Source organism: Schistosoma haematobium, chromosome 6 (genome assembly GCF_000699445.3).
Source record: "Schistosoma haematobium chromosome 6, whole genome shotgun sequence".
Taxonomy (NCBI): Eukaryota; Metazoa; Platyhelminthes; class Trematoda; order Strigeidida; family Schistosomatidae; genus Schistosoma; species Schistosoma haematobium.
In genome coordinates this window covers 17,586,868-17,658,570 of record NC_067201.1, presented here as the reverse complement: position 1 = coordinate 17,658,570, position 71,703 = coordinate 17,586,868, and the positions used below count along the sequence as shown (strand labels likewise).

Here is a 71,703-nt window from a genome sequence, read left to right as displayed (position 1 = left end):
TATTTCTGGGACTCTCAGTTCGTGCTATAATTCAAATAATTCAAAACATTATATTGGCGTCGCGATGGAGCCTGTAATGGAAAAGTTAGATATTAATTCAACTTCGGAAGCTTTTGAAGATTACTTTGAAAGGTTCGAAATCTGGGCTATGACCAAGGAAGATGATGAGGATGTTAATATTGTGGCACATTTCCTCACATTCATTGGAAAAGAAGCATACAACTTATTAAGAACTCTGGCTATGCCGGAAAAGCCCATTTCGCTTCCTTATACAGCTCTCAAGGAACTGCTGCTAGACTATGTTCAGTATACAAATTTCGAATTTCGTAAAGGAGGAAGATTTCGTAAAATGATTCATGAGGATATAAAAAATTCCACTACGTTACGTCATCCCAACCCAGTTCATACTCAAGATTATGCAGACAATTCATTGAAGAGTTGCAGTGCATTTCACGAAGATGGGCACAAGTTTAGTCAGTGTTTGTCCTGTGGCAAGTTCCACTCTTTTAGTTCATGTAAATTTCGTAATTCTAAGTGCTTTAAATGTGGTGATATTAGACATATTCATTCAGTCTGTAATACTAATGTTCATCTTATTGCAACTAATATTAAGACTTGTAATTCTGATTCTACTGAGTCGAGTATTTATAATGATGATTTATCTTTATCAACGATTGCAATAGACAATGTAGAGTCACAAAGTAGTTCAGAGTTAAATGAAACTCAGAATTCTTCCGAGACAACAGTTTCTAACCAATCGATTTATCAGATTTCTCATGTTATCGTACCAAATATGGCTTTTCCTAATGATTCATATATTTCTGATGAAATTTCTTACAAACCTGAAGAAAATATGTTGAGTGAACATAATTATGATCAGAAACCTGATGTATTTTTGATAGATGCTGATTTTTCTAATGATCCTTTAATCTGCAATGGCATTCTTAATGAATTCGAGGAAATTAATACAGAAGAGTCAAGTCTTGATGTCATACCAAATATTATTTGTCCCCATAATTCATTTGTTTCTTGTGGGAAGCTTGTTCAATGCGAAGCACGAGTATTAAATAAGCTCCATTCTGATTACAGTTCAGATTATTTCACATCAATTGCTGTTAATCCTTATCACAAATTCACTTCCAATGTATACTCCAATCAATGTGAGAAATATGTTTTAAACGAAGACACATTATTTATAACTTGGAGATATAAAGATCCAACATTATTTCGTGGGGGAGGATAGTGTTGAAAAATCTATGGTTCTAATTGTAGATACTAATGATTTCGGTACAAAATCGACATGCTGATTGTATACTATTCCAGGTGAGTTTGTTCCGATTTCGTTTGTTCATTCCAATACTAATGAGCTCATTCTAGATACTACAAAGTTTTTATCCAATACAATGCCGGACAGACTCAGGATGAACTTAAGAAGAAGACGCACAACCGATTACAGACACTTATACTCCTATTTAAGCTGTGGCGGATGTGGTGTTTGAATTAACTAATAATTCTTTTGTACTTGTTGAATGATCGATTTCTAATTCCAAATACAGTACATGCGTTTGTGTTTACGTCTTACTTCTTAATTCAATTGCGTTATTTCTGGGACTCTCAGTTCGTGCTATAATTCAAATAATTCAAAACATTATATTGGCGTCGCGATGGAGCCTGTAATGGAAAAGTTAGATATTAATTCAACTTCGGAAGCTTTTGAAGATTACTTTGAAAGGTTCGAAATCTGGGCTATGACCAAGGAAGATGATGAGGATGTTAATATTGTGGCACATTTCCTCACATTCATTGGAAAAGAAGCATACAACTTATTAAGAACTCTGGCTATGCCGGAAAAGCCCATTTCGCTTCCTTATACAGCTCTCAAGGAACTGCTGCTAGACTATGTTCAGTATACAAATTTCGAATTTCGTAAAGGAGGAAGATTTCGTAAAATGATTCATGAGGATATAAAAAATTCCACTACGTTACGTCATCCCAACCCAGTTCATACTCAAGATTATGCAGACAATTCATTGAAGAGTTGCAGTGCATTTCACGAAGATGGGCACAAGTTTAGTCAGTGTTTGTCCTGTGGCAAGTTCCACTCTTTTAGTTCATGTAAATTTCGTAATTCTAAGTGCTTTAAATGTGGTGATATTAGACATATTCATTCAGTCTGTAATACTAATGTTCATCTTATTGCAACTAATATTAAGACTTGTAATTCTGATTCTACTGAGTCGAGTATTTATAATGATGATTTATCTTTATCAACGATTGCAATAGACAATGTAGAGTCACAAAGTAGTTCAGAGTTAAATGAAACTCAGAATTCTTCCGAGACAACAGTTTCTAACCAATCGATTTATCAGATTTCTCATGTTATCGTACCAAATATGGCTTTTCCTAATGATTCATATATTTCTGATGAAATTTCTTACAAACCTGAAGAAAATATGTTGAGTGAACATAATTATGATCAGAAACCTGATGTATTTTTGATAGATGCTGATTTTTCTAATGATCCTTTAATCTGCAATGGCATTCTTAATGAATTCGAGGAAATTAATACAGAAGAGTCAAGTCTTGATGTCATACCAAATATTATTTGTCCCCATAATTCATTTGTTTCTTGTGGGAAGCTTGTTCAATGCGAAGCACGAGTATTAAATAAGCTCCATTCTGATTACAGTTCAGATTATTTCACATCAATTGCTGTTAATCCTTATCACAAATTCACTTCCAATGTATACTCCAATCAATGTGAGAAATATGTTTTAAACGAAGACACATTATTTATAACTTGGAGATATAAAGATCCAACATTATTTCGTGGGGGAGGATAGTGTTGAAAAATCTATGGTTCTAATTGTAGATACTAATGATTTCGGTACAAAATCGACATGCTGATTGTATACTATTCCAGGTGAGTTTGTTCCGATTTCGTTTGTTCATTCCAATACTAATGAGCTCATTCTAGATACTACAAAGTTTTTATCCAATACAATGCCGGACAGACTCAGGATGAACTTAAGAAGAAGACGCACAACCGATTACAGACACTTATACTCCTATTTAAGCTGTGGCGGATGTGGTGTTTGAATTAACTAATAATTCTTTTGTACTTGTTGAATGATCGATTTCTAATTCCAAATACAGTACATGCGTTTGTGTTTACGTCTTACTTCTTAATTCAATTGCGTTATTTCTGGGACTCTCAGTTCGTGCTATAATTCAAATAATTCAAAACATTATATTGGCGTCGCGATGGAGCCTGTAATGGAAAAGTTAGATATTAATTCAACTTCGGAAGCTTTTGAAGATTACTTTGAAAGGTTCGAAATCTGGGCTATGACCAAGGAAGATGATGAGGATGTTAATATTGTGGCACATTTCCTCACATTCATTGGAAAAGAAGCATACAACTTATTAAGAACTCTGGCTATGCCGGAAAAGCCCATTTCGCTTCCTTATACAGCTCTCAAGGAACTGCTGCTAGACTATGTTCAGTATACAAATTTCGAATTTCGTAAAGGAGGAAGATTTCGTAAAATGATTCATGAGGATATAAAAAATTCCACTACGTTACGTCATCCCAACCCAGTTCATACTCAAGATTATGCAGACAATTCATTGAAGAGTTGCAGTGCATTTCACGAAGATGGGCACAAGTTTAGTCAGTGTTTGTCCTGTGGCAAGTTCCACTCTTTTAGTTCATGTAAATTTCGTAATTCTAAGTGCTTTAAATGTGGTGATATTAGACATATTCATTCAGTCTGTAATACTAATGTTCATCTTATTGCAACTAATATTAAGACTTGTAATTCTGATTCTACTGAGTCGAGTATTTATAATGATGATTTATCTTTATCAACGATTGCAATAGACAATGTAGAGTCACAAAGTAGTTCAGAGTTAAATGAAACTCAGAATTCTTCCGAGACAACAGTTTCTAACCAATCGATTTATCAGATTTCTCATGTTATCGTACCAAATATGGCTTTTCCTAATGATTCATATATTTCTGATGAAATTTCTTACAAACCTGAAGAAAATATGTTGAGTGAACATAATTATGATCAGAAACCTGATGTATTTTTGATAGATGCTGATTTTTCTAATGATCCTTTAATCTGCAATGGCATTCTTAATGAATTCGAGGAAATTAATACAGAAGAGTCAAGTCTTGATGTCATACCAAATATTATTTGTCCCCATAATTCATTTGTTTCTTGTGGGAAGCTTGTTCAATGCGAAGCACGAGTATTAAATAAGCTCCATTCTGATTACAGTTCAGATTATTTCACATCAATTGCTGTTAATCCTTATCACAAATTCACTTCCAATGTATACTCCAATCAATGTGAGAAATATGTTTTAAACGAAGACACATTATTTATAACTTGGAGATATAAAGATCCAACATTATTTCGTGGGGGAGGATAGTGTTGAAAAATCTATGGTTCTAATTGTAGATACTAATGATTTCGGTACAAAATCGACATGCTGATTGTATACTATTCCAGGTGAGTTTGTTCCGATTTCGTTTGTTCATTCCAATACTAATGAGCTCATTCTAGATACTACAAAGTTTTTATCCAATACAATGCCGGACAGACTCAGGATGAACTTAAGAAGAAGACGCACAACCGATTACAGACACTTATACTCCTATTTAAGCTGTGGCGGATGTGGTGTTTGAATTAACTAATAATTCTTTTGTACTTGTTGAATGATCGATTTCTAATTCCAAATACAGTACATGCGTTTGTGTTTACGTCTTACTTCTTAATTCAATTGCGTTATTTCTGGGACTCTCAGTTCGTGCTATAATTCAAATAATTCAAAACATTATATTGGCGTCGCGATGGAGCCTGTAATGGAAAAGTTAGATATTAATTCAACTTCGGAAGCTTTTGAAGATTACTTTGAAAGGTTCGAAATCTGGGCTATGACCAAGGAAGATGATGAGGATGTTAATATTGTGGCACATTTCCTCACATTCATTGGAAAAGAAGCATACAACTTATTAAGAACTCTGGCTATGCCGGAAAAGCCCATTTCGCTTCCTTATACAGCTCTCAAGGAACTGCTGCTAGACTATGTTCAGTATACAAATTTCGAATTTCGTAAAGGAGGAAGATTTCGTAAAATGATTCATGAGGATATAAAAAATTCCACTACGTTACGTCATCCCAACCCAGTTCATACTCAAGATTATGCAGACAATTCATTGAAGAGTTGCAGTGCATTTCACGAAGATGGGCACAAGTTTAGTCAGTGTTTGTCCTGTGGCAAGTTCCACTCTTTTAGTTCATGTAAATTTCGTAATTCTAAGTGCTTTAAATGTGGTGATATTAGACATATTCATTCAGTCTGTAATACTAATGTTCATCTTATTGCAACTAATATTAAGACTTGTAATTCTGATTCTACTGAGTCGAGTATTTATAATGATGATTTATCTTTATCAACGATTGCAATAGACAATGTAGAGTCACAAAGTAGTTCAGAGTTAAATGAAACTCAGAATTCTTCCGAGACAACAGTTTCTAACCAATCGATTTATCAGATTTCTCATGTTATCGTACCAAATATGGCTTTTCCTAATGATTCATATATTTCTGATGAAATTTCTTACAAACCTGAAGAAAATATGTTGAGTGAACATAATTATGATCAGAAACCTGATGTATTTTTGATAGATGCTGATTTTTCTAATGATCCTTTAATCTGCAATGGCATTCTTAATGAATTCGAGGAAATTAATACAGAAGAGTCAAGTCTTGATGTCATACCAAATATTATTTGTCCCCATAATTCATTTGTTTCTTGTGGGAAGCTTGTTCAATGCGAAGCACGAGTATTAAATAAGCTCCATTCTGATTACAGTTCAGATTATTTCACATCAATTGCTGTTAATCCTTATCACAAATTCACTTCCAATGTATACTCCAATCAATGTGAGAAATATGTTTTAAACGAAGACACATTATTTATAACTTGGAGATATAAAGATCCAACATTATTTCGTGGGGGAGGATAGTGTTGAAAAATCTATGGTTCTAATTGTAGATACTAATGATTTCGGTACAAAATCGACATGCTGATTGTATACTATTCCAGGTGAGTTTGTTCCGATTTCGTTTGTTCATTCCAATACTAATGAGCTCATTCTAGATACTACAAAGTTTTTATCCAATACAATGCCGGACAGACTCAGGATGAACTTAAGAAGAAGACGCACAACCGATTACAGACACTTATACTCCTATTTAAGCTGTGGCGGATGTGGTGTTTGAATTAACTAATAATTCTTTTGTACTTGTTGAATGATCGATTTCTAATTCCAAATACAGTACATGCGTTTGTGTTTACGTCTTACTTCTTAATTCAATTGCGTTATTTCTGGGACTCTCAGTTCGTGCTATAATTCAAATAATTCAAAACATTATATTGGCGTCGCGATGGAGCCTGTAATGGAAAAGTTAGATATTAATTCAACTTCGGAAGCTTTTGAAGATTACTTTGAAAGGTTCGAAATCTGGGCTATGACCAAGGAAGATGATGAGGATGTTAATATTGTGGCACATTTCCTCACATTCATTGGAAAAGAAGCATACAACTTATTAAGAACTCTGGCTATGCCGGAAAAGCCCATTTCGCTTCCTTATACAGCTCTCAAGGAACTGCTGCTAGACTATGTTCAGTATACAAATTTCGAATTTCGTAAAGGAGGAAGATTTCGTAAAATGATTCATGAGGATATAAAAAATTCCACTACGTTACGTCATCCCAACCCAGTTCATACTCAAGATTATGCAGACAATTCATTGAAGAGTTGCAGTGCATTTCACGAAGATGGGCACAAGTTTAGTCAGTGTTTGTCCTGTGGCAAGTTCCACTCTTTTAGTTCATGTAAATTTCGTAATTCTAAGTGCTTTAAATGTGGTGATATTAGACATATTCATTCAGTCTGTAATACTAATGTTCATCTTATTGCAACTAATATTAAGACTTGTAATTCTGATTCTACTGAGTCGAGTATTTATAATGATGATTTATCTTTATCAACGATTGCAATAGACAATGTAGAGTCACAAAGTAGTTCAGAGTTAAATGAAACTCAGAATTCTTCCGAGACAACAGTTTCTAACCAATCGATTTATCAGATTTCTCATGTTATCGTACCAAATATGGCTTTTCCTAATGATTCATATATTTCTGATGAAATTTCTTACAAACCTGAAGAAAATATGTTGAGTGAACATAATTATGATCAGAAACCTGATGTATTTTTGATAGATGCTGATTTTTCTAATGATCCTTTAATCTGCAATGGCATTCTTAATGAATTCGAGGAAATTAATACAGAAGAGTCAAGTCTTGATGTCATACCAAATATTATTTGTCCCCATAATTCATTTGTTTCTTGTGGGAAGCTTGTTCAATGCGAAGCACGAGTATTAAATAAGCTCCATTCTGATTACAGTTCAGATTATTTCACATCAATTGCTGTTAATCCTTATCACAAATTCACTTCCAATGTATACTCCAATCAATGTGAGAAATATGTTTTAAACGAAGACACATTATTTATAACTTGGAGATATAAAGATCCAACATTATTTCGTGGGGGAGGATAGTGTTGAAAAATCTATGGTTCTAATTGTAGATACTAATGATTTCGGTACAAAATCGACATGCTGATTGTATACTATTCCAGGTGAGTTTGTTCCGATTTCGTTTGTTCATTCCAATACTAATGAGCTCATTCTAGATACTACAAAGTTTTTATCCAATACAATGCCGGACAGACTCAGGATGAACTTAAGAAGAAGACGCACAACCGATTACAGACACTTATACTCCTATTTAAGCTGTGGCGGATGTGGTGTTTGAATTAACTAATAATTCTTTTGTACTTGTTGAATGATCGATTTCTAATTCCAAATACAGTACATGCGTTTGTGTTTACGTCTTACTTCTTAATTCAATTGCGTTATTTCTGGGACTCTCAGTTCGTGCTATAATTCAAATAATTCAAAACATTATATTGGCGTCGCGATGGAGCCTGTAATGGAAAAGTTAGATATTAATTCAACTTCGGAAGCTTTTGAAGATTACTTTGAAAGGTTCGAAATCTGGGCTATGACCAAGGAAGATGATGAGGATGTTAATATTGTGGCACATTTCCTCACATTCATTGGAAAAGAAGCATACAACTTATTAAGAACTCTGGCTATGCCGGAAAAGCCCATTTCGCTTCCTTATACAGCTCTCAAGGAACTGCTGCTAGACTATGTTCAGTATACAAATTTCGAATTTCGTAAAGGAGGAAGATTTCGTAAAATGATTCATGAGGATATAAAAAATTCCACTACGTTACGTCATCCCAACCCAGTTCATACTCAAGATTATGCAGACAATTCATTGAAGAGTTGCAGTGCATTTCACGAAGATGGGCACAAGTTTAGTCAGTGTTTGTCCTGTGGCAAGTTCCACTCTTTTAGTTCATGTAAATTTCGTAATTCTAAGTGCTTTAAATGTGGTGATATTAGACATATTCATTCAGTCTGTAATACTAATGTTCATCTTATTGCAACTAATATTAAGACTTGTAATTCTGATTCTACTGAGTCGAGTATTTATAATGATGATTTATCTTTATCAACGATTGCAATAGACAATGTAGAGTCACAAAGTAGTTCAGAGTTAAATGAAACTCAGAATTCTTCCGAGACAACAGTTTCTAACCAATCGATTTATCAGATTTCTCATGTTATCGTACCAAATATGGCTTTTCCTAATGATTCATATATTTCTGATGAAATTTCTTACAAACCTGAAGAAAATATGTTGAGTGAACATAATTATGATCAGAAACCTGATGTATTTTTGATAGATGCTGATTTTTCTAATGATCCTTTAATCTGCAATGGCATTCTTAATGAATTCGAGGAAATTAATACAGAAGAGTCAAGTCTTGATGTCATACCAAATATTATTTGTCCCCATAATTCATTTGTTTCTTGTGGGAAGCTTGTTCAATGCGAAGCACGAGTATTAAATAAGCTCCATTCTGATTACAGTTCAGATTATTTCACATCAATTGCTGTTAATCCTTATCACAAATTCACTTCCAATGTATACTCCAATCAATGTGAGAAATATGTTTTAAACGAAGACACATTATTTATAACTTGGAGATATAAAGATCCAACATTATTTCGTGGGGGAGGATAGTGTTGAAAAATCTATGGTTCTAATTGTAGATACTAATGATTTCGGTACAAAATCGACATGCTGATTGTATACTATTCCAGGTGAGTTTGTTCCGATTTCGTTTGTTCATTCCAATACTAATGAGCTCATTCTAGATACTACAAAGTTTTTATCCAATACAATGCCGGACAGACTCAGGATGAACTTAAGAAGAAGACGCACAACCGATTACAGACACTTATACTCCTATTTAAGCTGTGGCGGATGTGGTGTTTGAATTAACTAATAATTCTTTTGTACTTGTTGAATGATCGATTTCTAATTCCAAATACAGTACATGCGTTTGTGTTTACGTCTTACTTCTTAATTCAATTGCGTTATTTCTGGGACTCTCAGTTCGTGCTATAATTCAAATAATTCAAAACATTATATTGGCGTCGCGATGGAGCCTGTAATGGAAAAGTTAGATATTAATTCAACTTCGGAAGCTTTTGAAGATTACTTTGAAAGGTTCGAAATCTGGGCTATGACCAAGGAAGATGATGAGGATGTTAATATTGTGGCACATTTCCTCACATTCATTGGAAAAGAAGCATACAACTTATTAAGAACTCTGGCTATGCCGGAAAAGCCCATTTCGCTTCCTTATACAGCTCTCAAGGAACTGCTGCTAGACTATGTTCAGTATACAAATTTCGAATTTCGTAAAGGAGGAAGATTTCGTAAAATGATTCATGAGGATATAAAAATTCCACTACGTTACGTCATCCCAACCCAGTTCATACTCAAGATTATGCAGACAATTCATTGAAGAGTTGCAGTGCATTTCACGAAGATGGGCACAAGTTTAGTCAGTGTTTGTCCTGTGGCAAGTTCCACTCTTTTAGTTCATGTAAATTTCGTAATTCTAAGTGCTTTAAATGTGGTGATATTAGACATATTCATTCAGTCTGTAATACTAATGTTCATCTTATTGCAACTAATATTAAGACTTGTAATTCTGATTCTACTGAGTCGAGTATTTATAATGATGATTTATCTTTATCAACGATTGCAATAGACAATGTAGAGTCACAAAGTAGTTCAGAGTTAAATGAAACTCAGAATTCTTCCGAGACAACAGTTTCTAACCAATCGATTTATCAGATTTCTCATGTTATCGTACCAAATATGGCTTTTCCTAATGATTCATATATTTCTGATGAAATTTCTTACAAACCTGAAGAAAATATGTTGAGTGAACATAATTATGATCAGAAACCTGATGTATTTTTGATAGATGCTGATTTTTCTAATGATCCTTTAATCTGCAATGGCATTCTTAATGAATTCGAGGAAATTAATACAGAAGAGTCAAGTCTTGATGTCATACCAAATATTATTTGTCCCCATAATTCATTTGTTTCTTGTGGGAAGCTTGTTCAATGCGAAGCACGAGTATTAAATAAGCTCCATTCTGATTACAGTTCAGATTATTTCACATCAATTGCTGTTAATCCTTATCACAAATTCACTTCCAATGTATACTCCAATCAATGTGAGAAATATGTTTTAAACGAAGACACATTATTTATAACTTGGAGATATAAAGATCCAACATTATTTCGTGGGGGAGGATAGTGTTGAAAAATCTATGGTTCTAATTGTAGATACTAATGATTTCGGTACAAAATCGACATGCTGATTGTATACTATTCCAGGTGAGTTTGTTCCGATTTCGTTTGTTCATTCCAATACTAATGAGCTCATTCTAGATACTACAAAGTTTTTATCCAATACAATGCCGGACAGACTCAGGATGAACTTAAGAAGAAGACGCACAACCGATTACAGACACTTATACTCCTATTTAAGCTGTGGCGGATGTGGTGTTTGAATTAACTAATAATTCTTTTGTACTTGTTGAATGATCGATTTCTAATTCCAAATACAGTACATGCGTTTGTGTTTACGTCTTACTTCTTAATTCAATTGCGTTATTTCTGGGACTCTCAGTTCGTGCTATAATTCAAATAATTCAAAACATTATATTGGCGTCGCGATGGAGCCTGTAATGGAAAAGTTAGATATTAATTCAACTTCGGAAGCTTTTGAAGATTACTTTGAAAGGTTCGAAATCTGGGCTATGACCAAGGAAGATGATGAGGATGTTAATATTGTGGCACATTTCCTCACATTCATTGGAAAAGAAGCATACAACTTATTAAGAACTCTGGCTATGCCGGAAAAGCCCATTTCGCTTCCTTATACAGCTCTCAAGGAACTGCTGCTAGACTATGTTCAGTATACAAATTTCGAATTTCGTAAAGGAGGAAGATTTCGTAAAATGATTCATGAGGATATAAAAAATTCCACTACGTTACGTCATCCCAACCCAGTTCATACTCAAGATTATGCAGACAATTCATTGAAGAGTTGCAGTGCATTTCACGAAGATGGGCACAAGTTTAGTCAGTGTTTGTCCTGTGGCAAGTTCCACTCTTTTAGTTCATGTAAATTTCGTAATTCTAAGTGCTTTAAATGTGGTGATATTAGACATATTCATTCAGTCTGTAATACTAATGTTCATCTTATTGCAACTAATATTAAGACTTGTAATTCTGATTCTACTGAGTCGAGTATTTATAATGATGATTTATCTTTATCAACGATTGCAATAGACAATGTAGAGTCACAAAGTAGTTCAGAGTTAAATGAAACTCAGAATTCTTCCGAGACAACAGTTTCTAACCAATCGATTTATCAGATTTCTCATGTTATCGTACCAAATATGGCTTTTCCTAATGATTCATATATTTCTGATGAAATTTCTTACAAACCTGAAGAAAATATGTTGAGTGAACATAATTATGATCAGAAACCTGATGTATTTTTGATAGATGCTGATTTTTCTAATGATCCTTTAATCTGCAATGGCATTCTTAATGAATTCGAGGAAATTAATACAGAAGAGTCAAGTCTTGATGTCATACCAAATATTATTTGTCCCCATAATTCATTTGTTTCTTGTGGGAAGCTTGTTCAATGCGAAGCACGAGTATTAAATAAGCTCCATTCTGATTACAGTTCAGATTATTTCACATCAATTGCTGTTAATCCTTATCACAAATTCACTTCCAATGTATACTCCAATCAATGTGAGAAATATGTTTTAAACGAAGACACATTATTTATAACTTGGAGATATAAAGATCCAACATTATTTCGTGGGGGAGGATAGTGTTGAAAAATCTATGGTTCTAATTGTAGATACTAATGATTTCGGTACAAAATCGACATGCTGATTGTATACTATTCCAGGTGAGTTTGTTCCGATTTCGTTTGTTCATTCCAATACTAATGAGCTCATTCTAGATACTACAAAGTTTTTATCCAATACAATGCCGGACAGACTCAGGATGAACTTAAGAAGAAGACGCACAACCGATTACAGACACTTATACTCCTATTTAAGCTGTGGCGGATGTGGTGTTTGAATTAACTAATAATTCTTTTGTACTTGTTGAATGATCGATTTCTAATTCCAAATACAGTACATGCGTTTGTGTTTACGTCTTACTTCTTAATTCAATTGCGTTATTTCTGGGACTCTCAGTTCGTGCTATAATTCAAATAATTCAAAACATTATATTGGCGTCGCGATGGAGCCTGTAATGGAAAAGTTAGATATTAATTCAACTTCGGAAGCTTTTGAAGATTACTTTGAAAGGTTCGAAATCTGGGCTATGACCAAGGAAGATGATGAGGATGTTAATATTGTGGCACATTTCCTCACATTCATTGGAAAAGAAGCATACAACTTATTAAGAACTCTGGCTATGCCGGAAAAGCCCATTTCGCTTCCTTATACAGCTCTCAAGGAACTGCTGCTAGACTATGTTCAGTATACAAATTTCGAATTTCGTAAAGGAGGAAGATTTCGTAAAATGATTCATGAGGATATAAAAAATTCCACTACGTTACGTCATCCCAACCCAGTTCATACTCAAGATTATGCAGACAATTCATTGAAGAGTTGCAGTGCATTTCACGAAGATGGGCACAAGTTTAGTCAGTGTTTGTCCTGTGGCAAGTTCCACTCTTTTAGTTCATGTAAATTTCGTAATTCTAAGTGCTTTAAATGTGGTGATATTAGACATATTCATTCAGTCTGTAATACTAATGTTCATCTTATTGCAACTAATATTAAGACTTGTAATTCTGATTCTACTGAGTCGAGTATTTATAATGATGATTTATCTTTATCAACGATTGCAATAGACAATGTAGAGTCACAAAGTAGTTCAGAGTTAAATGAAACTCAGAATTCTTCCGAGACAACAGTTTCTAACCAATCGATTTATCAGATTTCTCATGTTATCGTACCAAATATGGCTTTTCCTAATGATTCATATATTTCTGATGAAATTTCTTACAAACCTGAAGAAAATATGTTGAGTGAACATAATTATGATCAGAAACCTGATGTATTTTTGATAGATGCTGATTTTTCTAATGATCCTTTAATCTGCAATGGCATTCTTAATGAATTCGAGGAAATTAATACAGAAGAGTCAAGTCTTGATGTCATACCAAATATTATTTGTCCCCATAATTCATTTGTTTCTTGTGGGAAGCTTGTTCAATGCGAAGCACGAGTATTAAATAAGCTCCATTCTGATTACAGTTCAGATTATTTCACATCAATTGCTGTTAATCCTTATCACAAATTCACTTCCAATGTATACTCCAATCAATGTGAGAAATATGTTTTAAACGAAGACACATTATTTATAACTTGGAGATATAAAGATCCAACATTATTTCGTGGGGGAGGATAGTGTTGAAAAATCTATGGTTCTAATTGTAGATACTAATGATTTCGGTACAAAATCGACATGCTGATTGTATACTATTCCAGGTGAGTTTGTTCCGATTTCGTTTGTTCATTCCAATACTAATGAGCTCATTCTAGATACTACAAAGTTTTTATCCAATACAATGCCGGACAGACTCAGGATGAACTTAAGAAGAAGACGCACAACCGATTACAGACACTTATACTCCTATTTAAGCTGTGGCGGATGTGGTGTTTGAATTAACTAATAATTCTTTTGTACTTGTTGAATGATCGATTTCTAATTCCAAATACAGTACATGCGTTTGTGTTTACGTCTTACTTCTTAATTCAATTGCGTTATTTCTGGGACTCTCAGTTCGTGCTATAATTCAAATAATTCAAAACATTATATTGGCGTCGCGATGGAGCCTGTAATGGAAAAGTTAGATATTAATTCAACTTCGGAAGCTTTTGAAGATTACTTTGAAAGGTTCGAAATCTGGGCTATGACCAAGGAAGATGATGAGGATGTTAATATTGTGGCACATTTCCTCACATTCATTGGAAAAGAAGCATACAACTTATTAAGAACTCTGGCTATGCCGGAAAAGCCCATTTCGCTTCCTTATACAGCTCTCAAGGAACTGCTGCTAGACTATGTTCAGTATACAAATTTCGAATTTCGTAAAGGAGGAAGATTTCGTAAAATGATTCATGAGGATATAAAAAATTCCACTACGTTACGTCATCCCAACCCAGTTCATACTCAAGATTATGCAGACAATTCATTGAAGAGTTGCAGTGCATTTCACGAAGATGGGCACAAGTTTAGTCAGTGTTTGTCCTGTGGCAAGTTCCACTCTTTTAGTTCATGTAAATTTCGTAATTCTAAGTGCTTTAAATGTGGTGATATTAGACATATTCATTCAGTCTGTAATACTAATGTTCATCTTATTGCAACTAATATTAAGACTTGTAATTCTGATTCTACTGAGTCGAGTATTTATAATGATGATTTATCTTTATCAACGATTGCAATAGACAATGTAGAGTCACAAAGTAGTTCAGAGTTAAATGAAACTCAGAATTCTTCCGAGACAACAGTTTCTAACCAATCGATTTATCAGATTTCTCATGTTATCGTACCAAATATGGCTTTTCCTAATGATTCATATATTTCTGATGAAATTTCTTACAAACCTGAAGAAAATATGTTGAGTGAACATAATTATGATCAGAAACCTGATGTATTTTTGATAGATGCTGATTTTTCTAATGATCCTTTAATCTGCAATGGCATTCTTAATGAATTCGAGGAAATTAATACAGAAGAGTCAAGTCTTGATGTCATACCAAATATTATTTGTCCCCATAATTCATTTGTTTCTTGTGGGAAGCTTGTTCAATGCGAAGCACGAGTATTAAATAAGCTCCATTCTGATTACAGTTCAGATTATTTCACATCAATTGCTGTTAATCCTTATCACAAATTCACTTCCAATGTATACTCCAATCAATGTGAGAAATATGTTTTAAACGAAGACACATTATTTATAACTTGGAGATATAAAGATCCAACATTATTTCGTGGGGGAGGATAGTGTTGAAAAATCTATGGTTCTAATTGTAGATACTAATGATTTCGGTACAAAATCGACATGCTGATTGTATACTATTCCAGGTGAGTTTGTTCCGATTTCGTTTGTTCATTCCAATACTAATGAGCTCATTCTAGATACTACAAAGTTTTTATCCAATACAATGCCGGACAGACTCAGGATGAACTTAAGAAGAAGACGCACAACCGATTACAGACACTTATACTCCTATTTAAGCTGTGGCGGATGTGGTGTTTGAATTAACTAATAATTCTTTTGTACTTGTTGAATGATCGATTTCTAATTCCAAATACAGTACATGCGTTTGTGTTTACGTCTTACTTCTTAATTCAATTGCGTTATTTCTGGGACTCTCAGTTCGTGCTATAATTCAAATAATTCAAAACATTATATTGGCGTCGCGATGGAGCCTGTAATGGAAAAGTTAGATATTAATTCAACTTCGGAAGCTTTTGAAGATTACTTTGAAAGGTTCGAAATCTGGGCTATGACCAAGGAAGATGATGAGGATGTTAATATTGTGGCACATTTCCTCACATTCATTGGAAAAGAAGCATACAACTTATTAAGAACTCTGGCTATGCCGGAAAAGCCCATTTCGCTTCCTTATACAGCTCTCAAGGAACTGCTGCTAGACTATGTTCAGTATACAAATTTCGAATTTCGTAAAGGAGGAAGATTTCGTAAAATGATTCATGAGGATATAAAAAATTCCACTACGTTACGTCATCCCAACCCAGTTCATACTCAAGATTATGCAGACAATTCATTGAAGAGTTGCAGTGCATTTCACGAAGATGGGCACAAGTTTAGTCAGTGTTTGTCCTGTGGCAAGTTCCACTCTTTTAGTTCATGTAAATTTCGTAATTCTAAGTGCTTTAAATGTGGTGATATTAGACATATTCATTCAGTCTGTAATACTAATGTTCATCTTATTGCAACTAATATTAAGACTTGTAATTCTGATTCTACTGAGTCGAGTATTTATAATGATGATTTATCTTTATCAACGATTGCAATAGACAATGTAGAGTCACAAAGTAGTTCAGAGTTAAATGAAACTCAGAATTCTTCCGAGACAACAGTTTCTAACCAATCGATTTATCAGATTTCTCATGTTATCGTACCAAATATGGCTTTTCCTAATGATTCATATATTTCTGATGAAATTTCTTACAAACCTGAAGAAAATATGTTGAGTGAACATAATTATGATCAGAAACCTGATGTATTTTTGATAGATGCTGATTTTTCTAATGATCCTTTAATCTGCAATGGCATTCTTAATGAATTCGAGGAAATTAATACAGAAGAGTCAAGTCTTGATGTCATACCAAATATTATTTGTCCCCATAATTCATTTGTTTCTTGTGGGAAGCTTGTTCAATGCGAAGCACGAGTATTAAATAAGCTCCATTCTGATTACAGTTCAGATTATTTCACATCAATTGCTGTTAATCCTTATCACAAATTCACTTCCAATGTATACTCCAATCAATGTGAGAAATATGTTTTAAACGAAGACACATTATTTATAACTTGGAGATATAAAGATCCAACATTATTTCGTGGGGGAGGATAGTGTTGAAAAATCTATGGTTCTAATTGTAGATACTAATGATTTCGGTACAAAATCGACATGCTGATTGTATACTATTCCAGGTGAGTTTGTTCCGATTTCGTTTGTTCATTCCAATACTAATGAGCTCATTCTAGATACTACAAAGTTTTTATCCAATACAATGCCGGACAGACTCAGGATGAACTTAAGAAGAAGACGCACAACCGATTACAGACACTTATACTCCTATTTAAGCTGTGGCGGATGTGGTGTTTGAATTAACTAATAATTCTTTTGTACTTGTTGAATGATCGATTTCTAATTCCAAATACAGTACATGCGTTTGTGTTTACGTCTTACTTCTTAATTCAATTGCGTTATTTCTGGGACTCTCAGTTCGTGCTATAATTCAAATAATTCAAAACATTATATTGGCGTCGCGATGGAGCCTGTAATGGAAAAGTTAGATATTAATTCAACTTCGGAAGCTTTTGAAGATTACTTTGAAAGGTTCGAAATCTGGGCTATGACCAAGGAAGATGATGAGGATGTTAATATTGTGGCACATTTCCTCACATTCATTGGAAAAGAAGCATACAACTTATTAAGAACTCTGGCTATGCCGGAAAAGCCCATTTCGCTTCCTTATACAGCTCTCAAGGAACTGCTGCTAGACTATGTTCAGTATACAAATTTCGAATTTCGTAAAGGAGGAAGATTTCGTAAAATGATTCATGAGGATATAAAAAATTCCACTACGTTACGTCATCCCAACCCAGTTCATACTCAAGATTATGCAGACAATTCATTGAAGAGTTGCAGTGCATTTCACGAAGATGGGCACAAGTTTAGTCAGTGTTTGTCCTGTGGCAAGTTCCACTCTTTTAGTTCATGTAAATTTCGTAATTCTAAGTGCTTTAAATGTGGTGATATTAGACATATTCATTCAGTCTGTAATACTAATGTTCATCTTATTGCAACTAATATTAAGACTTGTAATTCTGATTCTACTGAGTCGAGTATTTATAATGATGATTTATCTTTATCAACGATTGCAATAGACAATGTAGAGTCACAAAGTAGTTCAGAGTTAAATGAAACTCAGAATTCTTCCGAGACAACAGTTTCTAACCAATCGATTTATCAGATTTCTCATGTTATCGTACCAAATATGGCTTTTCCTAATGATTCATATATTTCTGATGAAATTTCTTACAAACCTGAAGAAAATATGTTGAGTGAACATAATTATGATCAGAAACCTGATGTATTTTTGATAGATGCTGATTTTTCTAATGATCCTTTAATCTGCAATGGCATTCTTAATGAATTCGAGGAAATTAATACAGAAGAGTCAAGTCTTGATGTCATACCAAATATTATTTGTCCCCATAATTCATTTGTTTCTTGTGGGAAGCTTGTTCAATGCGAAGCACGAGTATTAAATAAGCTCCATTCTGATTACAGTTCAGATTATTTCACATCAATTGCTGTTAATCCTTATCACAAATTCACTTCCAATGTATACTCCAATCAATGTGAGAAATATGTTTTAAACGAAGACACATTATTTATAACTTGGAGATATAAAGATCCAACATTATTTCGTGGGGAGGATAGTGTTGAAAAATCTATGGTTCTAATTGTAGATACTAATGATTTCGGTACAAAATCGACATGCTGATTGTATACTATTCCAGGTGAGTTTGTTCCGATTTCGTTTGTTCATTCCAATACTAATGAGCTCATTCTAGATACTACAAAGTTTTTATCCAATACAATGCCGGACAGACTCAGGATGAACTTAAGAAGAAGACGCACAACCGATTACAGACACTTATACTCCTATTTAAGCTGTGGCGGATGTGGTGTTTGAATTAACTAATAATTCTTTTGTACTTGTTGAATGATCGATTTCTAATTCCAAATACAGTACATGCGTTTGTGTTTACGTCTTACTTCTTAATTCAATTGCGTTATTTCTGGGACTCTCAGTTCGTGCTATAATTCAAATAATTCAAAACATTATATTGGCGTCGCGATGGAGCCTGTAATGGAAAAGTTAGATATTAATTCAACTTCGGAAGCTTTTGAAGATTACTTTGAAAGGTTCGAAATCTGGGCTATGACCAAGGAAGATGATGAGGATGTTAATATTGTGGCACATTTCCTCACATTCATTGGAAAAGAAGCATACAACTTATTAAGAACTCTGGCTATGCCGGAAAAGCCCATTTCGCTTCCTTATACAGCTCTCAAGGAACTGCTGCTAGACTATGTTCAGTATACAAATTTCGAATTTCGTAAAGGAGGAAGATTTCGTAAAATGATTCATGAGGATATAAAAAATTCCACTACGTTACGTCATCCCAACCCAGTTCATACTCAAGATTATGCAGACAATTCATTGAAGAGTTGCAGTGCATTTCACGAAGATGGGCACAAGTTTAGTCAGTGTTTGTCCTGTGGCAAGTTCCACTCTTTTAGTTCATGTAAATTTCGTAATTCTAAGTGCTTTAAATGTGGTGATATTAGACATATTCATTCAGTCTGTAATACTAATGTTCATCTTATTGCAACTAATATTAAGACTTGTAATTCTGATTCTACTGAGTCGAGTATTTATAATGATGATTTATCTTTATCAACGATTGCAATAGACAATGTAGAGTCACAAAGTAGTTCAGAGTTAAATGAAACTCAGAATTCTTCCGAGACAACAGTTTCTAACCAATCGATTTATCAGATTTCTCATGTTATCGTACCAAATATGGCTTTTCCTAATGATTCATATATTTCTGATGAAATTTCTTACAAACCTGAAGAAAATATGTTGAGTGAACATAATTATGATCAGAAACCTGATGTATTTTTGATAGATGCTGATTTTTCTAATGATCCTTTAATCTGCAATGGCATTCTTAATGAATTCGAGGAAATTAATACAGAAGAGTCAAGTCTTGATGTCATACCAAATATTATTTGTCCCCATAATTCATTTGTTTCTTGTGGGAAGCTTGTTCAATGCGAAGCACGAGTATTAAATAAGCTCCATTCTGATTACAGTTCAGATTATTTCACATCAATTGCTGTTAATCCTTATCACAAATTCACTTCCAATGTATACTCCAATCAATGTGAGAAATATGTTTTAAACGAAGACACATTATTTATAACTTGGAGATATAAAGATCCAACATTATTTCGTGGGGGAGGATAGTGTTGAAAAATCTATGGTTCTAATTGTAGATACTAATGATTTCGGTACAAAATCGACATGCTGATTGTATACTATTCCAGGTGAGTTTGTTCCGATTTCGTTTGTTCATTCCAATACTAATGAGCTCATTCTAGATACTACAAAGTTTTTATCCAATACAATGCCGGACAGACTCAGGATGAACTTAAGAAGAAGACGCACAACCGATTACAGACACTTATACTCCTATTTAAGCTGTGGCGGATGTGGTGTTTGAATTAACTAATAATTCTTTTGTACTTGTTGAATGATCGATTTCTAATTCCAAATACAGTACATGCGTTTGTGTTTACGTCTTACTTCTTAATTCAATTGCGTTATTTCTGGGACTCTCAGTTCGTGCTATAATTCAAATAATTCAAAACATTATATTGGCGTCGCGATGGAGCCTGTAATGGAAAAGTTAGATATTAATTCAACTTCGGAAGCTTTTGAAGATTACTTTGAAAGGTTCGAAATCTGGGCTATGACCAAGGAAGATGATGAGGATGTTAATATTGTGGCACATTTCCTCACATTCATTGGAAAAGAAGCATACAACTTATTAAGAACTCTGGCTATGCCGGAAAAGCCCATTTCGCTTCCTTATACAGCTCTCAAGGAACTGCTGCTAGACTATGTTCAGTATACAAATTTCGAATTTCGTAAAGGAGGAAGATTTCGTAAAATGATTCATGAGGATATAAAAATTCCACTACGTTACGTCATCCCAACCCAGTTCATACTCAAGATTATGCAGACAATTCATTGAAGAGTTGCAGTGCATTTCACGAAGATGGGCACAAGTTTAGTCAGTGTTTGTCCTGTGGCAAGTTCCACTCTTTTAGTTCATGTAAATTTCGTAATTCTAAGTGCTTTAAATGTGGTGATATTAGACATATTCATTCAGTCTGTAATACTAATGTTCATCTTATTGCAACTAATATTAAGACTTGTAATTCTGATTCTACTGAGTCGAGTATTTATAATGATGATTTATCTTTATCAACGATTGCAATAGACAATGTAGAGTCACAAAGTAGTTCAGAGTTAAATGAAACTCAGAATTCTTCCGAGACAACAGTTTCTAACCAATCGATTTATCAGATTTCTCATGTTATCGTACCAAATATGGCTTTTCCTAATGATTCATATATTTCTGATGAAATTTCTTACAAACCTGAAGAAAATATGTTGAGTGAACATAATTATGATCAGAAACCTGATGTATTTTTGATAGATGCTGATTTTTCTAATGATTCTTTAATCTGCAATGGCATTCTTAATGAATTCGAGGAAATTAATACAGAAGAGTCAAGTCTTGATGTCATACCAAATATTATTTGTCCCCATAATTCATTTGTTTCTTGTGGGAAGCTTGTTCAATGCGAAGCACGAGTATTAAATAAGCTCCATTCTGATTACAGTTCAGATTATTTCACATCAATTGCTGTTAATCCTTATCACAAATTCACTTCCAATGTATACTCCAATCAATGTGAGAAATATGTTTTAAACGAAGACACATTATTTATAACTTGGAGATATAAAGATCCAACATTATTTCGTGGGGGAGGATAGTGTTGAAAAATCTATGGTTCTAATTGTAGATACTAATGATTTCGGTACAAAATCGACATGCTGATTGTATACTATTCCAGGTGAGTTTGTTCCGATTTCGTTTGTTCATTCCAATACTAATGAGCTCATTCTAGATACTACAAAGTTTTTATCCAATACAATGCCGGACAGACTCAGGATGAACTTAAGAAGAAGACGCACAACCGATTACAGACACTTATACTCCTATTTAAGCTGTGGCGGATGTGGTGTTTGAATTAACTAATAATTCTTTTGTACTTGTTGAATGATCGATTTCTAATTCCAAATACAGTACATGCGTTTGTGTTTACGTCTTACTTCTTAATTCAATTGCGTTATTTCTGGGACTCTCAGTTCGTGCTATAATTCAAATAATTCAAAACATTATATTGGCGTCGCGATGGAGCCTGTAATGGAAAAGTTAGATATTAATTCAACTTCGGAAGCTTTTGAAGATTACTTTGAAAGGTTCGAAATCTGGGCTATGACCAAGGAAGATGATGAGGATGTTAATATTGTGGCACATTTCCTCACATTCATTGGAAAAGAAGCATACAACTTATTAAGAACTCTGGCTATGCCGGAAAAGCCCATTTCGCTTCCTTATACAGCTCTCAAGGAACTGCTGCTAGACTATGTTCAGTATACAAATTTCGAATTTCGTAAAGGAGGAAGATTTCGTAAAATGATTCATGAGGATATAAAAAATTCCACTACGTTACGTCATCCCAACCCAGTTCATACTCAAGATTATGCAGACAATTCATTGAAGAGTTGCAGTGCATTTCACGAAGATGGGCACAAGTTTAGTCAGTGTTTGTCCTGTGGCAAGTTCCACTCTTTTAGTTCATGTAAATTTCGTAATTCTAAGTGCTTTAAATGTGGTGATATTAGACATATTCATTCAGTCTGTAATACTAATGTTCATCTTATTGCAACTAATATTAAGACTTGTAATTCTGATTCTACTGAGTCGAGTATTTATAATGATGATTTATCTTTATCAACGATTGCAATAGACAATGTAGAGTCACAAAGTAGTTCAGAGTTAAATGAAACTCAGAATTCTTCCGAGACAACAGTTTCTAACCAATCGATTTATCAGATTTCTCATGTTATCGTACCAAATATGGCTTTTCCTAATGATTCATATATTTCTGATGAGATTTCTTACAAACCTGAAGAAAATATGTTGAGTGAACATAATTATGATCAGAAACCTGATGTATTTTTGATAGATGCTGATTTTTCTAATGATCCTTTAATCTGCAATGGCATTCTTAATGAATTCGAGGAAATTAATACAGAAGAGTCAAGTCTTGATGTCATACCAAATATTATTTGTCCCCATAATTCATTTGTTTCTTGTGGGAAGCTTGTTCAATGCGAAGCACGAGTATTAAATAAGCTCCATTCTGATTACAGTTCAGATTATTTCACATCAATTGCTGTTAATCCTTATCACAAATTCACTTCCAATGTATACTCCAATCAATGTGAGAAATATGTTTTAAACGAAGACACATTATTTATAACTTGGAGATATAAAGATCCAACATTATTTCGTGGGGGAGGATAGTGTTGAAAAATCTATGGTTCTAATTGTAGATACTAATGATTTCGGTACAAAATCGACATGCTGATTGTATACTATTCCAGGTGAGTTTGTTCCGATTTCGTTTGTTCATTCCAATACTAATGAGCTCATTCTAGATACTACAAAGTTTTTATCCAATACAATGCCGGACAGACTCAGGATGAACTTAAGAAGAAGACGCACAACCGATTACAGACACTTATACTCCTATTTAAGCTGTGGCGGATGTGGTGTTTGAATTAACTAATAATTCTTTTGTACTTGTTGAATGATCGATTTCTAATTCCAAATACAGTACATGCGTTTGTGTTTACGTCTTACTTCTTAATTCAATTGCGTTATTTCTGGGACTCTCAGTTCGTGCTATAATTCAAATAATTCAAAACATTATATTGGCGTCGCGATGGAGCCTGTAATGGAAAAGTTAGATATTAATTCAACTTCGGAAGCTTTTGAAGATTACTTTGAAAGGTTCGAAATCTGGGCTATGACCAAGGAAGATGATGAGGATGTTAATATTGTGGCACATTTCCTCACATTCATTGGAAAAGAAGCATACAACTTATTAAGAACTCTGGCTATGCCGGAAAAGCCCATTTCGCTTCCTTATACAGCTCTCAAGGAACTGCTGCTAGACTATGTTCAGTATACAAATTTCGAATTTCGTAAAGGAGGAAGATTTCGTAAAATGATTCATGAGGATATAAAAAATTCCACTACGTTACGTCATCCCAACCCAGTTCATACTCAAGATTATGCAGACAATTCATTGAAGAGTTGCAGTGCATTTCACGAAGATGGGCACAAGTTTAGTCAGTGTTTGTCCTGTGGCAAGTTCCACTCTTTTTAGTTCATGTAAATTTCGTAATTCTAAGTGCTTTAAATGTGGTGATATTAGACATATTCATTCAGTCTGTAATACTAATGTTCATCTTATTGCAACTAATATTAAGACTTGTAATTCTGATTCTACTGAGTCGAGTATTTATAATGATGATTTATCTTTATCAACGATTGCAATAGACAATGTAGAGTCACAAAGTAGTTCAGAGTTAAATGAAACTCAGAATTCTTCCGAGACAACAGTTTCTAACCAATCGATTTATCAGATTTCTCATGTTATCGTACCAAATATGGCTTTTCCTAATGATTCATATATTTCTGATGAAATTTCTTACAAACCTGAAGAAAATATGTTGAGTGAACATAATTATGATCAGAAACCTGATGTATTTTTGATAGATGCTGATTTTTCTAATGATCCTTTAATCTGCAATGGCATTCTTAATGAATTCGAGGAAATTAATACAGAAGAGTCAAGTCTTGATGTCATACCAAATATTATTTGTCCCCATAATTCATTTGTTTCTTGTGGGAAGCTTGTTCAATGCGAAGCACGAGTATTAAATAAGCTCCATTCTGATTACAGTTCAGATTATTTCACATCAATTGCTGTTAATCCTTATCACAAATTCACTTCCAATGTATACTCCAATCAATGTGAGAAATATGTTTTAAACGAAGACACATTATTTATAACTTGGAGATATAAAGATCCAACATTATTTCGTGGGGGAGGATAGTGTTGAAAAATCTATGGTTCTAATTGTAGATACTAATGATTTCGGTACAAAATCGACATGCTGATTGTATACTATTCCAGGTGAGTTTGTTCCGATTTCGTTTGTTCATTCCAATACTAATGAGCTCATTCTAGATACTACAAAGTTTTTATCCAATACAATGCCGGACAGACTCAGGATGAACTTAAGAAGAAGACGCACAACCGATTACAGACACTTATACTCCTATTTAAGCTGTGGCGGATGTGGTGTTTGAATTAACTAATAATTCTTTTGTACTTGTTGAATGATCGATTTCTAATTCCAAATACAGTACATGCGTTTGTGTTTACGTCTTACTTCTTAATTCAATTGCGTTATTTCTGGGACTCTCAGTTCGTGCTATAATTCAAATAATTCAAAACATTATATTGGCGTCGCGATGGAGCCTGTAATGGAAAAGTTAGATATTAATTCAACTTCGGAAGCTTTTGAAGATTACTTTGAAAGGTTCGAAATCTGGGCTATGACCAAGGAAGATGATGAGGATGTTAATATTGTGGCACATTTCCTCACATTCATTGGAAAAGAAGCATACAACTTATTAAGAACTCTGGCTATGCCGGAAAAGCCCATTTCGCTTCCTTATACAGCTCTCAAGGAACTGCTGCTAGACTATGTTCAGTATACAAATTTCGAATTTCGTAAAGGAGGAAGATTTCGTAAAATGATTCATGAGGATATAAAAAATTCCACTACGTTACGTCATCCCAACCCAGTTCATACTCAAGATTATGCAGACAATTCATTGAAGAGTTGCAGTGCATTTCACGAAGATGGGCACAAGTTTAGTCAGTGTTTGTCCTGTGGCAAGTTCCACTCTTTTAGTTCATGTAAATTTCGTAATTCTAAGTGCTTTAAATGTGGTGATATTAGACATATTCATTCAGTCTGTAATACTAATGTTCATCTTATTGCAACTAATATTAAGACTTGTAATTCTGATTCTACTGAGTCGAGTATTTATAATGATGATTTATCTTTATCAACGATTGCAATAGACAATGTAGAGTCACAAAGTAGTTCAGAGTTAAATGAAACTCAGAATTCTTCCGAGACAACAGTTTCTAACCAATCGATTTATCAGATTTCTCATGTTATCGTACCAAATATGGCTTTTCCTAATGATTCATATATTTCTGATGAAATTTCTTACAAACCTGAAGAAAATATGTTGAGTGAACATAATTATGATCAGAAACCTGATGTATTTTTGATAGATGCTGATTTTTCTAATGATCCTTTAATCTGCAATGGCATTCTTAATGAATTCGAGGAAATTAATACAGAAGAGTCAAGTCTTGATGTCATACCAAATATTATTTGTCCCCATAATTCATTTGTTTCTTGTGGGAAGCTTGTTCAATGCGAAGCACGAGTATTAAATAAGCTCCATTCTGATTACAGTTCAGATTATTTCACATCAATTGCTGTTAATCCTTATCACAAATTCACTTCCAATGTATACTCCAATCAATGTGAGAAATATGTTTTAAACGAAGACACATTATTTATAACTTGGAGATATAAAGATCCAACATTATTTCGTGGGGGAGGATAGTGTTGAAAAATCTATGGTTCTAATTGTAGATACTAATGATTTCGGTACAAAATCGACATGCTGATTGTATACTATTCCAGGTGAGTTTGTTCCGATTTCGTTTGTTCATTCCAATACTAATGAGCTCATTCTAGATACTACAAAGTTTTTATCCAATACAATGCCGGACAGACTCAGGATGAACTTAAGAAGAAGACGCACAACCGATTACAGACACTTATACTCCTATTTAAGCTGTGGCGGATGTGGTGTTTGAATTAACTAATAATTCTTTTGTACTTGTTGAATGATCGATTTCTAATTCCAAATACAGTACATGCGTTTGTGTTTACGTCTTACTTCTTAATTCAATTGCGTTATTTCTGGGACTCTCAGTTCGTGCTATAATTCAAATAATTCAAAACATTATATTGGCGTCGCGATGGAGCCTGTAATGGAAAAGTTAGATATTAATTCAACTTCGGAAGCTTTTGAAGATTACTTTGAAAGGTTCGAAATCTGGGCTATGACCAAGGAAGATGATGAGGATGTTAATATTGTGGCACATTTCCTCACATTCATTGGAAAAGAAGCATACAACTTATTAAGAACTCTGGCTATGCCGGAAAAGCCCATTTCGCTTCCTTATACAGCTCTCAAGGAACTGCTGCTAGACTATGTTCAGTATACAAATTTCGAATTTCGTAAAGGAGGAAGATTTCGTAAAATGATTCATGAGGATATAAAAAATTCCACTACGTTACGTCATCCCAACCCAGTTCATACTCAAGATTATGCAGACAATTCATTGAAGAGTTGCAGTGCATTTCACGAAGATGGGCACAAGTTTAGTCAGTGTTTGTCCTGTGGCAAGTTCCACTCTTTTAGTTCATGTAAATTTCGTAATTCTAAGTGCTTTAAATGTGGTGATATTAGACATATTCATTCAGTCTGTAATACTAATGTTCATCTTATTGCAACTAATATTAAGACTTGTAATTCTGATTCTACTGAGTCGAGTATTTATAATGATGATTTATCTTTATCAACGATTGCAATAGACAATGTAGAGTCACAAAGTAGTTCAGAGTTAAATGAAACTCAGAATTCTTCCGAGACAACAGTTTCTAACCAATCGATTTATCAGATTTCTCATGTTATCGTACCAAATATGGCTTTTCCTAATGATTCATATATTTCTGATGAAATTTCTTACAAACCTGAAGAAAATATGTTGAGTGAACATAATTATGATCAGAAACCTGATGTATTTTTGATAGATGCTGATTTTTCTAATGATCCTTTAATCTGCAATGGCATTCTTAATGAATTCGAGGAAATTAATACAGAAGAGTCAAGTCTTGATGTCATACCAAATATTATTTGTCCCCATAATTCATTTGTTTCTTGTGGGAAGCTTGTTCAATGCGAAGCACGAGTATTAAATAAGCTCCATTCTGATTACAGTTCAGATTATTTCACATCAATTGCTGTTAATCCTTATCACAAATTCACTTCCAATGTATACTCCAATCAATGTGAGAAATATGTTTTAAACGAAGACACATTATTTATAACTTGGAGATATAAAGATCCAACATTATTTCGTGGGGGAGGATAGTGTTGAAAAATCTATGGTTCTAATTGTAGATACTAATGATTTCGGTACAAAATCGACATGCTGATTGTATACTATTCCAGGTGAGTTTGTTCCGATTTCGTTTGTTCATTCCAATACTAATGAGCTCATTCTAGATACTACAAAGTTTTTATCCAATACAATGCCGGACAGACTCAGGATGAACTTAAGAAGAAGACGCACAACCGATTACAGACACTTATACTCCTATTTAAGCTGTGGCGGATGTGGTGTTTGAATTAACTAATAATTCTTTTGTACTTGTTGAATGATCGATTTCTAATTCCAAATACAGTACATGCGTTTGTGTTTACGTCTTACTTCTTAATTCAATTGCGTTATTTCTGGGACTCTCAGTTCGTACTACAATTCAAATAATTCGAATCATTATTAGTATCCATTTGAATCTTATAAAGGTCCTAACAAATCCAGATGCATATTGTCGAAAGTTTTTAAAGAGCCTAAGCGACATTTGTTGAGTTTAATAACCTTAAATTTCTGGCAACTTACACAGGAACGTGCCCACTCCACGTCTTTATTCATACCAGGCCCGCAAAACCGTTCTACTATAAGCTTGATTGTTGCACGAACACCTGGATGAGAAACTTTTTGCAACGTATTGAAGGCATTGCGACGATGATCTTTCGGCACGACTAGGCTATCCCTACCTGTAGATGTGTCACAAAGTAAGGTTTCCTTACCTGTTCCCATCTGTTTTATGCCTAGCTTGAGGGTTGTAGACTATAACATATGGTCAGCATTCAATGTCGAAAACTTACAAAGCTACTTATTTTGGGGATTTAACTACCGCTACACGCTCTTCATAGTGAACTCCAAACATATCTTTACGACAACTGGAGCGGTAAATAAATCTCCAAAGTAAATACATCACATGTTTTCAATATTAGTGCTGGCCACATTACTTTTACATGATACACTCCTAGCTGAAAGCGCTCCATTGCGTATCTGCATCAGATCGTGCTTAGGCATATAGCACTGCACACATGTCGCGACAACCAGCCAACTTGGATTGCATTGATGATATCACAGGTATTCAGTGTTTGACAACGCTTCTACCAGTAACACCTTCTAATATATTTCGTTCCCACCCAGAGAAATCAAAAGACAGAGTCGAGGAGATCGGAAGAGTATATTTGGCGATGACCAATATATCGGAATTCTCTGATCTAATCTGGCTAGCGATTGCGGTTGATGTTGAGCACGGCGTTACCACACGTGATCTGGTGCGGATGCATGACCGAGCGCCTTCAGCTAGGTGAGTCCACTAAAACATATGGTCAGCATCCAATGTCGAAAACTTAGAGCTATTTATTTTGGGGATTTATTTACCACTGCAGCATGAACATCGACACATTGATCACTATCGAAATATATCTTTAGATCTAAATTTCCGTGACATCCTCACAACAAGATTCTTACTTGCAGTGAATTGTGGTCGGATTTAATTCATTTAGAATTCTGGAAAGACGAAAATAACGAGATGCGCTTAGACTACGACTACTTGTAACAGTTTCACTTATTTATAAGTAGACTAATCATTTTACAAATCTCACCCAAAATGCCAAACATCTACGATAGTACAAGCGCGAAAGTCAAATCTATCCAGAGATCAACATGGATGGTGTACATGCCCATGAATCTTCAGCCCATCCATTTTTAAATATTCAATATGTGTCAATAATCTACCATTTGACCATTCAATTAGTGAGTAATTGCCGCATGTGAAAGTATACTTTTCTCTAATTACTCCATTAAAGGCTCTAAGTTCTACTTTATTTGATTTCCTCTGACCGGAAAGTTAGGACGCGCTAAAGCAGCGTGTTCATACCAAACACATAAATAGCTCTAAATGATTAAAATAAAATGAATTGAATTAACTTTGTACTTTGATACGCAGCATTAACGGAAGAATGCTCAAAAGTGAGCTTTCATTCAATCTGTTATAACTCTACTTGGGTCCAAAAGTTAGCGTGGACTGTTTCCAACTTTTGTTTACACTTTCTGAGCATTCCCACACACTATCTTTCAAGGGGCAGCAGTTTGATATCATTCTGTTTATTCAAGTTTCATTCCTTGGAGCCAAAATCTTCAAATTTGTTCCTCGTATCGCGTCTGGTATTTCCAAAGTTCCTGATTGGGACACTGAGCCAGTGAAAATATCCAAAGGGAATGTGGATGATATACGTTCTCATTAGTAAACTTTAGATAATGGAAGCTGGAGTTTTTGCCGAATAACCTTTATTTTGTCACTGATTTGTGAAGAACAAATTTGCTTCGTGTTATTACTCATCCATTTGCTCGTGTTTTGGCAGTCGGTAGGAGTTTAATACATTGTCTTTCCTCATCAATTTTGGACACGAATATACTAGTAGCGAGAGATGACTTGCTGAAGCCCTGTCGCAAGGAAAAATAACTCAGAAACGCAGTTCTGACTCTAGAATTTCAAAAACATCTTGAGCCAAAACTAGAAAATACACTTTATGGCAGTGCCCAGGGAAATAACACCAACACAAATTAGGTACATAATACTGCCTTTTCATAGGAAGATAAAGGCATTAATTTAACTTGACCTTTTCTAATATTGTGATCGATCAGCTGAAGAGGGAAAAAGGGCGTTCACGTGTTAGTCATAGAAGACATCATGTGCATTAGAAGAGAGAAACAACAGCCATGGCTGATATACGTGGTGTTCATTAGTTTTAACAAATGAGTCTGGATATAAGTGAAGTCTTCGCAAAAGCTAAATCTATTATTGCAACAATGTGATATCCAGGATGTACTACAGACTTATTGTGATCCATCCATATCCGTCGTTCTATTACTTTTGTTCAGGTTTCAGGGTGGACTCAACCACCAAACCAAAAAACGTAAGGTCTCGTCCAATGAGTCAATGAAACACAACGGTTTCACACCCACTTTTTAGGTCACACGGGGCCATCCCTACTGAAAAAACCATATGGGAGCAGAAAATGATCCCACATATGTGGCCAGAAAACTCAGTATCAAAACATTCCTTGAGACCCATATATATAGTAACATCAACGCAACAACAACCTTACATCTTGCATTTTCACATCTTCTATTTATAGATTCACTGAACCTGGAACTTCAGAGGGAATATAAGATATCAACAACAGCCACATAATGAGCAATAATTAAAAGATAAGGATTAAATCACATGACGCTAGGTCAAATCCTTTGGTTCTCTTTGTTTTTGATTTCTGAGGATAGGTTACTGAAGTGTGGGAATGCCTTCAAAAAATGGCCATTGAATTAGAAATGCCTTTTACTTGACGTTGTCATAACCCAAGATAAACTCTGCTATTTGTACCGTGATTAAAATGCTAGAAGTAAACCGCTCCAATTAAGGGTCGGGCTGAAATTAACAGTTAAACAACCTTCAGCGATTGGAGGTAGGCACGATAAACTGACGTTGGTACGGGGAGCCGTATTAAAACCAAACGAAATAACTGGAGAGGTCAATGTCGTAGTGATGTATGCGGCTCCAGAGTGACCATCATGTAGCTCGGACAAAGCTCTCGTAGATGATAAAAAATACGGCAGTGGTTGTAACATACTCTGATGGTATACAAGACAAACTGGTCAAACATGCAGACTATCTGATCCCCCACGCATCTAATTAATTTTCTTCACCTGATGACTGTCAAATGTACAGACTATGGTTACTTAGGAAAACTTACCAAGTCGTCGTATAACGTAAGAAGCGACCTTCTCAGCTATATCAGGTGCAATGTGAGTCATTCTCCATTTCTGAGGCAAATATAGTGTAAACGCACCAACAATATAGTATTCTCAATAGCCCTCTCACAATAAACCTTAACCCAGAGCGAGACCACAGCAGCTAAACTTATCGCACAAGGAAAAATCTTGCTTCCGTTAGTCCTATGAGAACTAGCCAATCACTCCCTACATATGGCTTTGCAAACGAACATCACTATAAAAAAACCACGCATACGGTGAATACTGGTGACTATACAATAACGTAAAGTGACTTAGAGGCAGAAAATGGGACTTAAAAACATGTATTCTCAGATGAAGCTGAAAATCTTAGTGTTAACTGAAGCCCACCTCTCTCTCATGTCACGGGCAATGGATTGAACATTCTCCAAATATGGCACGAAACATAAAATGAGAGTAAAGATTTACATCAACAGTCACTTTAAAGCTGCGATAACGTCCAACTGCAAACTAGTCAAGTTACCAAAGTGCTGCGTGTGCTACCTCAAGGCAAACAGCTCGACCGATTTGCCGAAGACAACTTGACGCTATCACTCCGAAACTCGTTCTGACACTCGTTAAACCGTACTCAGCCTCATTACAAAGCCCACTTCCTCATTAGTTCCCTCTCTTAAAAACAGACATACATCCTTTAGACAGAGTAGAGAAAAGGATAACCAAGTAGGCACTTGGGATACGGAACAATTTTGACGACCACGGATCCCAATACTTGTGATTATTCTCGTTGAGCTACAGGAGAAAAAATGTGATATAAAAGTGGCACTCAGTACATTAAATATGAAAAGTTACTTTACTACAAAAATCCCGGCAGAAAATCACCACTACGCTCCCCGAAGCAACTCAAGTGAAACACGCATGTACGCCCATGCTTTTTCTCACCAAGATTACCTCCAATTCTGAATGTTTTTCGTGCCGGCAGATACCTGCGGGTTTTTTTTTATAGAAAAAACCAGATTAGCGGTCGAGTAGGCCTTTATTCAGACCGTGGGACAGAACAGTTGGAGCGCAAGGTTGTCTTTTTCAGACGTATAGATCGGCTTACGCAAGCTAGTCACATAGATTTTGGATAAATTAGATAACTAACGATTAACTACCAAGTTCACGGAAGTTGCTGTAACTGGGTAACCAGACTACTCACATGGAATGATATCATTGACTTGAAACCGTATATCACTATCAAGATAGGTTTCCAAATAAATCAACTGGTTTACAACTCCTCATCTCAATGATATTGGATAGTGAAATTATAACCGTCTCACTTTTGATTGGATTTGGAACGTAAGCGTTTACATGTTTCTTTAATTGTTCTTTTTGTTTCTAACTTGTGGACCGTTCACCTCCAGCCATGAAAAATAGTTATTCAAGTCGCTGACCGAGTACTTACTACATAAAACCTGATGTTTTGCATTGCTACGGACGACAATAAGTATAATCGTTTGGCGTGATATCTCTCTCTCTCTCTCTCTCTTATATATATATATATATATATATATATATATATATATATATATATATATATATATATATATATATTAGGTCACCACTCCACACATCACCGTTAACATTAAACAACTAAAATCCCATAATTCCTCGATTTTATTCGGTTATGTAAAGTATTGTTCGTTGGATAGAGTCATTTTAAGGCTAGCTTTAAATTTGACAAGCATCATGAATATGGTTTCAGTGGCTCCCTTTCTCCCTTTTTATTTATCAACCCGACTGTTACTTTAAATTACGGAGCTAGAAGTAAAAAATACACCAAAAGTAAATGCATATGTAGTGACCAGTGCTCTTCAACGACGCATGCTTCTGGGATAACAAGTGTTTTACTCTCCCAATCTTTACTAGCTTGCTTAATATTATGTGGGTTGATTGAGTATATTTCCCATTAAAAACATCCAATCAGGACTGCTTGTGCTTACACTAATTATGCCTTGGGAAATTAGACTTAGCAACCTAATGAAAGCCGTTCTTCGGGATATCTTAGTATACTGATCTAGTTTTAAGTTATACCTATGTCTAAGTAAATAGTATGCTCAGGGTTGTTGATCAGTACAGTTGAATTTGACCTGTCTCCCGATACTTCAACATATGGTTAGGTGTGACTTTATTTAGGTACGCTACGCTGAGCACTTTCTCGTAAATGGTCTCTATGATCCAAGATTTTCGTGCTCACTACTTTTGCTTCGCTTAGTTGACGTGATGAGGAAAAAGTTGACGGATTCTCACGAGTTAGTAAGTTTTGATTTTAAGCTATTTAACACACGTAAGCTCGAGAATTCCATCAAAATCCATGGTATATAAACCTGACTACCGTAAAAGTACAAGCTGCTTAATCGATCAGATTAGTAGAAGCTTGTTAATATTACCGTTTACATAAACACCATGTTTTAGGTCCTTATGATTTATCTCAGCCTACTCTCAAAGTATCGTTAGAAAGTAAATTTGTGACTCACATCTTAGTTTTGCCTATGTACCAATATGAACCACAGCATATTTATAGTCATCACAGGACTATTTATACAACAAATTAATTATTTTTTCATATTTGTTTTGCAGGACACTTTTTTCTCTATTATCGTCACATAACTTTAATGAACCTTAATTTCTATTGTCATGAATATTAATCTGAATATTTGCAATGTAACTATTACTGGGTTAGCATTTTTCTTTCTTTTCGCTGCATTTCAAACAGCGTCCTTGACTGCAGTAAGTTGTTTTCTAGTGCGTGTAACTTAATTGCATCTTTTTCACAGCAAAATGTTTTGGAAGCTGTCTCAAAACAGCGTAACAACAGTTTTGATGGCACAGGTTACACTAGGTAAATACCATTTTATGTATAAGTATTGTTACAGCTTAGCAATTGTGTATATCTCATTTGGTTTATTCAACTGGTTTGCACCAATTGTTGTAATGTATCTGGGAGAAAAATATTCTATGATCGCTGGTTCATTTTGTTATGCGTAGGTTTTCAAAGACGATGTCATTTCCTTTCAGTTTATACATTGCTTCATATATTGAACCCTTTGAGTGGAGCCTGTATTCGGCATCTTTGGTAAATGGAATCGGTGCAGCAGGTAAACTTTTGAGTTGAAATTATCTATTAAGTGGTCTGTTTGATCCCTCTGTTTAGTGTTGTGGACTGCTCAAGGTGCATTCATTACCGATTGTTCTACCAAATCTAATTTAAATCAACATTTCAGTCTGTTCTGGGGATTATTCCAAGCTAAGTAAGCGATTTTATTCATTTTTGTGGTTATTTCCTTTTTGCAAGATAGGCGAACCTTAAAGTTGTGTTATCATTGTGTCTATGATTTCTTACGAAATTCTATCTTTTCAACTTAAACGTGTCATTGCAAACCTACTTATACTTTCAGTACTTGGCTTTCAGTTATTTAGTTCCGTGTTTGAACGGTGCTCTGTCTACTTCGAACTCAACAGGTGGGTGATACGCTTAATACTCAATCATGTACATGGTTATATGGTTCTCTTGATAAGTTTACCACTCACTTTCTAGCCTCAGGAAATATCTTTCACAGTCTGTACATGTTTTCAGTTGGATTCAGCTTTCTTTCATACCCCGATACCTTGTGAATCAACCGATTCTCCGCTTTTTCCAGACAGTCCCAGCGTCGGTAAATAATAGGTAATGTAAAATTCGCCGGCATGACATTCGTAGTACATGTACAAACCATCGAAGACGGTGTTTCAATATGATGACACTAACTTCATTATAGGCACTGCCCAAATACGCGTTTCCGAACCGCCGCATTACTAATATAGTGTTTCCACTAAATGGCAGTAATCCTTGTAAGAGAAAGGTGATCCAATACAGAGAGTCATTTAACATCTTCAACTTGGAGTGGCCAGATTTCACAAGCGTAGAGCAGACTGCTTCCACTCGACCTTTAACAGACACGGTTTGAGCCGTTTTGGTTTTCAGGATACGTAAATTGGTCTTATTCCTCACGCCACCACTAACATGTCCATAGTTACATAAACATATCAACTTTTCGAATATTTTTAACGGCTTAATACCAAGAGTGTGTGCATTGACAGTCCCTCACCAGTTTTGTAAAAGTACTTAATACCTGTACTCGGCACATGGTATACATACGAACAGTCATTACCAACTGATTAAATGTGGATCGCATGACTTGAGCATGATTGCATGGTAAAACAATATCGTCCAAATACTCAAGGTCAAAAGTCCTTCTCCAAGTAACAGTTCCACACCATTAGCTACTTCCATCAGAACTGTCTCCAAAATCTCATCGGTGGGAAAGAGAAATGGAAATTAAGCAGCTCTGCCTAACCACCATTACTGGAATGAAGTAATGGTGATAGGTGGTTGTATTTCCTCAGCCTGCCTGAGATATCTTTACACAGTCTTCTCACGGATCGTTCCCTCAATATTAAGAATAAAATTTGCTATTAAGTGTTACTTTCTCTGAAAAAAATAATCTGGGTCAACCATACAATGTAGTTGCTTCTGCTAAGTCAAACTCATCAATTCCTTGTTGAAATGTTTTGAATACTGGCTAACTAAACCCTTAAAACATCAACATTTTAATCAAAACTGGTACTCGTCACATAAGGCCTATTTCTACTTTATATTTGACAAGGCTCTGAAATATGAAGCGAAAGATATGAATATCAGTTGAAACCTTATTCCACTACATTAAGTATATCTAGCTGTAGAGGTTCACATATAATGAACGTCAAACGACTAATCGTCACCGTTATCGTGCTCTTGATGGGACGTAACTCGTGACTATGAATCAATGAGTCCTGTTTAGGTACTACTAAATTTCAATAACATACGACAGTTGATCTATGCATTTTATTTCTAAGTGATTCTCCAGTTCATTTTAATTAAGATTGAAATTACCCAGTTCACAAGCATACTTGAATGATTATTTTGTCCTGTTGTTTGTCTAAAAATAAAATCTAATGTATACATTTTTTTAAAAAAATTCAGTCAAATAGTCGGTGGTTTGTACGCTTACCTATCACTATCGAATATAGATGAAATCTCTCGCACATTACGTATTCGGCTTTATGGTGGATTGTTGGGATGTGCTATTTTTGGAATTTTATTATTATTCACGCTGAGAAAGCCTCATAAAACAGACAACATTTCACACCAGCAGTTAATTAATATGGAGATGAATTCCTCTGGTGATAACTTGAGTGAATTAACTCCAGATTACTCAACGTGAGTGGATTTTTTTTACATACCTCAACTAATTTCAAATATTGAGAAATCACGTGTACAATAATATAACAAATCCAAATAATATTGTTTTTAGTTAAATCGCCATCAGTATTCCCTCTAGTACATAGTAATGTGTACACGCATTTATAAAAAATATTAAACCAATGAAGGCAATTTATGGGTGATTAATAATGATAAAAAAAGGTGCTTTTTATGCTTTCAAATTTTTTCCCAATGTAGGTAATTTTATTATAGGCAGGAAACTTGTAATATTTATGGATAACCTTTTCTTGTTCACCAATGTACCACTTAATTGCGAAAATTGAATTCATATTTTAGCAGATATTAGAAAAATAGATTGGTATTGGAATTTCGGAAGACATTATTTTCAAGGTGTACAATAACGATCTGTTTTATCTTTAACAGTTTTCGAATAGATGGAATAACCATTGAACCCATTTTTATGACTTATCGTAGTCGATTTCTCCCCTTAAAATGGAAAATGAACCTCAAGGGGATGCCAAGGTCTATACATCAACAATCTTCGATCAGAAAATTAGCAGAGAAACTCCTAAGGCAATTTATCAGTATACACTCAGTAATCGATTTCATTTATGAAAAACAGAGTGATACTTAGTTTCATTTCTTTAAGGCTTCTTTAATCAGACAAGCAGATGGGTCGGGAAGTAGAAGTATGTATTTTTACCAGTTTCTAGTCGACCAGTGGTGGTTATTCAGCGGAATAATAAGAAACCTGGTTTCGTCACTTCGACGTATATTAATTGGTCGGACTGCTCCCTTGGAGAGAGCTGTTTCATGTATACTACCGAGCGACCTAGCCAATAATTATTCATCTCTCTTCGTTGTTTAGAAATGGTCAAATTGAGTTAACACAATTCTGTTTTATTATACTTGTTCTGTTGTAATCATATGGTAGATGTAACCATACCTTTCCAAACGACTTATCAAGCTCCTTCAAATTTTCTCAGTTCGATTCAATTTCATCTCTTATATATGGGAAAAGCTTTTGGGCTTCTAACTGACAGCTTTAGTTTTTGTATTCAAAAATAGTTTCTCATGCCTTAGATTCTTCCGTGATCACATAAAACTTAATAGGTGATCGTGCTAGGTTTCTTTCCAGTCCTCTCATATATCCCGTTTACTATTCGCATATTTAAACGGCAATTCACAGATGTTGTATTTCGTTACGTCTAATGATTATTATTTCAATAATTTTACTTTTTCAAGTTTTCATTCCCTATGTCGAGATATTTATTATGCTTATTTTTGTAATTACGTCATTTTTCCAAGTGAGATTTCGTAAGGCAAGTAAAGTTACAGACATTTATCTGAAGCTATAACTGTCAGTGAATAATGTATTCTGTGATGCTACCTCTCACCTATTCAGTTTGCCACTTTTTCCTTGCAATGCATTATTGTAATTGAAAATCCGTCAGTCATACAGGGTCTGAACCCAAGTCTTCATTCTTGCAGCCATCTACTACTCATCCTCTAAACATTACAAATGTGTTAATAGAAGATAGTATTCTAATCTTTCTTTCTCAATTGAATGACCGATTAATCCCGAAGTGTAGTTTAACTCCGAGTACGTTGAATTCTCATACGTTTTCACAGGGCAGTTGTTAGTTCTGCTAGTATAAAGTAAAATACACTAAATTAGAATTATTCAGTGAAGGAAAAGTTTTAAATCAAATTTCTTGTCAATTAATCCTCGGTGACTTTTCTGGAATTTATAGTCAACGGACGTTAATAGAAAATATCCAGAAGACCAAAGAAAATCAGTAGTCAAGATCCATATACTAATCCTCTTAAACCTCCTAAATTCCATAAAGTATAAACTATCATTACGTTTTAAGATCTTCGTTATTTTACCGTCATTTTTCAGTTCATTAACTGTTTCCTCTTTATTTATTTGTTACACTATGAGGTAAAAAATCGTTATGGCCGGTACATGGTTCATTTGATGAGGTTGTCAATCTGTATTTAATAAATCTCATATTCTCGTATGTAGTTGGTAAAATAAACCGATATGTTCACTTAATTTTTCATACATCGGTTTTTAGTGTCAGTTCACATTATTACTTTTGATGCAATAGTAAAATATATTGCGAGATTGGTAGTAAATTACAGTGGGCGAGTTTTAGTCTTTTATTTCATTAAAGAAAACCGTTACTATTAATTATCATTATTATTTAATTAATTGTGATATCGAGTTATATCTGTGCATTGAACACAATGTTATACCTCTACACGTTGGTAAAACTATCATCAGATGGGTAAAATTTGACAAATGTGATCGGTTTTTATTTTCTATCTAATAAATCCACGGAGTAAAATGAATTTATTTTTCATCTCACGGATTTTCAATACTCAGCTACACACAGTCTTGTTAAATGTATTTACTAAATCTTCATTATCATTACTGTTTTTTCCACTCTGAAACTAATTAAAATGTTAAAAGTCCATATTTCTAAATCTTTTCTCATTCATAGAATACAAAATCGTTCGACAGTTTTTCAGTCGACTTTACACTCTTTACGTAAGTTTTATTCTGTTTTAACATGATTCAATAGTTAACTCGTTTTTTGTCGTATAAAAGTTATTAATCGAAAAGTGTAATAAACTAAGACTATTAAGATGCAATTTCTCAGCTTGGACGGTCAAACATTGAAGTCACTTTCTGTCGGTTGAGGTTCGCGCGATGATCAGTTTCCATTATCTGATACCTTCGTTTACATGCTTCAACATGGGTGGCAGTGCCACGGTCGCATCCATCCTTTATCTTCCCTTTAATTTCAGATGTTAATACTGATAATTTTCAGCCCTTTATTTCATATATTGTTTTCGAATTACATTATCTACTTTTGATTTTAAATACCACACCCTTGTGGTATCTCATTTTAATTCATTCCCACTAAACTGACGTCAAGTTTAATATGGATTCGTTGTAGTTTTTACGTTTCATTTTACCAGCTGAACGACTAGGGACAATCTTAGTAAACATTTTATTTATATAGGTAACCAAATCATATGATTATATTTTAAATAATGTTTGGACTCAAAATAGCAGCCTTCTCACTCTTGATATAGTATTTTGTTAACTGAATGAATATGATAATAAAGTCTAATTTGACAATAAGCTAACAGTTATTCATGCACAACTTAGCGTTTGACACAATTTTACATCTTCCTACGTTGTCAAACTTCATATCAGCATAATGAAGGGGAATTAACATGATGAAAAACGAAGAAGTAGAAATAACAACATCTATGATAGTTAGAAGTAAGACCAAAGAATACACTTCTAAAACAATGAATAAAACAAATAAATGAAAATTTTCAAGCGGTATTAAATTTTATGCCACTGCCACCAATTCCAGTCGGTGTTACGTGGTCTTCATCGATAGATTACGGTTACTGCACATATCTCAACCATGTAGTCTGAATCTCCTGACTCAATTCATTTTAACAGCTAACGATTAATAACATGTCTTATTCGAACCACGTTCAGCCAACTTTCAGTCTAGTCTGATGCCAACCATTATTGCGTCGAGTTACGAATTGGCTGAGCTTACTTGACATATATACCCTAACCACTACAATCAGAATAGGTTTACAACTTTATCTACCAACATGGTAACCTGTGTTTAGCCTCTGCACCATTCAATCAGTGGTGGTTCTGCTACATAAAAAATGTTTCTAAGGTATTTGTCGCCAAATGCTCACAGTTAATATACATATGTCCTCAACCTTCAAAGACCATTTTTCCAACTATGAAATGTTAAACAAACTTTTATGCATGGAGTATTTGTGAGACTAACGTATTAAAGTCGAACTGATCTATCAACCTGTTATGTGTGCGGCAGATATTACCACAGTATTCATATGTTCTAACATCTAGAAAAATTAATTCTGTAATGCATATTATTGAACAAGTTGTAGATTAGCTAAACCTCAGTAACCAATATTAGTGTCTCACCTACCATAAATTTAATCAAGCCTATATAAGTCCCATGTTTTCTGTTCAGTAAGTACCCTATAATGTATGAATTGATTAATTTCACTATCTTTGAATTATTTTCAATATAAGAACTTGGTGCTAATTGCGCAATTGATATATGATAAGGCTATTTGGAGTATCTCATATTTCTGTAGTATTATCGTATAAAAGACCAATAAAAATTTGTTTGTAAATTATATTCAGGATTATCTACATCAAGGAAAGTAATGCTCATAAAACTCAGAACCGGAATACGATGAATTGATATTTGTTCCAACCGAAATTCGATAATCAGATCAGTATATTCCAAATACTATTTTTAAACTGTGATACTATGTAAACAATTGAGCGAGACTATAATTTATGAACGAACCAATCAAATATAAAATCACGTCTCGAATTTTGCCGCGAAATTCACCCATTCATTTGGCTAAATAGAGTTTTGGCAATATAGCTGATGTCAGTTTGTAATGAAAACCCTAGATCTAATACCTAGCCTAAACCATCAACTGTAAATCATAATTCTAATTCCCCACGCTGGTTTATAACCCTCTTTTGGTCCTAGTTATTAGATAGACACTCTCAAGGTCAGTTTAGCATCGCTTAAACGTCGTCCATAAATTATGGTCTCACCGTTAACTGGAATTAAATAACGTTTTTCGACTTTAACACTCCATGTTAGTACAATCTTCGAATGTACCATTCAGACTCTCATATAATTCGAAAGAATCACCATCGACTGGGCAACAGCCAAAGAAAACAGACTGGAGAAAACAACACAAATTAATAGCTGTTAACAAGCAATTTGCAACACAACAAAATAATCAATTCTTATTAATTGCTTTCTGGACCGCTTGTCAGTGATTAGAACAAATAATCATTGAAAAAAAGAAAGTTAGAAACGTCAAAATTCTCAATGGGTCATTGGGACAAAAAGGCACAAGTGAAAAGAGTGAAATAGCCGTAAAGCACGATGTGTTTGTAAGTTATAATATTGATACATATCTAGTTAAATCAACTAATAATTAGGCAAAATATATCCAAAACCAGCCATTCCTAAACATTTCAAGCTTTGAGTTTTTGCTCTACAATAACAATACTTAAACTTGTGGTTCGCCTAGTTTCTCAAATGTCAAGTTCATAATTTTCTTTGTGCCCGTCCAATTCAAGCGAGGAATTTAAATCCATGAAAATCTAGTACATAATGTAGTAACCAGGGTTTTGAATCTATCTTTATGACGAAATATTTTCATTACCTTCATCAAATTTACGTTCTTAACCTTTCTCCCACTATACACATGTATATGCTACTCTAGGTAGGTCGGTTAAAATTCTAATCACAAGACCAATGATTTGCATTCTTGTGGCAGCAGCATTTACTGGTAAGTTGGAATAAAATTAATACCTTAATTGTTAACTAAATTTTTCTTGTTTCATATTTTTATGCATTACCGCCTGTTACTTACTATTTGTAAGTATCTAAAAACGTTTTTAAAACCTTTTTAAGCTTTGGAAATTTCTCTGCCAGTCTACGTGTTTGTCTTCCTATTTAGATCTGTTGGTTCGTCCTTCCATTTACAACTGAATATCTTGATTCCCTTCATTAAATATGTATGATTCTTTTATGTTTTGGAACATAGCAAAATCTGGAAAGTATTTCAGAAAGATCAACAAATTTTAGTCGACCATATCCAATAGAAGCTAATGACATTCCGATTGTTCCTGTTGTTGTATTATTTTAGTTAATCACTAGTTCAAAATGTTTATAACGCCAGAATACACAGAGTGAAATCTCTTTAGATGACATAACAAAAAGACTATGGAGGCCCATTTTGGGCCCTACGTGATTCTTTATACCTGTACATCTATAACTCCTGTCACTCTGTAGCTATGTCTAATATTCGGTTAACAGTCAGACAATTGTTAACAACATTCCTAGTTCACTACATCTAGTTTAAACGTACTAAGTGCGGAAACAGACAACACCCAAGTTATTCTCGTATTGCATCGTACACGTTAATATTTCATAGTCATGTGACTTAGGCATTAATCAGGATTTCTTTTGAAAACCACCTAACCGACGGTCACAATTTACGGTTTCTAATAAAATGCATATTACGAGCTAACGAATCGTACTACTAAACAACCATAGTAACCCTAACACTGGCTATATTGATTTACCAGTTTCACTTACCAAATCAGAGTGGTTGATATCCTTGACGCTTATTCCTCTTGTACGAAGTCTCCACTATAAATAAACTTAACAATGACACATAATTAAATTATGAATACCCGATATCTGGATGTTTCACGTATGATATTATTGCCCTTCCAGGATTGCGTAAACTAATGATTTCAATTGTATGAATTTCACTCATCTATTCTCACTTGACCAGTCGTTGTGTAAGGATGTGCTGAGGCATTACTGATTCTTAATACTTTATGCGCCTTCAGTACCTTAGTTCAGCCTTCCTCCTCTGCAGTCACTCTGTGATTACTTGCCTGTCATTATTTCCTGAAACATTATGCTGTTATCAGTGGTTTTTAGGTTGGTTTATAAATTTTTCTTTATTTGTATCTTGTCCTATCACCAACCTTATAAGTTCGTAATAGCACCATAGTGAAATCACCAAACTAGGTGTCATTATTAGTAGAAACACGATATTAAATTCGGCTTCACACCATCTCCCATGTAGTCAAATCAAATTTCGTGAAGCGCCGTTAATAGTTGAAGGAATTCACATCGATGGGCTTCTTTAATAAAATGTTTTTATCAAGTGCGTAAGTTTCTTGTTCAACTGTCGACTTTTGTATTTATCAATTAAAGTAAACATTTAGATATTGTTTGCCACTTGACAAATCAAAATATTGTGTTTTTAGGAGAGAATTTATCATGCAGAGAATTAACTTAATAACCAAATGAAAATTCTGAGAAACGTTTAACATAATACAGTTGTAGCATTCCGGCCAAATATTCTAGGACTTTAGGATCAAACGCAGATGAATTTCAACCATGTTGGGAGTAAGTTATTCGAATAGTAGTAAACACAGTGAATTAACTCAAGTTGAAACTATAGAGTTGGTTTCCGATTCAGTGATTTAAAAATGACTCACTCTCTGTGAAACTCCAAGGTCCTGAATTTGATATCCGTCAGGATCATGGGTATACATTCATTGCTGAATAGGGAATCTTCTCCAGTCACCTACTGCATGAAAGCAAGACTAAAGGATAGAATAGTTGTAAAAGTATAGTCTTTGAAAGATTTTCATATGCCAACTTCTAAAACCATATGTTACTACACCATCGCTTTTGTGTCTTCAGCTTGATTGTATTCACAACTGAAATCTAGCCATCAACCGACATTCCCTCTGAGATGTTTTGCCAATATTCTACGGTCAACATTAAAAATGTAATTAGAGATGCCTATTTAGCATTTTTCCCTTAAAATACCTTCAATTTATCGTACCATAATCTGAAATTATTTTAGGTATTAATTTGACGTTCTATTCAAGTCTATATGCTTCTGCGTTAGGACATTGTTTACATTTCGGTAGAAATGCAAAGTCTTATATTGGATTAGCTGGCCTGTTTATTGGGATTGGAGAAATTGTCGGTAAGTAATCTCACTTATTTTATTTTATACAAAGTAATTCTCTTTATAAACCTAAATAATATATGGACAATAATTAAAGCAGAATTAATATCAGTTCTTTATATTTTATAGATTCTCTTCAACAGCTTACAACATATTGATCAAATAGAGAAATAGCATGATATAATTTAACGCGAGTAAAAGTGATACGAAAAATGTAAAAGATTATGATTTATATAGAGTTAACAAATTAGTGTAAAATAGTTGGAATCATTTACATCGAATTTTAACCGTTGCATCAATTAAAGGTAACATAATAAGCCCAACAATATAATCTTAGTAACAAATAATTAAATAAAACTAAAATGAAATAAATTATATCGACAAAAATAAAGTTATGAACAGTTAAAGAGAATCTACGTAATTTTAACAAACCATATTGTTATGCGTCAATTATAAAATATGTTGTAGTTTGTATGTCTATTTATTATTTTGATTGAAAGTCAACCTATCAGGCTTATAATCAACTTCACCATTAATTAATACAGTTTAAGAATGTTGTCGTATTTCTTTTATCTACATTATATTAGTGGCATTAATGAAAAATTCATTTATCCTGACAAAAGTTTTATTCACTGTGTGAATGACTAACTGTAATGTAATATGTTTGTACTGTTAAGTTTATTCCGTTTGTCTTACATTTATTCCAGGTTTTCCATGGTGGTCTAGCTTCAATTGACTCATGATCTCAAATAATGAAATTGCTATAAAATCCACAAAAACCCTTCTGATACTAGTTAGCATATGCTCGCTAGTGACTGGTTTCAAGAGGTATTTCCTGGAGTCCTAGTGAAAAGCAGTGACCAGTGGAGTGAGTGAGATAATAACTCACTGAAGACAATGGTGGATGTGTTGCTCAATTTCGTAGATTAGTTGAAGTTAGACATTAACACCATTAGATGCCAGCTCAGTGGTCTAGAGGTTAAGCGTTCGCGCGCGGGACTGATAGGTCCTGCGTTGGAATCTCGCGGGGCGGGGTCGTGGATACGCACTGATGAGGAGTCTCACAATAGGACGAAACGGCCGTCCAGTGCTTCCACGTTTTCCATGGTGGTCTAGTTGCAACTGACCCATGATCTCAACTATTGAAATCACATTTATTTGTTAATAAAATTGGTTCTGATTACAAACAAAACATAAACAAAAAACAATTTTTAAAAAATATATCCTTAATGTAAAATCCCAAAATAATTCAATCCTTATAATTTTATTATCTTAGTTAACATTGTCAACATTATTCTCCATTGTATTGTTTTATAAGGGAGGGGGAAATAGATTTGTGAATTACGGCACAATATGTATTTACACTGTCTAAATGTACGCTATTTTATAAAACCTAGAATTCTTGAATCGAACTGCTTATGAAAACTCAAACTTGGCTTTTTAAAATCCACCAATTCCTCTTCTTAATGTCATATTTAATTACTCTTTAAATCTTCATCTATTTCCTACGACATCACTATCACTAGTGGCATATATATATATATATATATATATATATATATATATATATATATATATATATATTCTCTACGACTTATTGCTTCTTGATTATTTGGAGAGGGCTTGAAGTCATAATAAAATACGAGGTAGTACTAATCTTGAGTATACTAGGTTATGCTGTTGAGTCACGTCACGATCACACTGTATGTCATATGAACTTGACATGTAAGTAACTCAGTCATACGATAATTGATTTATAACGACCAAGAATAGTGCAAACTCTTACTCATATTAATTGTTAGACGCAGCACATTTACACCATTGGTTTGGGATCAGGGTTTTCCGATTCTCCTAGATAAACTCTTCATATCCATCAACTCTACTTAAGGACTGGATGTCTGCTTCTCATGCTACCACTTTCTCGAACACGCCCCTAATGTGAAGATAGTGAGTAGGACTTCTGTAAATGCCATAAATGAGTGACCACATGGGGGATTTCGAGAGGAAAACAGTCACTCCTTAGCTTCAGTCATACAAGGACATTTGTGGGCTATATTCACTGCGGAATTTGAGCTTGATACCGAAGGCACTTAATTGTAAATCACTTGGTTATGAATTAATACTTCACCTTCCCTGTATTTATTATTGTTCATGAGTAAATCTAGCCTAAAAATCTTGATTGGCTACTTCATATATTGAATCAATTGTATATATCCGTCATCTACAACGTAAGACCAGGCACATATATGTGTATGTAATTTTAATCTCATGGTTTAAGTGAAGACAAAGTGTGTATACACCTACGCCATTGTGATCGATTTTGAACCATATCACCCAGAGTCTCCAACCACTGGTTACGACAGTCGGGCTGACCCCAATCAAGTAATCTGCATCTACTAACATGGCTCAGACTAGAAGTTAGTGACTTTGCAGACTGACGCTACGTTTTCGCTTGGTCGCCCGGAACTTTCTTCCGTCGATCTTCAACACTAGCCAGTACTGCCAATTATATATATAATTGTCGTATTTTGAAATAGTAATAAAAAACTTTATTTATATCATTGATTGCAGGTAGTTTCTCTTCACATTTAACTCGGTGGATTCGTTTAGAAGGAGTTCTAGTTATTTTTGGTTACATCAGTGCAATTGTAGCTGGCTATTTCACTTTCATGATGTTACCGACAAACAGTTCTATAAAAGATACGGATGAACTGTCTTATATTACTCCTAAGCAAGTTCAAATTAAATTCACTATAGTTTTTTCTTGTCTTTTGTAAGTTAATCCTCTTTACCAACTGACTACCAGATGAAGACCAGTGACATTTTAATTGACTGAATTCTTTAATTAATCAATGCAATTTCATCGCTGAGCTAAATAAAAACGACGTAGCCGTTTACGTTGTTTCGGTTTGAATTTGTGTCAGAAATGTTCAGAAAGTAGTCGGTTTGTACTTCATGCTCAAGCTCATTAATATCTGTTTGTAGCATTGAGAAAATCTCTTTTCATCGTAGTATCTTTGATTTTGGCGTCAGTGTGACACTAAGATTATTTCTCTGCTCAAAATTCTTACCACCAGAAGCTAATTATAAAAATGACAATGAAAACCATCTACACACCTTGTTCACAATAATGTTCGCTTGTGATGATGCAACATAATGGAAATTACGATATTACGTATCGAATACAAAAGTTCATTTATCAGTTGGTGTTTCGAGACTTTATCGAATGTGCTACACGTGTGCGACTTCTATCTATCTTAGTGTTTTATGTCACTTAGTGCAAGTATTACGTGGTTAGACGTCATTTTTTCAAATCACTTACTGCCAGACCAAAGATACAAGTTTCTTGGTTGAGTCGTACAGAACCATAGTGACATAGTTCATATTCCATTCATTCGTAAACTTTTTCTGAATTTTGAAAAATAACACTATTTCACATTTCATTTTCCGATTTCATCCATTTCTTGTAACCATAATTTCCATCTACCACTGGGTCAATTCTTTTACTTTTTGAGTCCCATTACTCTCCTAACTGATTATGTAATTCAGATTTCCTTTTATTCTACTTGGAATAAGACGACGACATAACATATCAGTTATTTCAGGCTGTCACAGTAAAATTCAGATTGTGGTATTGAATCTCTGTCAAATATTTGTCGTAAGACTATTTTCCACATAGTAAATCGTTAGTGAGTAGTTCGTGTATTCTACAACGTGCAGTTAGCCATAATGAAACATTATGGAATCAGGTGATGACGTGCATATCTTGTTTTTAACATAGTCCAGTCGAATTTTGACGTAGAAATAGTTAACTTGTTCATATCTTTTTATCAGTGTCTATTTGGCTATGCTCATAGCATTTTTGTTTGGTGGTGTGGATTCCGTGTGGAACACACAAATTTCTACTTTAATTGGTTTCATTTATGGTGAACATGGAAGGGATGTTACAGTTGGGTTTGCTTTATTCAAATCTGTTCAAGTGAGTATATATGTACATACTTTTGTCTAACTATTAAGGCTATAAAATACATAATTTATTCCTTATTCTTATAACTTTTTCCCCTGTCAGTTATCAAGTGACAAAATCATCTATCAGAATACCGACTTATATGACCTTGTTCTTGTGCTAAACCAGTGGCACGTCAACCAGCACTAACAGCCTTGCGTCAATTCTGAATCCTTATTAGTCCTTCTCGCTCAGCCCTCCCCATTGAGTTCAGAACGCAACCTCAGTCTCCACTGTATGAATAATATGTTTGAAACATACGTAATTTATACATAAGTAAACCGTATAAATAGCAACGATACAAGATGAAGCCAAAAGTGACTGTGAGTGTGAGAGACTGTAACTAATATATTGGGAATAACTTGGGAATATAAATCGTATAATAGTAGCCAAGAAATCAAATGAAAACTTATAATAAGAGAAATATAAATTGTATATAATCTAGTTACTTAGTAGTTATATTATAAGAATATATATATAACAGTCCCCGATAGTTACCCATAATACAATCTTCTTCCAATACAACACTCATTGTAGCGTAGTATACCTGTAATTTGGTTAGCCATGTAAGTGGTGCCTGGTTGTCTACGTATTTTGTCGTGTGACCACACTGTATTGTTTTTCCTTGGCATTACCCTTTCACCATTATGTTTAACCTGCAAAAAAGGATAACTTGAGAACTAGGTGTATTCCAGGACAACTGTTTACATAAAAGCTGCATATTGGACCTTTTGAATTCGCCTATCAGCGCTAGTTGTTCGGAAATGGATCAGTCATCATACTCTGAACACTAGTACCAAGAATGCAAGTCACTTCGTTAGAGGTCAATCTATAGTGTAATTCTTTACTGCGTGCACAATGCAGTTCACGCTCGATTTTATTAAAATATCGTAAACTTAAGTTATTTCTAACTTGACTAATATACGTTAGATTATAACCATACACATCCTGTAAACTACTGTGCAATGCTTCCTTTAAATAATAGGCAGTATGAACATTTAGTCCTACTAAGGATTCGCTAGTTAGGTTTACTCAAGAGCCTACTAAGTTAAAATGATCGGTTCGCAACAGATGTTGCTGATTCATAAGTCATTAACAGTTTACTTGTTAATTACTGATGATTAAACTCTAATGTAAACAAGAATCAACCCCTTCTGACAATCTGAAGGTAATATAGGATCTGTACAATTTTTCTTCTTACTCATCCAAAACCTATATATATATATATATATATATAATGTTTAATACTTTTTATTTTATACTGTTTCTTTTTAGTCTATCGTATCGGGAATTGCTTTTGTCTATAGCACTTACCTACTATTACACTGGCAAATACTCATTTTTGTTGTAATGGCTACTAGTGGTTTGTATTGCCTACTCAGTGTCTATTGGTCACATCTATCTCGCTCAGTAAATTTGATCGCCTAGACTGAACGAGCTTCTCCATGCTAATGTAACAAAACATTAACACCTCAGTGCTCAATATAAAGTTAACTGTGATTACTCTTGAAAACCATCTTGTCGTTATTACTTATCCTTTTCTAAATTGACAATGTTGAAGAATTGTTTGCATAGGAAATTGGCTTTTGTGCACATTTTCTTTCCTATGTTTTTTTTATTTATTCAGTTTGTTCTCAACTATCGATGAATTTTATTGCAATCACGATTAAAAATCATTACGACTTAGTGTGTGTAATTCGTCTCAATGATGGGAGTGTGATCTGCGTACTTACTTATTTCTTTGACAAGTAATACACTGACAAATTTTCTTCAAGTAAAAGTGCCACTGTGGCACTAACTGAAATATCATCCTCTTTTTTAGAATTAAGAATCACATGAAGGAAGAGTTTAAAACCATAAGTATTCATGAAATCCCTATTCCTTAGTAAAGAATAATTCAAAAGAAATTCGTTTATGAAAAATGTGAACAAATTGTAAAGTTCGCAATCTGTAAACATTAGCATGCAAACATGCACTGGATATTTTGAGACTATTTAGCCAAAAATATTAAAGAAGTCTTAAATGATAACAATCAGAATTATTGGTTTTGGACCCTCGTACCGTGTTTCATTCGTTAGGAAAATTATTCGAATCGCGTTTAACAGAATGTAAATTTGTAACCCACTAACCAAAGTTGAACGGCTAAATTAATGAACAAAAAACTCCATGTGTTATGTTTGTAGTATTACTGCGTCATTTGAGCATTAAACCAAGAAGATTCTTTTAAGTTATAATCAAGATAAGATCTAAACGTTCAGATTCTCCAAAACTAATGGAGTCCGAATGCCTAGAATATCACACACAGCTACACTATTTTACGATGAAGCAAAAGTAATTTATATCCGTTTTGTGGATTAGATGAATATTCCAAGATGCTAGTGTTGATTTAAAGCTATAAAAAAGAAATTAGACTTACATAAACCATTACATTCTATACGATCGTGCTTGCGTTCACAGACAAGACAATATTTCACATGCCGTGATGGGTGATTGAATATGTTTTTCTACTTGTGTTGACCACGGTCAATGACAACATAGACGGAACTAGTTAGGAAGCACCGTCTAAACTTACAAAACCCATATCTCAAGAGTTATGTTTTAACCACATATTTATGTTCACTTTTACACGGAATATATTACATTTTAAAGTTTGTTTGGTTGAAAGCTTTTTTTTCTTTTGACATCTGCCCATTTAGGAGTTCTCATCAATATTCGTACATTCTCAAGCAACAACCATTCAACTACTTTACACCTCATCTAAACAATCTATCACGTCTTATCCTCTATGTTAATGTTACTGTCTATAATACTTTTCTATTTGAGGTATGTAAGATTATGCAAACTTATTCAGAATTAGGATATTCATTCAGTTGTACTAACTGGATTTAAATTTTCTCAACTGACAGAATTCTGAGCCAGTAATAAGCTAGGATTGGTCACTTAACTCAACATTTGAGAGGATGTATCGAATAAGTAAAACTGGGTCACCGGTAGATTTCGCGTTGTAGCGGTAAATAAATCCCCAAAATGAATAGCACTAAGTTTTCGACATTGGATGCTGACCATATGTTTTAGTGGACTCACCTAGCTGAAGGCGCTCGGTCAGGCATCCGCACCAGATCACGTGTGGTAACGCCGTGCTCAACATCAACCGCAATCGTTAGCCAGATTAGATCAGAGAATTCCGATATATTGGTCATCGCCAAATATACTCTTCCGATCTCCTCGACTCTGTCTTTTGATTTCTCTGGGTGGGAACGAAATATATTAGAAGGTGTTACTGGTAGAAGCGTTGTCAAACACTGAATACCTGTGACATCATCATTGGTGAGACTGACGTGATCTGGTACACCTAATTGCAACTGTGAGTCTGTTCCTTTTTGGGATTTTTATATATCATTGCCTTTATTTTTTTTTATTTTTTTTAAACATTGTGATTTTTTTTTCGTGTTTTTTCTTGGATATATATATTTTTTCCCCTCGTTCATTATCGTACTTCATACTTCATCATGACTGAACAGACACCTAAAGTACTCAAGCTTAAGACTTTGTCCCCGCCTTCGTTTCAACTGATGCCTTTCTGGCCCGACAACATCGAAGCCTGGTTTTGCTACGCAGAAGCCGACTTCTACGAGCACGGCGTGATCGACACACGTGCACAATTCCTCGCAGTAGTCAAGGCACTACCGCGCGAATTCAACAGGTACGTAACACCTGGTATGTTTACTAGTGATGTTTCCGATCCTTACGAAATCTTAAAACGCTCGATTCTTAAACGAGGAGACCAAACCGATCGACAAAGGTTAGATCAACTCTTCAACAATATCGACCTGCAACACGGTTCTGCGACAGACATGTTGCAACGGATGAGAGAGGTTATAGGCCCAAGAACTTTCGACGAAGGTCTATTCAAACAATTCTTCTTGTCAAAACTCCCTCAACAGGTGCAAGCAGTTCTGGTCTCGTTCCAGAACAACGCCTTAGACGAGCTAGCTGCATCTGCCGACCGCATTTTAGAAATTACGAAATCTACTACCGAGGTATTTTCAGTCAAAGAAAAACCTCAAGCGACTCAGAATGATATAACCGACTTATGTCACACACTCACGCGTTATCTTAGTCTTCGTACCGACCGTAAGAGACCGCGCACACCACGTAGAAACATTTCTCGTAAGCGATCTGTCTCTAGACCACGAGAGACATAACCCCGACTGGTGCTGGTATCATAACCAGTATGGAAAGTTTTCCAGAAATTGCAGAAAACCCTGCAATTTTCCCAACACGAAACCGACTGATTCGAAAAGCAATTCGGGAAACTTCCAAGCCGGCACGCGTTAACGGCAACCGTAGCCGGCGAACAAAGCCGTCTGTTATTCGTCACAGATGTGACAACGAGAGTTCGCTACCTCGTCGACACTGGCGCAGAAGTTAGCGTTCTCCCAGCGAATCCCAACGATCTTCTTCAAGAATCGGCTCTAAACTTACAGGCGGCAAACGGAAAACCGATCGCTACGTATGGCAAAAGGTACGTTTACCTTAACGTGGGTTTACGCAAACCCATACACTGGATTTTCGTTGTTGCAGATGTTTCTATACCAATCATTGGTATGGACCTTCTACAACACCACAATCTGATCATCGATACGCGCAAACGGAGGCTAGTAGACGGGAACACTAATTTGTCCGTTTGCGTAACTTCTTTTACTGGTTGTAGAGTATCCCCAGTCACAGTTAAACATATGATAGACCCACTCTATCAACCACTACTCGATAAGTACCCTGGGATACAACAAACTCAACCGAAACTACCATGTGTAACCAGCAATGTTACACATCACATCACGACTACAGGACCACCTGTATTCTCTAAAGCACGACGACTAGCTCCTGAAAAGCTAAGGTTAGCGAAAAACGAATTCGATCACATGATGGACTTAGGAATCATACGACCGTCAAGTAGCCCATATGCATCTCCGTTGCACATGGTCCCTAAAAAGGACAGCAACGATTGGCGTCCAACTGGTGACTATCGGCGATTGAACGCGAAAACCATTCCCGATCGTTACCCGTTGCCTCACATTCACGATTTGACAGCTACCTTGAAAGGTACAACTGTCTTTTCGAAAATCGACTTGGTTAAAGCGTATAACCAAATCCCTATGGCTACTGACGACATACCGAAAACAGCTATCATAACTCCTTTCGGACTCTATGAATTTTTGCGAATGCCTTTCGGTCTAAGGAATGCTGCTCAAACATTCCAAAGATTCATAGACGACGTTTTTCGAGGTCTCAACTTCGTACACGCGTATGTTGACGACTGTCTAATCGCAAGCCCGGACAGAGAAACACATCTCAAGCATCTGGATCTTGTTTTCGAACGACTTCAAAAACATGGCATTACTGTAAACGTTCAGAAATGCCAATTCGGAACCGACTCGTTAGACTTCCTAGGACACACTATCGATGCTCAAGGCATTCGACCTCTTAGGACCAAAGTGGCGGCCATTCTGGATTACGCAGAACCGACCACCGTCAAGCAATTACGCACGTTTAACGGCCTCGTAAGTTTCTATAGACGTTTCGTACCCAAATGCGCATTACTCATGAAACCTCTAACCGACCAACTTCGTGGAAATGCGAAATCCATTAATTTGGACGACAACGCACGAAAAGCATTCTACACAGTTAAGGAACTGATTGCTAAAGCAACAATGCTCGCACATCAGGACACCCGAGCACCCATTAGCATCGCAGTAGACGCATCCGACTCAGCAATCGGAGGAGTCTTACAACAATGGGTTAACAACTCATGGCAACCCTTGGCATTTTTCTCTAGAAGGTCGCTAGACACCGAATCGAGGTACAGCACATTCGGTGGGGAACTCCTGGCTATGTATTGTGCTGTACGGCATTTCCAACACTACATCGAAGGTCGTGAATTCACTCTTTTCACGGACCATAAACCGCTCACTTTCTCGTTAAGCTCTCCTTCTGACAAGTACTCTCCCCGTGAGTCTCGACAACTGGACTACATTTCGCAGTTTACTTTAGATATTCAACATATTTCTGGAGCAAACAATGTAGTTGCAGACGCCTTATCTCGCATAACTTCCTTGAACAGTTTCCAAGGAATCGACCTTAAACTCGCCGAGCTTCAAAAAGAAGACAGTGATCTTCAGCACGAGTTATCGTCCACAACACTTAAACTACGCATCAAACATATGGGAACAGGTAAGGAAACCTTACTTTGTGACACATCTACAGGTAGGGATCGCCCAATCGTGCCGAAACATTATCGACGCAATGTCTTCAACACATTGCACAAACTTTCGCATCCAGGTGTTCGTGCAACCATCAAGCTTATAGCAGAAAGGTTTTGCTGGCCTGGAATGAATAAAGACGTGAGGGAGTGGGCACGCTCCTGTGTAAGCTGCCAAAAATCTAAGGTTATCAGACACAATAAATGTCCCTTAGGCTCGTTTAAAACTCCCGATGCTCGCTTCGACCATGTTCATCTGGATTTGGTAGGACCTTTACCAGATTCAAATGGATACTCTTATCTCTTAACCTGCGTTGACCGTTTCACTCGATGGCCAGAAGCAGTACCTATCAAGGACATCACTGCTGAAACAGTGGCTCGCACCTTCGTCGAACGATGGGTAGCAAACTTCGGTTGCCCTTCAACCATCACTACAGACCGCGGACGTCAGTTTGAATCTGATCTTTTCCGTCGTCTGACCACACTTTTAGGAATCACTCGCTTCCGAACGACCGCCTACCATCCACAAGCAAACGGGTTGGTAGAACGTTTTCACCGACAACTGAAAGCTTCGCTATCAGCTGCAAACGTTTCACAGTGGACCGATGCTCTTCCACTCGTCTTACTAGGTATCCGCAATGCAGTGAAAGCTGACATTGGATACACTGTGTCTCAACTCGTTTATGGAACGACACTTCGACTTCCAGGAGAATTCGTGGATCCTTCGATCTCTTCAATGAAAATGAATCTAAACTCCTACACGAACAGGCTCACAAACGCAATGCGTTCAGTTAAACCTGCTTCCACTCGACCTCAATCAACTGATGTTTTCGTTCAACCTGACTTACGATATAGTACACACGTTTTCGTTCGTCGAGACTCGCATCGACGACCATTCGAATCAGCATACGAAGGACCCTTCAAAGTTCTTCAACGTGAATCTAAGTACTATATAGTCGATAAGAACGGAACCAACGATAGCATCAGCATCGATCGCTTAAAAGCAGCGTATTTAGAAGGAACTCCTGTCCACGTCGATTTTCCTTCGGTACAATCGAACGACACGACTCCGACACTTATAATACCTCAGCCGACAACCAACACACACGATGATACTTCGACAGTATCCGAAAATAAACTTAAAACGACGCGTTCTGGAAGAAGGGTGAGATTTCCAGAACATTTAAACGACTATTGCACGTAAGGCACTTCTTGACATTTTATATTATTTTTTTAAAAAAAAAAAACAATTTTAATATGCTTATATATTTTTATTTCTATTTTAAAAAAAACAAAACAAAAAAAACAATTTTTTTAACGCTATTACGTGTTCATGAGTTTATTTTCCATTTTTTTTCCGCCGACATTGTGTTTTTACGCACATACGAGTGTATTTCGACGTGCACTTACATCTTCTCTTTTCTTTTCCAGGACGGCTGGAAAAGAACGATGACGTTTATGAGGATCCGAAATTTTCATTGTACATTTTCTTTTTTTACTATGTTGTACCTCCGTCCCATATAGTAAGGAAAGACGACCAGACGCTGCTACACTTAGTAAGCTATCAGAAGAGTGTTTACCAACGACAAACTCGTTGGGTTTAAACTTCTGGCTGGCCACGTCTTAGGGTCGTCACTGCCCCACTAGGGGGGAGTGATCTGTAGCGGTAAATAAATCCCCAAAATAAATAGCACTAAGTTTTCGACATTGGATGCTGACCATATGTTTTAGTGGACTCACCTAGCTGAAGGCGCTCGGTCAGGCATCCGCACCAGATCACGTGTGGTAACGCCGTGCTCAACATCAACCGCAATCGCTAGCCAGATTAAATCAGAGAATTCCGATATATTGGTCATCGCCAAATATACTCTTCCGATCTCCTCGACTCTGTCTTTTGATTTCTCTGGGTGGGAACGAAATATATTAGAAGGTGTTACTGGTAGAAGCGTTGTCAAACACTGAATACCTGTGACATCATCAGCGTCATTCCCAACCATTATTTACAACTGTTGCAACCAGGAAATTTGCACCTTGCGATATTGCTCGAACAACTTGTTAGTGACTTTGTGGACCGGTGTCACACACTGGTATTTTTCCAGCCTACTCTTGCGTCAGCCAACAATACACACCGAGGCAGAAAGTCCTTAGGTAACGGTAACATTTATCGACTACCTTAACCGATAAAAATTCATAGTGTCAAGCCGACATTGCTTTGCACACATCAATAAAATACTTGAAACTTACATATGTCCTTTACTTTCATGGGATGTTTTAGTGCTTCATTTTGTTATTTTCCTTATCAAATATATTTATTTCATCCGAGTCCAAGTCGATGAGTGAATCTCTTGGTATGAGATCAATCACTGAGAAGTTAGAAAGCATTATTTCTAGAAAGATACGTGACGAAACTATGTGAGAATTTAGTTAGTGGGTAGCCCTGACGAATTTCACTGTAGGTTGCCAATCCACGCGATGGCTCGCCATAAGATTTAATCCGACCACTGATTACCGAGTAAAGGACCTTCCTAAAGTTTATGTGCTTCGGTACACATTGAACGATAAACACTGCCACCAGTCCTGACGACCACCTGAGGTAGTTGAACCAACAGTTCGAGAGATACGTTTACGGTAGTGTATCAATAAGTATATTTACACTTCGAAAGTAAAATGGATATCTTTTTTACAAATCCCTCCTTAGGTCTTACAACTGCTTGGCATCCCCAGTTTGTATACTTACCAGCACCAATAGTGTCGGGTAGTGAGTGCTAATATTTTAGAATATTAGTCAGACTGATTTCTATACGGTTATTAGTCTTTTACAAAAACAAGAATGCTAAGTGTTCATACCCAGCATGACGGAATTGTCTTCAGCTATCAGACTTAGCTGGCATCTCAGCCAGCCTTACTACTAAAACAACTACCATTCTTTAATCTTAGTCTCTCACTAGTCTAAACAGTTATCAGATGTCAGCGATACCCCTGTGCTTTTCGATAAATTTCACTACTGATTATTACGTGGACTAAGTCCATTTTTACGTTCCCTCTTGTTGTTAAAGCTCGTTGGGGTAGATTTCTGAGCATCTACAAGTTTAGTAGTCTTTTATGATTGCTATAGACCAATGTATATCAGAATGAATATGGCCGACCAAGTACTTAGATAACGCATACTTTTGATCTTCGAATTAAGATCAAAGGTCTCGTTTTTTTATGAGTTTAGTAAGGCCCACATGAACGCGTACTGGGACAGACAGTCTAACATGTGCTCCAGAAAGAGCAGCAATTTTCAAAGATGGGTGATAGCAATATGGTCTATGTAAGTTGATATTTGTAACGTTGGTGCTTGCCAAAAACAAATCGTTTGTGCAATCGTATCTTGACGACAAATATGGTAATGAACTACGATAATAACAACGGTTGATTGGTGTATAAGCTAACTTTACAACAACCGGATAAATCACTGGATACATAACAACGTAAGTCATCAACGGAAATCGATACCCACTGATAACTGTGTGTCTCATGTCACAGTACCTCACGTTTGTTATGAGCACAGCATGATGCCAGGAAATTACGTACATTATCGTTATCATTCCAGTGTTTCTGCTACATCACATTTGTATTCCGCTGCGTTTGAGATTGCATAAAAAACTCTGGTAATTAATGCCCACTAATGTGTTTTGTAACGAAGACCATCAAACTAGTAATTCTTATTTGCAAATTACATTGAAGCCTGATTATGGTCTTGGAAGTTATATACAAGAATGAATATCGACAAAGTGTATCCGGAGTAATAATTTCGTAAGATATGGTCTACTGGCCCGAACATGTTATGTACCTCTAGTACCAAAAATGTCTTATTTTGTTAGATGATGTTAGAGGCAATGTATTATGATGACAATTTTCCAGACTTCAATCAATATATGCACTAGATAATGTTCAATAACACGTTTTAAAATCCTTATAGAAACACCATAAGTTAGTAGTACTGGAGAGTGCCTGTTATAATGCTCGGTTTGCTTCGTGTTTACGAATGGGATGTTAATTTGCCTGGGACAAATATCACACTAGGTACCCTCCCAGTGTCTATTCTGCAGGACTTCAATACAACTCAGATCAAGAAGACGTGACTAGCCTTACTAGAACGTAAATATATTTCTACACCAAAAACTAGTCAATAATAATACGGACAGGAGAATATATAACTTATCTAACACCTGTCAGACTATCTACAAGTCTGACTAAGCAAACAACAAATCAATACCATCCTTACCCACGCGTCAGTGCCATTACACGACGTCTTCCGGACAGACATTTCTTGGTAGCTTAGCATTTAGTTCTTGACTTGCCCCATAATTTCCAACTTTAATATTCTGTCATATACTGTATCTTAGAACACATCTATTGTCATTTTCTCAGAGGCATGTTCTCAGAAGCAACATCTGACCTTAGTGTTTAGATCCCATATCCTCTTTGGTGAAAATGGACGGGAGAGGGCTAAGTAAGACGAAGATAGAACATGACAAGTCAGTGAAACTGATAATTAACTCTCTGAACTATGCTGACGGACAGATTTCTTACTCAGGGTTTATGAGATAGTATTCTATGGTTGAAAAAACTTGAGTGATGTGGTTTCAAACTTGCAGTCATGACCCAAATCCATAATTCAAGTAATAAGTTGACAGACATCAATAAAATAAGCCATCCAGCTCATTGATGGGTTGTTACCTGATCACGTAGACCTCACTTCCAAATATCTACAACTCTGACACCTTTATATATGAAAATAAAAGGTCAACTGGACCAGAAATGGAGATATTAGCAAACTAGAGTGGAGAATAAATTCAAACCTAGTAAAACTGCTGTACATGATTATTACTGACAAAGAGGAACTCGATGTTCTAAAACCAATCGGCTCTGAGTATCCTCATTTACATGGATTACCTGAAATTCACAAATCGAGCATTCCTTTACGCCCAATCTTATTAATGTGTCGATCACCTACACATAACCTAACTAAATGGTTGACAAAATTGTTGGATCCCATCCGAAGACGTTTATTTAAGTATTCTGTGGAGGATTCTTTTGAATTGGTCGATAATTTATGTGATATTAGTATCAATGGGGAGAAAATGTGTTTATTTGACATGAATTCCTTGCTCACAAATGTACCTCTGAAAAAGACTATTGATATATTATGTGACTACATATTTTTGAACAACCTTAAATTACTATCACGTACTGAAGAAGTCCAGTTCACATTTAAGGGTTGCTATGGATAGTCTGTTAGGACCATTATCAGCAGATGTGTTCATGGCGCATGTTGCAAATCTAGCTGAAGCCCTAATCGAAAATATTTCCCTTTGTAAGAGATATCAGAATGATATCTTAGTTATCTGTGAAAGAAAGGACGATATGAATTGTTTATTAAGTGGACTTAACACTCCAAAACCACACTAGTCTTTCATGTGAAAAGGAGAAGGACCACCTCCCCTTAGATATATTTAGAAGTAGACGAGATGGTTCAATCAAATGATCCACTTTTAGAAAACAAACTTAAGTAGATGGAAAGGTTATGGTATAGTGAGGCCTACTAGTCTTGGTAGAAAGAAGCCTGTCTACATCATCTTACCGTTTAGAGGCGACTCAAATAGCTCCTTATTGAAACAAAGGCTTAAGTCAGGTGTCAACATAGCATATTACGCAGAAAAAGTCATTATCAAGGAAAAAACAAGGACATGCTTCACAAAAAACCTAAAAGATATGAGGACGATTGCGATAAATTCCATTGTGATTACCAGCTTAAATGTGTATGTAGCCATACATACAGAGAGAAGTGATCGTGATTTCCAAATTAGGGTGTCTGAATATATACATAAATGGTTGCAAAAACAAATAAGATCAAATGATCCAATAAGAGTAAATGATAAACATCCATCATTCTCTATTGCTAAACATATAATCGAAAAAGGCCATAAGTTTGATCTTAACACAGGTTTTGTGGTGTTGTACGAAAGTGTAGAAGATCGTACACTAAGGATTATTGAAGCCTTAGCCATACGAAAATCCAAACCCCCTTTGTTTATTCAGAAACAGTTTGTTCTCACCTACCCTGATAATATTAGCTTGTTATCCAGAGTGACGAAGTTTTAAACTGTTTTCACATTTTCTTTGTTGTCCTTGTCTCCTCTTACCTTCCATTTATCCAGCTGGACTTTTATTTCTATATATAAATGTTCTTAACAAGTATGTGTGGTCGGATAGTTCGAAATGTATATATCACACAGTTATGATAATTTTCGTCTTATTATACTACCGAATTTATCAAAGAGACATATCGCTTCAGACTTTGACCTCAAAGTTGATAAGGTATCCTAATGATTCTACTTTTCAGTGTAGTATATATGTCGTTGTAATAACTGAACAAGAATGCACGTTAAGCTTAGCTGTGTGTTATTTTAAACACTTATCATCCTAACTCACTTGACGTACAACTGTTGGACTATAAAATAACAAAAGATATCGCTGAAGAGGCTAACTTTTACTTGGTACACTGATGATCCATACCATATAATACTGTACGGGACTGTTATGCAGGTTAAAACTTGTAGCACATTCACAAATAGGAATATAATTGCTTACATACCCAAACTAGGCCCTACCAAAAACTAGGTGGGGTTAAGATTAGTTCACGGTCGACTGTGTGGTGTTTCGTGAGAATAAAGGCGAACACAGGAGATATTTGGAGTTATGCTACAGGTGTTTTAAAAGTGGAAGCAAAAGTAGACAACTCGGTGTATATTTAGGCGAAAAGCAGACGACTCGGCGTGTATTTAGGCAAAAAGTAGATCAATCGGTGTTTATTTAAGCGAAAAGTATACAAGTATATACTTGTTGATATAATATAGACAATTAAGCGACATTTGAAACAATGAGCGACAAAAAGGGGGAAATTCGCACTATTTCCTCCGGACAGGCAAAAAAGCGAACATTTTGGCGCGTTTCCCCATTATTTTGCCTTTACTTTTCAACGCATCTTCCCCTTTATTGGTTGTTTGGGGATCCCCAAATTTAAAGATGACAAAATAAACCTGAGTGGTTGTAATAAAACGGTACAGAAACAAAATGGGGCGTGTTAAATATTTGATAAGACACTTAACTACCGGACTACACAAACACCTACTGTTCATACGCCTTGGGGAAATGTAGTGATTACCAGATGCTGTATGATTCAATAAATCGTATAACCTAGGTTATACGATTTCAGCTGGAATAATAAGGGATAGGTTATAAGTCGGAAAAGGACAAACTAACGGAAGAGTATACATTATTGTCGTGGATTTGTAATATTGAACAGATAAATATACGATTTGGAAGCTGTATATGATATATAACACGAAAATAACATGTTAAGGACAATAACAAAAAGCGTAGGTCAATCAGTGGAAATTACATATACTGGTCACAGCAACGTAGTAATAACAAAATCGTAAAAACTAACGCGAAGTTGAAGAATCCAAAGAGTGTTATTTTGTTTTAACTGATGTCGGTTTGGATTTTTTAAGTTTTGATGACCTAGGCTCGCTTAGCCTGCATTTTATTTTGTAAATGAAAAATATCAGAAGAGAAACGACCAGAAGCGCTGGAATAATAAACACAGAGTTGCTTATTTCCTTTTTAACAGGCCCTTTGTCTAAATCTACCATCCTTCGAGTGCTTGCCACCACACAAACTGATGACGACCCGTGACCTAGAGGGCTTGAATTTACGCTAGTAACTCAACTACAATCCATATTCAATAACAATAAAACGCTATGTTGGTTTCAACTGGTCTCAGTTTGTCTGATATACTTGTAACTATAGAACTATCCTTTGCACTTATTAACATACACTTATCACATTCGAAACTTTACCAATAACTACGGCGATGCTGCCAATCTTTTGTCTGAACAATGCTCTCGGACATTTCAACCGACCCACATCAACTATACTGATGAAATCTTCATCCGCAAATGCACATGACCTTCTGAAGTGAACCAGAGCGCTGATGTGGTGTTCCAGAAAACTGCGGTACCTAAGAAAAGACACCTCTCTTGGCCCCAATATGGTTCATACTGTTATACAGAGGTTAAGAGCTTCAATTCTGGCAACACCGCTTCGCGTGACATTCTCACACTCGCTAAGCCGAGGTAAAGTATAGGAAATTTGATAGCTGGTGAAGATGTTGCAGGTATTTGGAGTTTGACAACGCTTTGACCAGTAGTATCTAATAAGAATCGTACCCACAAAGTGAAACTAAAAGACAGAAGTGAAGTGGTTCGAAGATGTATTTGATAGGCTATCAATATATCTGGGATCGTCTGATCCAATCTGGCTAGCGATTGCAGGGGATGTTCAGAACGGCGTTCCCACCCGTGATCTGATGCGGATGCATGACTGAACGCCTTCAGCTAGGTGAGTCAATTAGAACTAATGTGGTCAGCATCCAATGTCGAAGACTTACAGAGCTATTTATTTTGGGGATTTATTTACCTCTACACTAGCTCACATCACACCAACTATCAAAAGAGATCAATTTAAAAAGCCTTCAAGCTACCGACCGGTGGCTCTTCTCTATACCTTCAAAAATGATGGAGTTCCTGATATGCGATGGTATACACGACTATATATTATCCTTAAATTTCTTCTCACCCTAACAGCATGTTTTCAGGAAGGGTCATTCTTGTATAACCAACCTGCCTACTGAGGTGGACAGATGGATAAGCATCCTTGATCTCAAGGGGCAAATTGACATCATCTACATTGACTTCCCAAAAGCTTTTGATAGTATCAACCACATACGTCTTATAAATAAACTCAAAAGATTGGGTAACAGACCATTTCTAATTGGCTGGCTCATTTCATATCTAAAATATCGACATTTTAGGGTCAGGATTAACTTCACTTTATCTCAGACTATGGAAGGTCCCGGTGGGGTCCCCAATGTTCAGTAGTACTACCCCTTCTTTTCTCGATTTATATAGACCAACTTCCACAACAGGTATCGTCAGGTTTATTGCGTTTTGCTGATGATATGAAACCTTGGAGAGATATACGCAACTAAGAGGATAAACTGCCACTTCAAGAGGACCTGACTCGACTTCAGAGTTGCGCAGATGACAACGGACTTGCCTTTCGCGCTTCAAAGTGTAAAGCAGTCCATATGCGACATGTTGCAGACTACAGTTACGACTTCAGAAACTCCTCTCTAGTAGTATCCCGAGTGGAAAAAGATTTAGGAGTTCTGGAACCCTAAGATTAGAAGTCTTAAGCTAACTGTAACAAAAATGCCTTTCAAGCAAACCGTGCACTGGTAACATTGAAGTGCATTTTTGGCCAGCTTGACGGAAGAACTTTCCATATAATCTTCAACAGTTTCATTCGTCCTCATTTACAGTACGGATACATATTATTTTCTCCTTCACTTCAAGAGGATTAGGACACTCTGGAACGTATCCAACGATGAGCCACGAGATCAGTTCGAGGACTCAAATTCAAACCTTATGAAGAGCGCCTCCAATCACTTAACCCTCACCCATTAGAGTATAGGCGTCTTAGTGGTGACCTTCTGATGGTTTACAGTATCCTTAGTCCCAATACAAACCTAAGGGGTAATACTCAGGAATTGGAGACACAACATAGCTGAATGGACTGTAGACACAACTTCTACTCCTCAAGAGTTGTCAAATGCTGGAATTCTCTACCGACTGAACTAGTCCAAGCAACTTTGCGGGAGTCCTTTAAAAGGAAACTTGACCAATTCTTATGGACTAAAGGCAACATTTTATTATGATTTACCATTTTCTTCCTTCCTCTATTATCGCTAATATACCTAGAATCCTGCACTGGACCTATGTTCACTTCACCCGACATTGTTTTAATTCCAACATCCTCTATATTCCAACCAACCAGTCGATTCCTTTGCAAGGTGATGGCTGTTCTTCAAACAACCCTGCTTCACTAGAACCAGTGTAATAATTTATGGTCGAAAAATATTAACACACAGTTAACTGTCAAGATCACAGAAGTTAGTGCAGTCGAACGGTTAGCCTGCTCACAGTGTATGATAAAAACACATGAAACTATGGCTTACGTCAAGAAAAATGTGCAAATAGATCAACTTGTTTGCCCTAGCTATCAAAAACGAAGACTAAATCAATCATAGGTTTTTCAGAATTGATGGACAGGCTTCAGTCTATGTGTGGACAACTGGAGGGATTACAGTGAGAGTACACCAAATCCGTTCAATACAACGTTATTACATGAAGAAATCCTGTGAGAACCTAACCACTTATCCGGTTTTGCATCGGATCGTCTCAGCCAACAGTCTAAAATTCACACACGTAACCAGTATATTATACGGAATTGCGATCCATTGTTTCACCAAGTACGTATTTACTGTAGGAATCAATAAAACAACATTTTATGAATGTCAGGAAAAACAAATAATGATTGTTCGTGGCCGATTGCATAGTGACCCACTTTTGTGAAGAGAATGCGATTGGTATAATGGAAGCAATTATTATTATAACCAATTGTCCTGGTGATTGTTTTACTGTACTTGCTTGTTTAAGTGTACCAGGAAAGACAATTCCGTTGTTTGTGACCTTACACGAACTCTCGTACGCTCAGCAGTCTCACCTGTGGATTTTGGCACGATCTCGGTATTATTTTGATGTCACGAGATTGCCAACAAATACATCATACTACAACCTTCAACTGCCTTCTGATATTTGGCATGCGGAGGTGTCAAACCTGGTAACTGGCACGTAGTCTTCCTGCAGTGAGGGTCATAGTCGATAGCGACTCGACGCCTGCCGTATCTGATGGTTGACAATTGTGGACACGCTCAAACCACCGAAAAACCTTACGAAGAATACAGTGACGGTGAGCCTATTACTTATTTATCCACGTCTGTTGCACATTTTCATATTGACACCTTTCAATACATAATATTCTGGCAACAACTCGAAATGGCGGATGGTGATAAGAGTAGTATTAATATGACAGACTCCGAAGTACAGGTTATCTATTTCCGACCTTTCTCTTTTATTCCCCATGATCCAGATGTTTAGTTGGCACACTGGAGTCCCAATTCCAGATACGCTGCATCACAAACCAACGCAGCAATATGCTCACGCCCTGGAAGCTTTGCCAGAGGATCACATTGTTGCTATTCGTGAGGTTGTCCTCAACCCCAATGTACCTAACGTCTATGGTCGTTTCAAGGAGGCTTTCATCAAACATTTCCTCACACCGATGGAGGAAAGCTTGAGGACATCCTTAGCACGTCACCCTCTGGGTGATGCTAAACCGTGCCATTACCTTGCGTGCCTGCAATCTCTCGCAGGAGCCACGACAGCCGATTCCAAAATCGTTAGGGAATCATGTCTCGAATCTCTACCAGCACATGTACGACCAATGATTACAGCCCTGCTCAAGGGTACACCGTTTAACTAGGTGGCCCTCATAGCAGATAAGATACTGGCAAGGACTAGAACCCGAGACAACTATATAGTTGCCTCAACGTCACGCTCGAACGTAGATCTGTAACAGCTTAGGTTGGTTGGTTAAGAGTTGACCCCAAACAACCAAGCATATGACAAAACAGTATTGTTCAAGTATTCATTCACTTCCTTATTTTTTATAAGCGTTATATTCCCTATTATCTTACATTGAATGTTGAGAGCCTTTGTTTGTCTGAACAGATAATCCCACGCTCCACTGTGACTGCGTGAAGATCGAAATAGAGACCTATTCACTACTTGTCTGGTTTCTTCTGTCAATAGCACGAGGGTTACCTTGAGGCATGAAAGATCTCGATGCAAGTCGCCTTTCGGATCAAGGTGATAGGGGTGGTTGTATTCGTACCCGTCTCAACTTCCAAGACCGTCCCAGCATACCTGAACCCTACGTCCCCCGAGTCAGGTCGCAGTCACCTAAGGCCGAACCTACTCGCCCCAAGCAAGCGTGTTCCCAGCCACGCCAAAAGGCGGCTTCGGTAGCGAGTACGGGTTGGTGCTGGTTCCACTGTTCCTTCGGGTCCCATTCCCGTTGTTGTCGAGCCCACTACCCATACAAGGCGGAAAACTCCCGAGTCAGCAAGTAAACTGGGCTGTACTCGCCGACCCCTCACCTCAGGTTGACTGCTTATTTTATGTGCACGATTGTCGCACTAACGCTAGGTACCTAGTATAGGCAGGTGCCCAAGTTTCGGTCGTATATATTGGTAACAGCAAATCTCGAGCTACGATGCTTCGACTGTGCACTGCGAATGGCCCAGTTATTCCCACCTACGGATCATGACAGCTTACGGTCAACCTGAGCAACCGACGACAGTACCTGCCGACGTTCATCACTGCCGATGTCCCCACAGCCATAGACGGTATCGATTTCCTACAGCACAATGTATTGTTAGTCGATTCACGTAGGCTGCATCTAATCGATAATTCGTCAAACAGTAAATTCATGGGCTTTAAAGCTCAAACAAACGCGTACCGAATCACAGGCGTATTTCACTCGCATGATGGTATATTCCATGCTTTGTCCCAGAGATTCGCCTAATTGACTTGTAGAGGCTAATTTCCTCTATATCTGACTCCAATGAATAATATCCCGTTAACTGAGCATTAAATTTAGACTGAATGTCCCAGTAGAATTATGGATTTACTCGTGATTATTCAAGAGCCCGAACACTAGTTGTAGAGATATTTTATTTTTAAAGATTGGTAAAATCCGCAAGCGTACACGAAGCAGGCACACAGGGAAACGAAGAGTGTGTGTGTGTGCACGTGTCTGTGAGTGTTAGAAATTCATATATATCTATGAGTGTTGATCAAGTATGGATAAATTAGTGATTGTCTGTGTCTTATAATAGATTAAAGATTGATGTGCAAAAATGTGCTCAATCATACTCACACAAAATCACATAATGGGTTAAATGTCTAAATCACAGTGAGCAGATAAATAACACAATAGTTGAGTGGGCCTGCTAAAATCTAAATCACTCGAGTAGATCCTATCGTTGAACTAATCGTGTGGTACACCACATTCACTTGCGGACCTCCGGTCATGGCAAAACCTCGCCGACTATCACCGGACAAATCAGCTTTCGCTAAAAGTGAGTTTGACAATTAAACAGTTGCTGGTATTATCCGTCCTTCTTACAGTCCCTGGGCCTCACCTCTTCACATGGTTCACAAAAAGTTTGGAGTTAGTTGGGGACCATGCGACGATTACCGAGCATTAAACGTAGCGACACATTTGGATAGCTACCCCATCCCCACATATTTTTATTATTAATGGCTTTATTCAATATTATATTTTAGTACAATACAGAATTCTCAGAGCACCACATCACTCAAGGGCACGACTATGTTTTCTAAGATCGATCTGGTACGAGAATATCATCAGATCCCAGTCGCTCCTGGAGACATCGAGAAAACCGCTATCACGACTCCTTTCGGTCTGTTTGGGATCCTACTAATGCCATCTGGATTACGGAATGCTGCTAAAACTTTCCAAAGCTTTATCGATAGCAAAGTACGAGACTTAGATTTTGTTTACGTCTATATTGATGACCTGCTAATTGCATTATCAAACGTAAATGGACGTTATCAATATCTAACATTCTTATTCCAGAGCATTTCGAAAAATGGAATAATGGTCAACCATGACAAGTGTGAACTTGGCAAACTGGAAATAAAATTCTTAAGTGACATTATTAAGCAAGAGGGTGTTTTACCTTGTGAGGACAAAGTACGCGCAACAATGGAGTACATTGTTCCGTCAACACTCAAAGAAGTGAAGGCGTTTCACAGTTTGGTCAACTTCCACCGACGTTTCATCCCACACGCAGCAGAACGGTTACGACCATTAACCAACTTAATTCGCGATAATCCACGTGAACTGAAGTTGAACGATGCCTCGTGTACTGCGTTTTCAGCGATCAAAACAGCTCTGGTTCAAGCCACACTCCTCGTTCATCCAGACCCACTAGACACTCAGTTGATGCACCGGATGTTGCTATAGGGGCCGTTGTGCAACAGAACATCTCCAGGAGTTGACAACCCCTCGAAATTTCCTCACGACGCCTCATTCCCACGGAGATGAGATATAGTGCTTTTAGTCGATAAGTGCCCGCAGCCTACTATGCCACTAAACACTTCCGGCACGCAGTAGGCCGCGATTTCATCGTATTCGCTGACCATAGGCCTTTAACGTATGCTCTGCATACAAAGTCTTACTGCTACTCACCACGAGAATGCAGATATTTGGACTACATCTGCCCCCAAATGCCCTGGCCTGGCCGAGAGTGGGGAGAGTACGCTTACCTTCTCGAAATGCTCTCACATAGTCAAGCGTAAATAGCCTCTGCCAAAGAAGTCTTACTCACTGCCTTCTCGTGGTATTACTGTTGTTTAGGAAATTGAGAGAACGAAAAGCGAATGTTCGGCGCATTACCCGGGTTGGTGGACACTGAGAGTCCACCTAGGGGAGTTGGAAGACCCTCATTCCAAACAATTGGTGCACAAAGGCTCCAGTACCTCGAAGGAACAAATGGCATATTAACCAATCGTTGGTCACCGGCTACCATGGGACTACATCTCCTTACGTTGCTCAGCTGCCTTGTGGACAGAACTTCGTCACGTTAAAAGCGAGTCGAGCTATGTTGCTGATGCCGTCACGTAACCAAGTGAATGCAGTTAATTCACCGGTGCTTGATCTCTCTGCCATGGCTGTCGCCCAAGCAAGCGATCCCTCCTGAACGGAAGCACAACATTCTACATCCCTTCACTGCCGAGAAGTACCCTTAGCTATTAACTCAAATACTATCCTGTATGATACTTCTACTGGTCTTCCCCGACCCACCGTACCCTCTGCTTACCGTTTTCTTGCCTGCAATGCTCTGCATGGACTGTCTCATCCAGGTATCGCAGCTACATTACGCCTCATCGCTGCACAATACGTCTGGCCGTCCATGAATAAAGATGTCCGTATGTCGGTAAAGCAATGCTTACAATGTCAACCATCAAAAGTGCTCAGGCACGTAGCTGCGTTTGCTACGCCTGATGCTCGCTTCGATCACGTCCATACAGACATTGTGGGACCACTGCCACCATCGCACGGGTATGATCACGTTCATCAATCTTTTCACAAGATGGCCCGAAGCTATCCCTATCACGTCTATTACAGCGGAGAGAGTTGCTTACCGCTTCATAGAACGAGTCCGAATAATTCTCCTCGTTGACACGGCTGCTCGGTATGGAACGCATACGTACTACCGCCTACCACCCAGCATCAAGTGGTCTAGTTGAACGGTTTCAACGCCAACTTAAAAGCGTTCTTCGAGCACACGAAAACATCAATTGGTACGGAACCTTACCACTCGCCGTCTTAGACATTAGAACGAGCTTAAAGCTAGATACTCAATGTTCCGCCGCTGAACTTGTATACGGCACGACCTTTCGTCTGCCCAGGGAATTTTTCACACCACGGAGCAGTAACGATTCCGGTAAATCAGATTACGCCCAACGACTTCCTAAATTTATGCGAACACTGCCTCCGGTGTCAACTCGAATACAACATCGACAGGACGCTCCCCCTCGAGAGTTATCTACTTGTTCACATGTTTTCATACGAGTACAATCGGTACGCAAACCTTTGCAACAGCCTTACGAAGGACCTTTTCACATGATTTTTCGTCGCGAGAAGACCCTCAAGGTTGATCGACATGGCCGCATCGAGGTCGTCAGCATTGACCATCTCAAGCTCGCACACGTCGATCACAGTACCCTACCTGACAAGTTGAGACTAAATGCTAGACCCATCAAACCCACTAGCGGGATTCGCACATCTACCTCACGCTAGATACGTCGGAAACCTCACTCCCACGACCCAGTCAAGAGCACGTGCCACCTGCAGCATCTACAGACGAGACCTCAGTTTCACGTTCTGGTCGCCGAGCGCGCCTAACCTCTAAATCAATAACAGATACGGTATAGGAATCTAGCCCTATACCACACCTTTTCTCTTTTTTGATTTTTTATCCTGGACCCACGCCTCCGACCGTCGCCCTGTTGTTACCGTCGAATCCAGCCAATTTCGGCGAAAGCTGGCCTTATCAACGACGCTCTTGTCATCGCTTTCAGTCGATATTCTGGTTTCGAATCTGCCTGGCATATGTTTGGTCTCGCAATTGGTCATTATGACCGCTTCTGGTTCCATCCTACGTCTGCAGCGTTTCCTGGTCCGCAGCCCTCAGATTCTGGACACAAACACCTCTGGTGTGGTACGCCAACTGGAGCAACAAATATAGCATGTTA

General features: G+C 36.4%; 1 protein-coding gene across 1 annotated transcript; it reads left to right on the top strand.

Annotated features, from left to right (window-relative positions):
• The first annotated feature begins 33,204 nt into the window (after nucleotides 1-33,204).
• On the top strand, nucleotides 33,205-53,929 carry MS3_00008681 (uncharacterized protein). The gene is made up of 10 exons (XM_051217014.1): nucleotides 33,205-33,517; nucleotides 34,799-34,948; nucleotides 34,996-35,060; nucleotides 35,095-35,202; nucleotides 35,237-35,316; nucleotides 35,348-35,469; nucleotides 37,221-37,457; nucleotides 39,971-40,017; nucleotides 42,795-45,092; nucleotides 47,646-53,929. The coding sequence occupies exon 10, from the start codon at nucleotides 52,590-52,592 to the stop codon at nucleotides 53,283-53,285; it is 696 nt and encodes a 231-aa protein (XP_051065644.1). The 5' UTR covers nucleotides 33,205-33,517; nucleotides 34,799-34,948; nucleotides 34,996-35,060; nucleotides 35,095-35,202; nucleotides 35,237-35,316; nucleotides 35,348-35,469; nucleotides 37,221-37,457; nucleotides 39,971-40,017; nucleotides 42,795-45,092; nucleotides 47,646-52,589; the 3' UTR covers nucleotides 53,286-53,929.
• The last annotated feature ends 17,774 nt before the right edge of the window (nucleotides 53,930-71,703 follow it).

What these genes read in the sequence shown, in the direction of transcription:
- MS3_00008681 (XM_051217014.1), top strand. Translation starts at nt 52,590, where the DNA reads ATGACTGAACAGACACCTAAAGTACTCAAGCTTAAGACTTTGTCCCCG.